General features: G+C 44.4%; 2 protein-coding genes across 2 annotated transcripts; one reads left to right on the forward strand and one right to left on the reverse strand.

Annotated features, from left to right (window-relative positions):
- Positions 1-1,884: 1,884 nt before the first annotated feature.
- Positions 1,885-59,206, reverse strand: ARL14EPL (ARF like GTPase 14 effector protein like). The gene is made up of 4 exons (XM_075854816.1): positions 59,120-59,206; positions 23,062-23,176; positions 21,125-21,258; positions 1,885-3,390 (listed from the first exon to the last, which is right to left on the reverse strand). Exons 2-4 carry the CDS (start codon positions 23,158-23,160, stop codon positions 3,165-3,167), a joined length of 459 nt encoding a protein of 152 aa, XP_075710931.1. The 5' UTR covers positions 23,161-23,176; positions 59,120-59,206; the 3' UTR covers positions 1,885-3,164.
- LOC142657131 (uncharacterized) lies at positions 7,454-10,243 on the forward strand. Its single transcript, XM_075832186.1, has 4 exons — positions 7,454-7,572; positions 7,660-8,171; positions 8,760-9,686; positions 10,173-10,243. Exons 1-4 carry the CDS (start codon positions 7,454-7,456, stop codon positions 10,187-10,189), a joined length of 1,575 nt encoding a protein of 524 aa, XP_075688301.1. The 3' UTR covers positions 10,190-10,243.
- Positions 59,207-72,089: the final 12,883 nt, after the last annotated feature.

Genomic DNA, 72,089 nt, shown 5'->3' on the forward strand with positions numbered 1-72,089 from the left:
TTGACAGCGACGCGTAAAATTACACCTCGTGGGAACAGAACATCGTAAAACCCATTGAAAGCAATGGGCAGATGTTTGTAGGCGTAATGGAGCAGTTTTTTCAGGCGTAATTCGAGGAGTAAAACGCCCGAATTACGTCTAAATATAGGAGTATGTTCAGAGGTGTTGAGAATTTTATCTTCATTTATAGGTGCAGAAAGGTTTTAAAAGTGAGAAGCTGAAGACATCTGAGTGGAAAACTGCAGAAATAGGTCGTGGCTGGGAGAAATCAATCAGAGGTCTGGACCGGAGGGAGAAGGAAAGAAAAAAAGAACTAGAATCTGGGACGTCACCTGTGAGTCACTTAATGTAAAATGTTTAGTCTGCTTCTAATCTGTACTGTAGTCACTGTATGATCTGCAGCGAGATGGGTGGTATGATTTATTTTTTGTGAAACAGCAACTCCCAGCATATCCTTACCATTGTTCGGGCCATGCTGGGAGCTGTAGTTTTCCACCGAACAAGCCTGCGGCAGGGGTTGCACTAAATTGAGCTGTATTTGTTCTGGTGTTGTATATATGTACTGAGCTTGGTTATGGTGTTATATATGTACAGCCCAAGAACCAAGCTCATTACCTTGGTTCTGGGGATGTATTTACGTACAGATCTTGGTTCTGGGGCTGTATTTACGTACAGATCTTGGTTCTGGGGCTGTATTTATGTACAGATCTTGGTTCTGGGGCTGTATTTACGTACAGATCTTGGTTCTGGGGCTGTATTTACGTACAGATCTTGGTTCTGGGGCTGTATTTGCTGTATACGGCTAGAAATCACATATGCAGTTTTTGAAGCCGTTTTAGTTTTATTTTTTTAGGGAAACAGAAGTGGATACAAAAGAGAGGAGACATATTATTCTTTCCTTTAGGATAGGGACTAAACCAGGGGCGTAACTAGGAAAGACTGGGCCCCATAGAAAACTTTTGACTGGGGGCCCCCTGAGGTGCCACACGCAGCCTCCCTTATAGTGCCCCCTGTAGATTGTGCCATACAGCCCCCCTGTAGACCGTGCTTTACAGCCCTGCCTGTAGATGGTCACACCCCTCTTGTAGATAGCTCCATAAAGCCCCCAGTGTATATAGTGCCATACAGCTCCCCCTGTAGATAGTGCCACACACAGCCCCCTGAAGATTTCACCACACAGCCCCCCAGTAGATGGTGCCACACAGCTCCCCCTCCTAGTAGATGGTGCCACGCAGCTCTTCCTCTTGTAGATAGTGCCACATAGCCCCCCCCCCCCAAAATAAATAAATATTGTACTTGCCTGACAGGCCCTGGTCGGGACACATGCACAGACCAGCGTGATGCAGTGACGTCGACACGCTGGCCTGCGCAGGGAGTCTTTCCAGTACCTTATAGGCTGCAGGCCTAAAGTGGCCTGCAGCCTCGGGGCCGATTTCTACCTTTTCTGCTGCCTGAGGTGGAAATTGAAACCCCACCCCAGAATTTGATTGACATCCCCCTGGCTGTTTTAGATCATTAGCAGCCTCCTCAAACTCTTGCGGATGCGCCGTTGCCTTGTACTCCTCCTGGCTTGCACAGTGATGAAGCCAGGCAGAGTACACCTCGCTGCACGGTGCGTATAGCAAATGTTGCTAGAGCTTTGAGTGCCAAGAAAGGCTGTTTTATCCAAAAAGGCCCAATACATTTTTTCACACGATAATTGTTTAATCTTTTATTTCAATCTGACCACGGAACAAAATTATAAAAAACTTCAGCAATAAGATACAAACAATAACACTGGATATATAAATAAAGTTATCTTATAAAAACCAACTAACTTATGAAAAATATTCATTACTCTGAATATAAAAAAATAATTGTTTTTTTTCAGAATATAAAACTTGTGCAAAAGTACAAAAAGCCAAAACTATTGTTTCCGAAGCATAAACCTGCTTCATAAAAAAGACAAATAATATAGAAATAACAGTCAGAAAGTATTGTACTAGCCATGGCTTGCATAATCACGTAGTAAACAATTCAACATGCTAGTGAGTTTCCATACTTCAGCAAACTACAATTAAAATAAACATTTTTAAATAGGTCAAAGAATGCTGCCTTTGAATCTGTTTACATCATGTTAAAGCTTTACATTCGACATAAGAGTCGGCAAAGCTCCTGATAGTTTACTTGACATATTGCTATGCATGGTCATACTTTGTTTATTGCTGTATGGAATAGCGTATTAGACTACTCTAGTCCATGCAGAGGAATAAAGTAGGAAAAAGTATACCGCGTGGCATACACTTTTTTAAAATGAGTTCCAATGGGCAACATATGCCACTGTAGGTTTATACTGTGGCATAGGTCACAGTATTGTGTCGGAGGCAACGTATACCTCCGAAGGAAAGCATGAACATGATGTGAACTGAGCCTTAGGCTTTTTGCACACGGCAGAGCCATGTGCAGGAGGCTGTTGTGTGGCACGCAAAGTCCCTATGGCTCCTTATGGTGGCAATGCTTCTAGGAGAGAATAGCTCTGTAATACGGCATCCGATCGCACGTGCCAAAATGTTTTCTACAAATCACATGGAAAACAAAAAATGTACGCCTTTGTTTTAAAACAGAGGCACATGTGGGTAAAGCGTGGTCCCATAGATTTCTCTAGGTGCCGTATTACAGCTTTATACAGTTCTTTACAAAAATCCCAACTTTACTAAGAATGCTTACTTATAGCTTTACATCTCAATAAAAGGTCAATAAAAGCTGAAGAGTTTAGACAAGATGACCGTGATCATTTCATTTACGTTATTCAAAAGTAGTAAGTTAAAGTGGTTGTCCCAGAAATGACATGATCGGTCAGAAATAAGGGTCAGGCCACTGGGACCCCTTACTAACCCCAAGAACAGGTCAGTGCTGGCGGTTTCTAGAACATCTATTGATTTCCATCTTCTGAGCAGGCCTGTTCTTGGGTTCAGTGAGGGTGACAGCAGCCAGACACCAACCAACCTTTTATGATATGTCTGACCGATGTGTTAAGAGTTATTTTTAAATTAACTCTTTTAAGTCCCTACTGATTTAACCAGACCACTATCTTTGCTTATAGACCTTCCTTACATTAATCAGTATCACATAAATGCATACATTTTACTTCCACAGAAACTTTGCTAAGGAAACCTTCCATTGTATTAGTCCGGAACATAAAATGGCAGTTTGCTAATGAGGTCACCAGTCTCCGTCTGCATTCGGTCATAGACCCACTTCCTGTTGCAGCGGCACTCGGGTCCACATTTGTTGGAGCTGCACTTAGGGCACGGATAGAAACACCCCTGGCAGCTCTCCTCCAGACAGTCACACAAGTCCCGGTTATTACACAGGAGTTTACCTTGCTTGTCATATTTCTTTAGAGATATCCTGAGAAAGACATTACATTTATTGATATGTTAGACGATACAGGATGTTACAGATTGATCCACATGCGGTGGGCTAATATTATTAGAACAAGACTATATTCTAGTGAAGAAAGCACATTTGGCTTCTCATTAATTATAGATTACATAAAATATCAAAGTATTATTTACACATTTATGAAAAAGATCTACCAAGTAGCTCATATTAGACTTTATTCACACCACTTTGTGTGTACTCCTGGCCAATATGCAGTGAAAATCTTCCAACGTAGAGATTTAACCATAGACGTCTATGGACCTCTTGTATGGCCAAAAAAATATCCTTTTGGTATATCTCTGGCCGGTATTAGTTGGCATACCTTTTTTTCAACTGTATGGATAAGCATATGTGACTGAGCTTCCAATAGCAGGGCATCATCGAAAAATGTATACTGCGTGATATACATTCTTTTTGCAATGTCAGATGTATGCAATTATATGGAATACAGTTGCATATGTTCAGGCTATACACCGCTGTATACATCCATACACAGAACGTGATGTGAACAGAGCCTTAAAGGGGTTATCCTCCCGCTAAAAATTAATGGCCTATCCTGATCAGTCGGGGTCAGACTCCCAGGACCCCCCAGCTGTTTTGAAGGGGGTGATGTGCTCGTACGACCGCTGCTTCCCCTTCATTTCTTCTTACTCACTGTGAATCGTCGACATGGACGTAGCCGTGATTCACAGTATTGCAGCCTTCTCCCATTGAAGGGAGTGGGCGAGAAGCCTGCAATAATTGTGAATCGCCGCTACTTCCGTGTCAACGATTGTGAGCAGGAAGAAACAAAGGGGAAGCAGCACTCGTACGAGCGCAGCACCCCCCTTCAAAACAGCTAATCAGAGGGGGGGGGGTGTCAAACCCCGACAGATCAGCTATTGATGTCCTATCTTGAGGACAGGCCATCAATTTTTAGAGGCTGGATGACCCCTTTAATCCAGAGTAATACTTGCTGCACTGGTTTTATATTTAGAGTATTCGATTTGTACTCCCCAACATTTGTGCAGTATTCATGCAATGAGAAAGAAGCACTTGAGGTGGTTTTACAGAGGCAGATTTCCTGGCCATTAAAGGAGCGCTGATCGATAATACAGAACGTCAATTGGGACTTGTTAGCTTTAGCTCCATTTACAAGGAGCAATGGTCAGAATGTATGGGGACGAACGATCTCGAATACGATAGTGAACATGCTGCTCTGTTTAATGTACAGGGTATCTATATACAGATAATGCGGAGTATTTTAATATTGCGGCCGAAACGGGGGGAGTTAATCATTGTCAAATCGGTATTCAATGAGAACGATCTCAAATACGATAGTTTGTCCACATACATTTGCATCTTTTTTGTCAGCACATACCCTGTTTACACGAGTAAATGTGCTTGGTACTAGTGACCAATTTTAAAAGATGCGATCAGCCGATGAACTAGCAATTGCTCGTTCGTCGGCTGATCGCTGCCGTGTTTATATAGGGCAACAATTGGGAACGAGCATTCGGATGAACGCTCATTTGTCAGAGAAATGGCCAGTGTAAAAGGGCCTTTACTACCACTAGCTAGTTTGAATATAAGTAGTCATTATATGGACACTAAAGGGGGGGAGGGGGGGGGGATCTATGATAAAGGTATGTGCAAGAGCAAAGGACAGGAAAAGTTGCCACAGGGACACATTAGAGCTAATTAATTGCAGGCATCAGGAAGCAAGAGGTTTTTCACAAATATTGTGCAGTAATAGGTTTTTTTTGTTAATGCCTTTGGTACCAAAGATCTGTAAAGGGTTGTACCAGTGTAAGCTCATTAGGGACAACTAGGCCCGAGGAAGCATAAGGGGGGCCAGGGCATCCCTGATAAAGGTGGTTAGGTGTAGCAGGGGGTTTAAAAATGGTGCTGGCCGCATGTCTGTGGGGAGGAGGGTGAACTCTTTGTTCACCTGGGGATAGGTGTAAGAAAGGGGCGTGACGGTGGGAAGACCTAGGTAAGCGCATCTGTAATGAGCAATAGGGGAGGGGGAGCGGGTAGGGGTTTATAAGGGCCGAGTAGAGAGAGGTAAGGCAGTACTTACCAGGAAAAGGAAAGAAGAAGATAGAACCGTCCCAGTAGAAGTAGTTTGGCGAAGTAGTCGCTGGAATGCAGCTGGTGTCTACTGCTGGAGCGAGACCAAGGCGGAAAATCGTGGTCCCCAGGCGTCTTCGGGATTCCATTAGGCCGGGTAAGTCTGTCCCATACCGCAAGGGGGTCTCCTCTGTCCCCCTGCCAGTCCCAAGGAGACAGTTATTCTTCCTCCCGCAGCCATCCGCGATCCTTCCCCCCTACCCTTGTCCACTGTCGTCCTCCCCCAGGCGTCTTGTTCTGCCCTGCAAGCCTCTTCCCGCCCCAAGCCGCAACCCCTCTCCTGCCGCAGGTCCACGCTGTTCGGGAGCATTCGGACCACGCAATTGGAAGTCCAGAACAGCGTCACTTCCGTAAGTTTAGCGGTCCGGCCGGAAACGCCATGGCCGCTGCCTCCACCGGTGCATGGTTACCCCACTAAGCATACATTACCCATCCTCTGCCACATCCGGTCCTCCCACTTGCCCTCCGTCCTCAGACACTTCCAAGTGGACTGTTCCAAACCCCATACCCTAATTTGGCCCCCTACTCAGCCCAATTTTTCCCAAACCCATCCCCCCTACTCAGTTTCCCTGCCACCACCCCAGCAGTGTTTTTATTATTTTAATGGGCCGCATATACACAGGGAGGGTAATTTTCAAGGTGGCTCTATGGGCATGCTAAACCCCCACCAATTTTTAAAGTTTGAAGGCTGTAAAAGGAAAAGGGGAAGGTAGGCGCAGAAGGGGGGGGGGGTCAGGCTAAGAACAGCTCATTAGTGGAAAAAGTGTTAGCAGCAGGCGGTCAGGATACTTATTCATGCTCATTGTCCCCGACATATGCAAATTTGCCACAGATTTGCTATTTGCTAGCCACTTATCAGGGTGGTATTCCTCCTTCAGTGATTTGTATATGGCATATCATATGCTATTTTAAATGTTTTTAACTTCTATGTAGTGTTTTGGTATTCAATAAACGGTTATTTTGTATACTCATATGGTTATTCTTTGAAAGTTATACCCGTTGCCTTATACATACCCATTTGTTTTGCTTTATATATAGTGGTTTGTAGGGTATGTGGCATGATATATGCAGTGCCTGCCAGTGATATACATGTATTTATCAGCATACTTGCCATTTCTTGGTGAATGTGACTTTTTGTGGCGTTTGGCACGCAGGAATCTTACATATTGATATTTTATATATCATTTTTTTCGTATATTGTTAGTGCGTTGGCTATGGCGCACGGTATGGCATCGGACATTGAGGCCAGGGAGGCTATTTGGAACAGCCAACTATCGTCAATATTTAGTACTAGTGTGGAGGTTGTAACTAATGTGGAATTCAAGACATTGACAGAGGAAATCATCATGTTACATAAAAAATATACCAGAGTCTGGTGGAACGTTAGAAGCTTGGAGGAATACTTGAAATTGGGCATTTCACCACGTGGGCTTAGAGCACAAATCTTTCCTGCATGGGAGGTTGATATTACCTTTAAATCAATATGGGAACAGGGTTTATTACAATGTTCCCATATACTCATACGTATGCTGATTGAACATGATAATAATCTGGTGGTTCAGATCAAAGAACGCATCAAGAGTTTAGAAAGTAAACTCACAGGATTTGACCAGACCCACATGGTTAAACCATTTCAAATGAAACTTAGGGAGATTATAGAAAAATATGAAAAAGATATTATTCAAGGCAAAAAACAAAAATTTCACAGAGATAGAACAGATTTTGAAAAACAGAGAGCATATAAATGGAAACATGCAGGGAATAGAAGGCAAGGATACACAAATACCCATACAAAACAAAATGTTGCACCATTTATCGCTGAAGAATCTACCAGTGATTTTTTATCTACGGACACCAGCGACACCGAAAGAGGACCAGGCGAGGTAAACGTGAGAAAAAGAGGACCGAGACATCGGGAATGGTCCCCCAAACGCAGCAAACGGAACTTTACGAAGCAACATCAAATTTGAAAAACACCGTAACACAACAATTACAAATTATCAACCTCACCTCATATGCACTAACACCTTTGGAAAGGTCAGTTCTAGAAAAAGGACTCACTTTTTCGCCCACGAGAAGGCTAGATAAATTCGAACTAACTAAGGATGTCTATTTATTTTGTAGACAACTCATGTTTAAAATACTATATCATCAACCCTCCATGATTGACACCTTACCGGAGGAGGATAGACAAGTATTCCGAGATCTTTTGGATCTACTCAAAGAGAATGAGAGCAATGAAGAACTAGGTAAGTTTAAATTTCCCTATAAAACCCCCTCACAAAAGACTCCGTCTTTTAAGCTATGTCCACCAATACAAATTTTTTTTGAACTAGTGTCTAAGGATATTCAGGACTTGGACATATCTAAACATCAACGGGACAACCTCACAAAACCTGAGAGATTAGCTTTATCCTCCTTGAGTGAAAATGACACATTTGTCATCAAAGAAGCAGATAAAGGAGGTAATATTGTGTTGTGGGGTACGGAACAATATACCCAGGAAGCGTTAAAACAACTAACTAATACATCTTTTTACCAGGTTTTACCATCTGACCCAACTGATACCTTTAAGAAAAAATTGGATTTACTTATTGATGCAGCATCCCATTATGGTACCATCAATAACAATGAATGTAAGTATCTAAAAACAGAGAAACCTATTATACCAACATTTTATTTGGTGCCCAAGGTGCATAAATCTTTGACTAATCCTCCAGGTAGACCAATTGTAGCTGGTATAGGTAGCCTTTGTGAAAAGGCCTGCACTTATATAGATTATTTTTTACAGCCCATGGTACTACAACTTAAATCCTATACTAGGGATTCTATGCATCTTATAGAACAATTGAATGACTTGGAGGTTCCCTTTGGCACCCTGGTTATATCCTTGGATGTAGAATCCCTGTATACTAATATTAGGCATCATTTGGGACTGAGAGCAGTTATGCATCACCTTAATCAGCAGACGGCATCTAACAGACAGCATGATTCCTTTTTGCTTGATCTTCTTGAATTTGTCCTTGGACACAATTATTTTGTGTTTGATAGGAAATTTTATCGCCAAGTTTCTGGCACAGCTATGGGGGCACGTTGTGCTCCCTCCTACGCTAACCTCTTTTTAGGTTGGTGGGAGGAGACATACGTATATTCATCTATAAGTTTTCAACAGCATGTCATTAAATGGCAAAGATATATAGATGACATTCTCATTTTTTGGACAGGGACAGCAGAAGAATGCGGGTCATTCATTGAAGAACTTAATGAGAATCCATGGAATATACGCCTCACTGCCAAAATTTCAAAGGAAATGGTTGAGTTCCTCGACTTAAAAATCAAAATGCACGGACCTCAAGTAAAGACCACACTGTACCGTAAAGAAACAGCTACTAATAATCTGCTCCATTACCAAAGTTTTCACCCTCCACACTTGAAAAATGGTATTCCAACAGGACAATTCCTGAGGATTAGGAGAAACTGTAGCGAGGAACAAGATTTCAAATTTCATGCAAAGGATCTAAGTGAAAGATTTAAATCAAGAGGATATCCACAAAAAGTTATTTCGAAAGCTTTTTCAAAAGCAGCAAAGAGCAATAGAATCCAGACATTCACACCCAAACATCGGATAAAAGACAACAAGCCAAGGATCATAACAGCCTATAACAGTCAATGGCAAGATATCACCAAAATATTAAATAGAAATTGGAACATTCTATTATGTGAACCCAAACTTATACCACACATAACCGAGAGACCTCTCCTAACAGCAAGAAGAGCCCGCAATCTTGGGGACAGGGTAACAAGAAGTCATTTTTCAAGACCGACGACACGACTAGGTAGAGGAACTAAACTTATAGGTTCATATGCATGTGGGGATTGCAATATATGTCAATTTGTTGAATCTAGTGACACTTTCACAGATCCAGTTGACAAAAAGCAATACCCACTTAAGTCATACATTAACTGTCGAACTAAAAATATCATTTATGCGATAACCTGTTCTTGTCCCAAGGTTTATATAGGTCAGACAAGTCAAGAACTACGAAAACGAATACAACATCACCTATCAACCATCAGATTGGCAGAAAGAGATATTAAACAAAACAAGATTCTGACCTCGGTGGCTTCACACTTTTTACAAGTACACAAAGGTAAGACTTCTAGTCTTAAAGTGACCGGTCTGGAACACATACAGACAAACATTAGAGGGGGCAATATAGTCCCCAGACTTCTGCAACATGAAGCAAGGTGGATCTTCAATGTAAAATGCATGTCCCCTAGGGGCATAAATGAAGAACTACTATTTACCGGTTTCTATAAAACATAACGAGTCATTTTTCATTTTTACATATAGATTTTTCTTATGTTCTATTTGCACAGATCACATATTTTCGTTCACATTTATTATGACCTTCATATTTATTATGATTTATTCAGGTCTCTTACATTTCACATAATAATTTTTATATCCTTTCCCTCATTTATTTTTCACGTTCTAAATGATCTAAGTCACTAATGTTTATTTTATTATTATCACATAGCACGTCATTTATTGGCATCGTTATATGACAGATATAGTAGTTCATCTTGAAGCCATAGGTCTGAGATCAATTATTAAGTATGTTTTCTCCTTCTAGATCATATCTATGTATAGTGATCGGTTCTGAGGTGTTGAGCATCATATGAGAACATATGGACACAGAAGAGGAAAAACAAAGAGAAAGAAAAATAATATATTGTATTATAATTTTGGATTTTTTTTTAAACGTATTAGGGAGGGGGAAGTGCATAGATATTTTTGAGTTATCAGGGGAAGCGGTGGCGGCAAAGGAGGAGGGAAGCGGTCAGTCACATAGGAAACAGTGGAAGACTATTGTGGAGTGGATCAAGGGGTTCCTAGTTTACACCAGTGTATGGGTGGAATCCAGACCGGAACATTGCACCAACATCTTAAAGTACGTGGACTTGGTGGTTGATGTGCATGTTTTTTACGGGGGACTGGGCTGATTTGAGTATGACAGGGCTTTCAGGAAAAAGATGGTAGGAAGTAAGATTTCGAGTTTTGGATTTATGGTCCAGATTGATGGGGTGAGAGAGAGGGTGCAGGTGGAAATAGAGGCCAAGGGGCCCAAACAATTCAGTAGGGGCAGAATGGTTTGTTAGGCATATAATGAAAGGAATTGTAATTGGGGGTTTGCATGTAGATTTAGACATGCGTGCTCCAAGTGTGGAGCAGGGCACCCCCAGGTGGAGTGCGGGGGGAAAAATGTGAAGGTAAGCCCAGTAATTCCTTTTATGGGTTTGCAAAAGGCGCAGTCCCCAGTGAACATAACCAGGCTAAGTGAGTGGCTAAGGCATTATCCTTATAGGGAAAAAGCTGTATTTTGGGAGGAGGGGTTTAAGTTCGGTTTTAAAATTACCTGTTGAGGGAGAGATGCAAGGTTCCAAAAAATTGAGAAACTTGAAATCGGCTGATATATTACCCGGAGTGTTGGAGCATAAGTTGTGGAAGGAGGTGGGGAGAATAGAGGGGCCTTCTGATGCTCCGCCAGTGAAAGGCATGTTGGTATCACCGTTGGGGGTGGTTCCCAAGAAAGAGGAGGGTAAGTACAGGATGATTCAGCACCTGTCTTACCCAAGAGGTGGGGGGGGGGGGGTCGGTCAACGATGCAATAGGTAAGGAAGTGAACAAGGTACATTATCAGTCATTTGTGTCAGCGGTAGAATGGGTAAGAGGATGTGGAAAGGGGGCATTGATGTCCAAGGTAGATATTGAATCCGCTTTTAGATTGTTACCATTGCATCCGGAGAGTTTTAACCCCTTCCCGCTATTGGGCGTGACTGTACGTCCAGATGCAAAGTGCGTTCCCGCACAAGGGCGTACAGCCACACGCTGTAGATAAAGCGAGCACAGGAGCTGTGCGTGCTTCATCTTCAGTGGCTGTCAGCTGTCATACATAGCTGACATCTCGCTGCAATGGCTGTTACTGCCGATCGCAGCCATTTAGCCCCTTCAATGCGGCTGTCAATGGTATCCGCCGCATTGAAGTGCTTGACAGAGGGAGGGAGCTCCCTCTGTACCCCCCGGGTCCCCCCAAAATGGATCGCGGGTGGCGATGGCTGCTATGGCAACCAGGAAGCCGTTGCTAGGCTTCCTGGTTGCCCAGGTACGGAAGCCTATTAGGTCCTGCCCGAGGCAGAACCTAATATGCTAACTGTCAGATGAATGACAGTTACAATACACTGCACTACATTAGTGCAGTGTATTGTACTGGGGATCAGAAGACCAGATATTCAAGCCCCCAGGTCAGTGTAAAAGAAAGAGTGAAAAAAGTTAAAAAAAAATGTTAAAGAAAAAATAAAAGTTTTCACCAATAAAAACAATAAATCGCCCTGTTTCTCTGATCAACTCCTTTATTATTAGAAAAAAAATGAAAACATGAAAAAAAAAACTATACACAATAGGTATCGCCGCGTTCAGAACGGCCTGATCTATAAAAATATCACATTATTTTTACCGCACAGTGAACACCGTAAAAATTGTTAATAAAAAACAATGACAGCATTTTATTTTTTGGTCATCTGGTCAAAAAAAATGTAATAAAAAGTGATCAAAAAGTTGCAAGTAACGCAAAATGGTACCAATAGAAACTACAGTTCGTCACGCATAAAACAAGCCCTCCAGCAGCGATATCAACTAAAAAATAAAAAATAAGTTATGGCTGTCAGAAAATGGCGGCACTAAAACATGATTTTTTTTTTTAGAAAATAGTATTTTTATTGTGGGAACATAGTGAAACGTAAAAAAACAATATAAATTTGGTGTCGCTGCAATTGTATCGATCCGCAGAATAAAGTTAACATGTTGGTTATACTGCATGGTGAACAATAAAAAAACAAACAAAAAAAACCGCATGTACCCCAAAATGGAACCAATAAAAATTAGAACTCGTTCCACAAAAAACAAGCCCTTACACAGCTCCATCAACGGAAAAATAACACGTTATGTCTCTCAAAACGCAATGATGCAAAATTATGCTAAATGACGGCCCAGACTAATTTTTTAGGTCCAGTAGAATTTCACTAAATACCCCTCATCATCATTTGCTGGACCCCACAGGTGGACCCTGTAGATGCAGCGGAGATGAGGAAACTTTAGGGCCTTGTGCAGCTTATAGGGCTAGTGAGAAGTCAAATATAAGGCAATACTGGAGCGCAAATATTTTGTATAATACCCAATAAACCCGGCCTGTGAATAAAGGATTGGTTCAAAGTTTACCACACTAATCCATGGATTATTTGTTCACCCCATTATTACATCATCCTATTATGACCTGTTGTACTCCACCTAGCTTACATATACCCTGATGTACTCTGCCCAGTTTACATATGCCCCCACATTATAAACTGAAATACCAGTAAAACACCAAGCAAAATCTGTGCTTCAAAAGCCAAATGGTGGTCCAACTGAGCCTGGCAGTGTGCCCAAACCGCAATGTATGACCACATATGGGGTATTACTGTATTCTGGGGAACCCGCTTAACAATTTATGGGATGTGTGTCTACGGTGGTACAAGCTGGGCACAAAACATTGTGCACTGAAATGGCATATCTGTGGAAAACAGCAATTTTCAATCTGCAACATCTATTGTTTACTCATTTTTGCAAAACACTTGTGCGGTCAAAATGCTCACTACACCCCTAGATAAGTTCTTTGAGGGATCTAGTTTCCAAAATGGGGTAATTTTTCAGGAGTACCACTGTACTGATACTATAGCTCAATGCAACATGGTGTCAAAAAACGAATCTTGTAAAATCTCCACTCCAAATACTAAATGGCGCTCCTTCCCTTTAGAGCCTTGCTGTGTGTCCAAATAGCAGTTTATGACCACATGTGGGGTATTTCCCTACTCTGGAGAGAATGCTTTACAAATGTTACGGTGCTTTTTCCGCTTTAATTTGTTGAGAAAATGAAAAATTTTGACCTAATGCTACAGGTTATTGGAAAATAATGTAATTTTTCATTTTCACTGCCCATTTGTAATAAAATCTATGTGACACCTGTGGGGTCAAAATGCTCACTACCCCCCTAGATGAATTCCTCAATGGGTGTAGTTTGCCAACTGGAGTCACTTTTGGGGAGTTTCCACTGTACTGATACCTAAGGGGCTTTGCAAAGCGACATGGTGCAGAAAAACCAATCCAGCAAAATCTGCTCGCCAAATGGCGCTCCTTCACTTCTGAGCCCTGATGTGTATTCATACAGTGGTTTATTACCACATATGGGGTATTTCCATATTCTGGAGAAGTTGCTTTGCAAGTGTTATGGTGCTTTTTCTCCTTTATTTGATGAGAAAATGAAACATTTTGATCTAAAGCTACATCATAGTGGAAAAAAATGTCATTTTTAATTCTTACTGCACAATTCTAATGAAATCTATGAAACACCTGGGGGGGGGGGGGTGTCAAAATGCTCACTACACCCCTAGTTGAATTCCTCTAGGGGTGTCGTTTCCCAAATGGAGTCACTTTTGGTGGGTTTCCTTTGTTTTTGCACCACAAGGCCTCTTCTAACCTGACATGGTGCCTGAAATATAATTTAAGAAAAGGAAGGCCGAAAAATCCACTAGGTGCTCCTTTGCTTCTGGGGCCTTTGTTTCAGGCCCGTAGCACACTAGGGCCAAATGTGGGATATTTCTAAAAACTGCAGAATCAGGACAATAAATATGAAGTTGTGATTCTCTTTTAAAAACGTTCAGTATTACAGGAAAAAAATAGATTAAAATGGAATTTCTGCAAAAAAAGTAAAATTTGCAAATTTCCCTTCCACTTTACTTTAGGTGTTTCACAGGAATTAAAGGGTTAAGGAACTTTCTAAATGCTGTTTTGAATACTTTAAGGGGTGCAGTTTTTAAAATGGGGTGATTTGGCAAGGTTCCAGTTTTGTCAGCTACTTAAAGAGGCTCTGTCACCAGATTTTGAAACCCCTATCTGCTATTGCAGCAGATAGGCGCTGCAATGTAGATTACAGTAACGTTTTTATTTTTAAAAAACGAGCATTTTTGGCCAAGTTATGACCATTTTTGTAATTATGCAAATGAGGCTTGCAAAAGTCCAAGTGGGTGTGTTTAAAAGTAAAAGTCCAAGTGGGTGTGTATTATGTGCGTACATCGGGGCGTTTTTAATACTTTTACTAGCTGGGCGCTGTGAAGAGAAGTAACATCCTCTTCTCTTCAGAACGCCCAGCTTGTGACAGTGCAGATCTGTGACGTCACTCACAGGTCCTGCATCGTGACGGCCACATCGGCACCAGAGGCTACAGTTGATTCTGCAGCAGCATCAGCGTTTGCAGGTAAGTCGATCTTACCTGCAAACGCTGATGCTGCTGCAGAATCAACTGTAGCCTCTGGTGCCGATGTGGCCGTCACGATGCAGGACCTGTGAGTGACGTCACAGATCTGCACTGTCACAAGCTGGGCGTTCTGAAGAGAAGAGGATGTTACTTCTCTTCACAGCGCCCAGCTAGTAAAAGTATTAAAAACGCCCCGATGTACGCACATAATACACACCCACTTGGACTTTTACTTTTAAACACACCCACTTGGACTTTTGCAAGCCTCATTTGCATAACTACAAAAATGGTCATAACTTGGCCAAAAATGCTCGTTTTTTTAAAATAAAAACGTTACTGTAATCTACATTGCAGCGCCTATCTGCTGCAATAGCAGATAGGGGTTGCAAAATCTGGTGACAGAGCCTCTTTAAGAGGGCAGCAGTGGCAGTAGGGCTAGAAAACGACAAAATTGGTTCACATTCTTTCACAGCTGGGGCGGCAGCAGAAGCAGCAGCAGCAGGATCAGATGAGGGGAGGATTAAGCATTTGGGGAGATGTAAATCCAATGCCTTACGCACTTATATTCGTCCATTGCTATATTAGTGATTGTATGGTCTCTCCCGCAGAAGAAAAAAAAAATAAAGTGTATGGGTGATGGGACACTCCTTCGTGTACTGGGCCTCAGAGAGACCAAATAGGAGACCGTATGGATTACAACTGGGCCTGCCAGGCGACGGGGTCAAGGTGAAGTGGTTCGGGAGACGTGGACCTCGATGGTTCCAAATGAGAATGCTGGTGAAGGAAGCTGAAAAGGGGGGGTGCCCGCAGGTGATCGTGATGCATACTGGAGGGAACAACCTGACTAGTACCAAAGCTTGGGTACTGGTCAACAAGATGAAGGTGGATGTTGCCGTATGGAAAGAAAGGTGGCCAGGAATAAAGTTTTTGTGGTCAGAGATTATTCAAAGGCAAAGTTAGATGGGGCAACATCAACAGTGGCCATTGAAAAGGTGAGGAAGAAGGTCAACAAGACCATGAAGGACTTTATGGTGGAGATGGAAGGAGTTTTTATTCAGCACAAAGGTATTGATTTTGGGTGCCAAGGAATGTACAGGAATGATGGTGTACACTTATCAGATGTGAGACTGGACATATTTAGCAACAATCTGCAAGAAGGACTGGAGTACTGGTGCAAAGGAGTTTTTTAGTGGGTAAAAAAAAAGGAAAGATCGGCGGAGGGGAGCCTACCTTTTTTGGTGGCGGATCGTGGCACTGCACTCCTGTTAGAGCGGTTTTGGTGATGGACCACGGTGAGCTTACAACCAGCTATACGGCGGGGTGAACTCACGTGGCGGGGGGGGGGGACACTAGTTATACGGCAGGTCCCTACGATGTTTTGGGCCTGGGTAATCACGAAGGCCGGACGACAGTCTGGCGGCTGCCTGGGGGGGGACGACAGCCGTGGCAGGGGGCATGGCTGTCCTGGTTTACAGGATGCGAGCTGGGGGCAGGTGGGCCCCAGCTCAGGGAGTGCCATGTCGCGATAGAGGTCAGGCTACTCCTGCGCTGTATTGCCTATGGTAAATGTTTTTTAATAAATGGTGGTGCATGCCACAATTTACTTGCCAATTTAAGTCTGATATGTTAATGTTTAAAGTATGTTACTAAGGGTGTAGCACGTGCACACCTTATTAGGAATGAGGGATGACTAGGCCCGAGGAAGCATAAGGGGGGCCAGGGCGTCCCTGATAAAGGTAGTTTGGTGTAGCAGGGGATTTAAAAATGGCACTGGCCACATGGCCAATGGCACCAGCATGTCTGGGGGGAGGAGGGTGAACTCTTTCTTACACCTACCCCCAGGTGAACAAAGGGGAGTTACGGTGGGAAGAGCTAGGTAAGCACATTAGTAATGAGCAATAGTAGCTAGGGGTTTATAAGGTCAGAGCAGAGAGAGGCAAGACAGAACTTACCAGGAGAACTTACCAGAAGTAAGAACCGTCCCCACTATGAAGCCTACTGAACTGCACTCTGACAGGGTGTACAATGATAGTGCCTGCTCACTGCATTGGTTGAGAAGGTGAAGGAATCTTTACCTCCAGGCCATCAATGAATCGGCAACAAAGTGCACTCTCTCACAGAGATGGATCACCAAGTGCCTGAATGAATATATACAGGGGGTCTATAGTTTGCTGACATGTTCAAAATAATATTAGCCATCTTTTATTTATAAGTGTCAGGGAGATTTGAGATTAAAAAAAAAATTCTCTGTAGAAAGCACCCGCTCCGAAATAATGACAGCCAACGTACCGCCATTAACAGTCATCCGCATATTATTTGGATAATGCATATTATTTTGGCACTATATAGAAGTATTATGTGGGTGCTTTATGGGAGTATTATAGGCATACTGCATATTACGGACACAGGTGCCCTGCCTGTTATAATAGAGCTCTGGTAACAAAACATTCATGTGATCACCACATGAACAGAACTTCATAATCTGGAAGCAACAATAATGGTTACCATTCAATGACGTCAAGCGGAGATTTTAAATTATAAACAGCTGATCTAAAGTATATTAACATTTTGCATATATTTTGATTACACAATAAATAAGCTTTATTTGCTTAACCCCTTTAGGACGCAGCCTGTTTTGGCCTTTTAGCACAGCCGATTTTTTCAAATCTGACGTGTTACTTTATGTGGTAATAACTCCGGAATGCTTTTACCTATCCAAGCGATTCAGAGATTGTTTTCTCATGACATATTTTACTTTAGGATAGTGGAAAAATTTGGTCGATAAATTCAATATTTATTCATGAAAAACACCAAAATTTTGAGAAAATGTGCAAAAATGTGCATTTTTCTAAATTTAAATGTATCTGCTTGTAAAACAGATAGTAATACCACACAAAATAGTCACTAGTTACCATTTCCCATATGTGTACTTTATATTTGCATCATTTTTTGAAAATCCTTTTATTTTTGTAGGGCGTTACAAGGCTTAGAACTTTAGCAGCAATTTCTCACATTTTCAAGAAAATTTCAAAAGGCTATTTTTACACGGGCCGGTTCAGTTCTGAAGTGGTTTTGAGGGCCTTATATATTAGAATCCCCCAATAAGTCACCCCAGTTTAAAAACTGCACCCCTCAAAGTATTCAAAACAGCATTCAGAAAGTATTTTAACACTTTAGGCGTTTCACAGGAAATAAATCAAAGTAAATGGGAAATGTACAAATTTCTCTTTTTTTTGCCGAAATTAATTTGTAATAAAAAAAATTGTGTAACACAGAAGGTTTTACCAGAGAAATACAACTCAATATTTATTGCCCAGGTCCTGCAGTTTTTAGGAATATCCCACAGGTGGCCCGTGTGTCCTAATGGACCGAAACACCGGCCTCAGAAGCAAAGGAGCACCTAGTGGATTTTGGGGCCTGCTTATTTTAAGATTATATTTTAGGCACCATGTCGAGTTTGAAGAGGTCTTGTGGTGCCAAAACAGTGGAAACTCACCAAAAGTCACCCCATTTTGGAAACTAGACCCCTCAAGGAATTTATCTAGGGGTATAGTTAGCACTTTGACCCCACAGGTATTTTGCTATATTTATTGGAGTTAGTCTGTGAAAATTAAAATCTACTTTTTTTCTGAAATAACAGACATTTTTAATATTTACAAGGAAGAAAGAAGAAAATGCACCCCAACATTTGTAAAGCATCTTCTCCCGATTACGGAAATACCCCATATGTGGTAATAAACTGCTGTTTGGACCCATGGCAGCGCTCAGAAGGGAGGGAGCGCCATTTGGATTTTGGAGCGCAGATTTTGCTGGATTGGTTTTTAGTGCCATGTCGCAATTGCAACCCCCTGGAGGGAACAAAATAGTGGAAACACCCCAAAAGTGACCCCATTTGGGAAACTACACCCCTCAAGGAATTTTTCTAGGGGTATAGTAAGCATTTATACCACACAGGTCTTTTGCAGAATTTAGTAGAATTATGCCGTGAAAATGAATATAAACATTTTTGTCCACTAAAATGTTGAATTTTTTCATTTTCACAATGGATAAAGGAGAAAAAGTCGCCTTAAATTTGTAACGCAATCTCTCCCGAATATGACAATACCCCACATGTGGTAATAATTTATTTTTTTAATAGAAATTAATTAACCTTTGCAGGACTGATCCTTTTTTGCTTTTCCATTTTAGTTTTTCACTCCCCGCCTTCCAAACGCCATAACTTTATTTTTCCATGAATTGAGCGGTGTGAGGGCTTATTTTTGGCAGGACGAGCTGTAGTTTTTATTGATACAATTTTTTGGTACATGCAAATTTGTGATCACTTTTTATTAGATTTTATTTAGAGCTTTGGTGGCCAAAAACAGTGATTTTGGCGTTTTAAATTCTTAATTTCTTACGGCGTTCATAATGCGCTATGTCAATTTTACTTTATTCTGAAGATCGGTACGACTACGGCGATACCATATGTATATATTTTTTTTATGTTTTGCGGCGTATGCACAGTAAAATCACTTCTTTATAAAATAATTTTCTGTGTCCCCATATTCCGAGAGCTGTAACTTTTTTTATTTTTCAGTCAAAAAAAGCTGTGTAAGGGCTTGTTTTTTGTGGGACGGGTAGTAGTTTTTATTGGTACTATTTTCGGGTACGTGCGACTTTTTGATCACTTTTTATTCTATATTTTGGGAGGGGTGGTGACCAAAAAATAGTGATTCTGGCATTGTTTTTAGTTCGTTTTTTTTGCAGTAAAAATAACATTATGGTTTTATAGATTGGGTCGTTACGAACGCGGTGATACCAAATAGGTGTACTCTTTTTTTAACGGTTTCATTTTTTCCCTATAATAAGTGACTTATTATAGGAAATTTTTTTTTTAATTTTTTGTTTACTTTTGACTCTTTTCTTACCTGCAGCTCTGATCGCTGCTAGAATACTAACGTATTCCAACTGTTAGTGTGACGTCACAGTCACTCTGACAGTCTACGAGGACCAGCCAGAGGCTGATCCTCATAGGCTTGCATACATAGCAGACCCAGGGGCCGTTATCTTGCCCCCGGGTGCCATCACAAGCATCAGCAGCTCCCACAATTGCACAGGGGCTGCGGATGTGCTACAAACCCTGTACATGCGGAGATTGCAATCGAGCCCCGCATGTAACGGGTTAATTGCCGAAATCAGCGGCAATGAGCTGCTGATCGGAAACAGTGGAGTGTCAGCTGTCAGGGACAGCTGACCTCGCGGTTCCCGATGCACACCGTCGCCGACACGGTCACCGACACGGTCATCGACAGTGTGCATCGCGAACGGCAGTGACGTCCGGTCACTCTGACAGGATGTCTATTAGGAGGCTGATCCGGATAGGCTTCCGTACATGGCAGACACAGAGGCCATTACTTGGCCTCCAATCGCCATGCTAGCCATCTGCATGATTTCATCGTGAGGTCTGCCGATGAGCTAGAAAACCCTGAATGCGGTGATTGCAATCGATCACCGCAATCAAGGGGTTAATTGCCGAAATAAGACGCTGATCGGCATACAGTGGAGTGTCAGCTGTCAGGGACAGCTGGCCTCCCGGTTCCCGGTGCACACTGTCGCCGACAAAGTGCACCGGGAACCACACAGTAACTGTACGTCCCTGTGCACTAAGACACTGGCCACATGTACGTACAGTTGCGTCCTGGTGCGCCTAGGGGTTAAACCATGATAACCCTTTAATAGCTGAAAGCAGGAGTTGCACATATCAGATATATATATATATATATTTCCAAACGAACAGGCAGCACAACATCGGTTCCAATTCAGTGAAAAAAGGTTTATTCACCCATACGTCAGTGCAACGTTTCAGCCCACATGGGCCTCTCTCAAGCATGCTTGAGAAAGGCCCATGTGGGCTGAAACGTTGCACTGACGTATGGGTGAATAAACCTTTTTCACTGAATTGGAACCAGTGTTGTGCTGCCTATGCGTTTGGAAATACATATGTGGGACTAGAGTCTGAGGTCCTAAGGCTTGTGCACACACAACTACGCATACTTTGCGTTTATATGTGCTGCTCTTCTTTTTTTCTACTAACTATACTATATTAGATTATATTATATATACACACATACACACTATTTGGGGCAGAAATATTTTGGTTTTAAACAGAGCTAGCTCAAGAAATAGAAATGGTTTATGTTTTTGCAAAATAATTAACTTTATATATACAGGGCAAATGACACAGTATTGTCCCTTACTTGTTGGTAGTGTAATATCCATTCATCTGAGACATATAGGCTTTCTTCTTTTGTTTTCGGGTTTCAGGATTAAAGTCAGCGACCTGAGGCCCAGGATTTTGAAAGGCTAAACATTTCAATTGTCTATCAATTTGCTGTAAAAACAATAGAGGTTATAAAAATTATCAGTACTTAACACAGTCTGATCGCCCCACTATACTTCCCCAAGCCTCCCTTTTAATACACAGATTACAGGTAATCTACTATATTTCTTGCTTTCCCCCCTTGTATTGCTTAGGCTTCATTCACATATGTGCTAGGGTCCCGTTCCGACGTTCCGTCTGAGCTTTCCATCGGAACGGGTCCCTGACTGACACAAACGGAAACCAAAAGGTTTCCGTTTCCATCACCATTGATTTCAATCGTGACTGATCAGGTCCCAATGCTTTCAGTTTGTCTCAGTTGTCGTTTTTCCGTAATCAATAGCGTAGTGTTTTTGATGCGGAAACTACGGCAAAAAACGCCCAAAATCGCCTCATCGATTTCAATGGAAGGCAGAGGCGTTTTTTCCGCTCACGGGAAAAAGAAGCGACATGCCCTATGTTCGGGCATTTCCATCTCTTCCTCCCGTTGATGTTAATGGGAGGTCAGAAAAAGTGGTTTTCACAGTGTTTTTTGCCCGTGGCGCTCAATGGCCGCGGCAGAACAATGTAGCAAAAAACAGTGTGCAGGCAGGTCAAAATTTGCCTCAAAATTTCTGAAGGAATTTTGAGGCAGATTTTTCCACCTGCAAAAATCTCCATGTGAACAGGGCCTAAAGTGCATGTTTGTTCCTGTTGCCTGCACTGTAGGGTAGGAATGCATGCACAAGTACACAGTGGCTGCCACTTTAAAGGGGTCCATGTGGCTGTCACTAACATTAAAACCACTGACAAGTGAAGTGAATTGAATTACATTCATGATCTTATTACAATGGTATATGTCAAGAGGGGGGGGGGGGGGTAGATTAGGCGGCAAGTAAACAGTCAGCTCCTGAAGTTGGTGTGTTGTAAGGACCTGTGTGACTGATAAGAGCCGAATAGTAATGGCTAGATGACTGGGTCAGAGCATCTATAAAACGGAAGGTCTTGTGGGGTGTTTGGTCTGCAGTGGTCAGTAAATGCATTACCAAAAGTGGTACAAGGAAGGACAACGGGTGACCTGGCAACAGGGTCATGGGCACCCAAAGCTAATTGAGGCGTGTGGGAATGAAGACTAGCTAATCTGGTCTGATCCCACAAAAGAGCTACTGTAGCACAAATTGCTGAAAAAGTTAGTTAGATGTGATAGATCCCTTGTCTACCACCGAAAAGTACCTACAATGGGCACTTGAGCAGACCTGGACCACGAAGTAATGGAAGACGGTGGCTTGCTCTGATGGATCACATTTTCTTTTACATCACGTGGGCAGGAGGTTGCATGTGGGTCATTAACTGGGGGAAGAGATAGCACCCAGATCTGTTATGGGAAGAAGACAAGCCAGCAGAGGCAGTGTAATGCTTTAGGCCATGTTCTGCTAGGAAACCGTGGATCCTGGCATTTATGTGGATGTTACTTTGATAGCCACCACCTACCTGAACATTGTTGCAGACCAAGTACACCCCATTATGACAGTGTTATTCCCTAATGACAGTTGTATCTTTCAGCAGGAAAATGTGCACTGGAACATAACAAAGCGTTCAAAATGTTGACTTGGATCTCAATCCAAATGAGCATCTGCGACGGACCCGCCACTGTGTTGTGGCTTCCGTTATAAACAAAAGCCACAAGGCAAATGTGAACAGAGCATTATGGTGGTTTTATGGTTATGGCTGAACGGTGTATACTAGTTGAGCAGTAATAGTGTTAAATAAGTGGCACGTGCATTTGTAAGAAATCCAGAATGAATTGAGTAGAATGTTAGATTGTGAAAGGCATACCAACTGTTTCTGGGGTCTTGGATGGTCATCTTTAATAGCATCTCTCTCCATGCCTTCTTGTCCTTCATTGTTTTTTGCACACATTGATTTTTCACTCATTGTGAGCTTTAGAAATCTATAAAGTAAAAAAAAAATAAGTATAGTTTGTACTATAAGAAAATGAAATGTCTGCTCTATTTATGAAAGAATACTTTGCCATATAGTATATACACATTACATATAGTTTTTCAAACGTGCTTTACTTGTTTACCACTTTATTTGGTGAGGTGCATTATATACACTACCGTTCAAAAGTTTGGGGTCACCCAGACAATTTTGAGTTTTCCATGAAAACTCACACTTATATTTATCAAATGAGTTGCAAAATGACTAGAAAATATAGTCAAGACATTGACAAGGTTAGAAATAATGATTTTTATTTCAAATAATAATTTTCTCTTTCAAACTTTACTTTCGTCAAAGAATGCTCCATTTGCAGCAATTACAGCATTGCAGACCTTTGGCATTCTAGCTGTTAATTTGCTGATGTAATTGGGAGAAATTTCACCCCATGCTACCAGAAGCCCCTCCCACAAGTTGGATTGGCTTGATGGGCACTTCTTGCGTACCATACGGTCAAGCTGCTCCCACAACAGCTCTATGGGGTTGAGATCTGGTGACTGCGCTGGCCACTCCATTACAGATAGAATACCAGCTGCCTGTTTCTTCCCTAAATAATTCTTGCATAATTTGGAGGCGTGCTTTGGGTCATTGTCCTGTTGTAGGATGAAATTGGCTCCAATCAAGCGCTGTCCACAGGGTATGGCATGGCGTTGCAAAATGGAGCAATAGCCTTCCTTATTCAAAATCCCTTTTACCTTGTACAAATCTCCCACTTTATCAGCACCAAAGCAACCCCAGACCATCACATTACCTCCACCATGCTTGACAGATGGCGTCAGGCACTCTTCCAGCACCTTTTCAGTTGTTCTGCGTCTCAAAAAATGTTCTTCTGTGTGATCCAAACACCTCAAACTTCGATTAGTCTGTCCATAACACTTTTTTCCAATCTTCCTCTGTCCAATGTCGGTGTGCTTTTGCCCATATTAATATTTTCCTTTTATTAGCCAGTCTCAGATATGGCTTTTTCTTTGCCACTCTGCCCTGAAGGCCAGAATCCCGGAGTTGCCTCTTCACTTTAGACGTTGACACTGGCGTTTTGCGGGTACTATTTAATGAAGCTGCCAGTTGAGGACCTGTGAGGCGTCTATTTCTCAAACTAGAGAGTACTTGTCTTGTTGCTCAGTTGTGCAGCGGGGCCTCCCACTTCTCTTTCTACTCCGGTTAGAGCCTGTTTGTGCTGTCCTCTGAAGGGAGTAGTACACACCGTTGTAGGAAATCTTCAGTTTCTTGGCAATTTCTCGCATGGAATAACCGTCATTTCTAAGAAGAATAGACTGTCGAGTTTCACATGAAAGCTCTCTTTTTCTAGCCATTTTGAGAGTTTAATCGAACCCACAAATGTAATGCTCCAGATTCTCAACTAGCTCAAAGGAAGGTCAGTTTTATAGCTCCTCTAAACAGCAAAACTGTTTACAGCGGTGCTAATTGCACAAGGGTTTTCAAATCATCCATTAGCCTTCTAACAAAGTTAGCAAACACAATGTACCATTAGAGCACTGGACTGATGGTTGCTGGAAATGGGCCTCTATACACCTATGTAGTTATTGCATTAAAAACCAGACGTTTGCAGCTAGAATAGTCATTTAGCACATTAACAATGTAGAGTGTATTTCTGATAAATTTAATGTTATCTTCATTGAAAAAAAAAAACCTGTGCTTTTCTTTCAAAAATAAGGAAATTTCTAAGTGACCCTAAACGTTTGAACGGTAGTGTGTGTGTGTATATATATATATATATATATATATATATACACACACACACACACACACACACACACATATATACAACTTGGGGTATGTTCGCTCACAGGATCACCATATCCGGGGTCAAGATGGTTGGCACACTTGAAAGATTTCACCCCTATACAGTGTATTCAGTTTGAAACTGGCCGCAACCAGCTTTATTGTCTTCATACATGAAAAGCAGTTTTACAAAACTGTACAAGATAAACGCTAGGCTGCCCAGCCTCTAACTAGACAACTTCCCTAGCTATGAGGGTGAAAGGCCTTCTGCCCAGCACCTCACAACAAACATATGTTGTTACCAGAACTTTTGACTCCCACAGGCTGGCAATGCCTGTGGTGAATAGATCACACCTTTTTTAAAGCAGGCAGCTAATTAGACTCCTAAGGCAGTCCAAACCCTGTACTGTCCTAAAGACAGAGTGGAACTTCTTTTCCACTCTAGCAATCCATACGTTTTTCCAGTGTTTTACCATAATAAATGAGAAAGGACACTTTCTCTAGTAACATTGCTTTTCCTTAGTACATTCTGGGCCCAAATCCTGCCGCTCAGTAGCCACACTGCTATATATCCTCCCCCCTGATCACAACCGTGGATGGGATGACTTGAGTACAACCCCCCGGGGTCAGAGTTCCTACATTGGCATTCCATCTCACATAAAACACACGATATACCATCTAAATTGGAGGCGCTATCCTACATCAAACATTTGACTCGTGTCTATCATTCTTTTATCAATATATGTACTTTCTACTAGGGCCGATTCTAGCTTTTCTGCTGCTTGAGATGAAGATTGAAATGGCACCCCCACCAGATCTTGGCTGTTCTACATCACTAGCAGCCTCACATAAAAAAAAAAATATCATACCACCCATTATCTCGCTGCAGATCAGTGACTACAGTACTGATTAGAGGCAGAATAAACATTTACATTAAGTGACTCACAGGTGACGTCTCCATCGGGTCCAGACTTCCATGAGGACTTCTCCTGGCCATGACCCATTTCTGCAGTTTTCAGGCTTTTCTGCACATATAAGATAAAGTTCTCGTGGTGCCACACACACACACACCCCTAAATATTATAGCACCATACACTGCACCTCTAATTATATAGAACCATACACGGTGTCCCTGATTATAATAGCACCATACACTTTGTCACACACACAGTGCCCCCTGTATATATAGCCCCCTGTAGACAGTGCCCCACATACCTAGTGTCCCCCATTGAGCCCCTGTAGATAATGGCCTACATATAGCCCCCGGCTGCAGGTAGTGCTCCACCAATAGCCCCTCGCACTTTATGTAAAGTATTTTTATATAAGAGATATATCTCAGCTAAACCCGTTCCGTCCTCCTGCAAGGCAGGCCTGCTCTCTTCTGAGCAGGTCTGCTGGTGCTGAACCAAGGCGCAGAGTCGCTGAAATGCGCTGATTGGTAAGCTACCTTGCCCTGTCATTCAATGACGCAAGTGGCGCGAGGACGACATCGCGCCACTTCAGTCAATGAAAGGTGCTGAATAGCGGGACACGGAAGCCCCGCCATTCAGCACTTATGCATGTAATTGTATCTGCGTCCTATAGACACAAGTACAGATATAGTGCAGGAGGGGGTGGCGGCGGCTGGTTTTAGTGGCGCCGCCACCCCCTCAGAGAAGCAGGCCGCCGTCTGATGCGAGATGCTCATCTCATGGACGGTGCCGCCCCGCTTTCCACTAGGTGAAGGACACAACACACTATCTGCAAAATCAAATACTTCACAATATTTTAATTCCGATGTGTGAGATAGAGTTTATTCAATTTATTCAATCACGTCTAGTGTTACTTTAATACAGGTTTCAACCAATTCCTCCTGCAGTGGTAAAGACTAGTGTTAATCCTGGTCACATGACTGTGTAATCCACCAGATCCATTTTGTACCCTGATAACTGAATAGGATCAAGATAAAATTTAGAGACCGATGTATAAACATTACCACTATGTTCTCCACTGCGATCATTTAGATTTACAGCAAACTCTGAAGCATAATAAAAATCGGTTCTTGCTGTGGTTGTTGGACACACTTTGCTCCTTTCTAATGAACACACCACAAAATCACATCTTCTTGGTTTGTTCAGTTCAACATTAACAGAATGGGAATCATTTAACCCCTTAACGACCGCCCACCGTCTTTTGACGTCAGACGGTGCATGTACTCAGTCTACAACTACGCCTTTTGGTGTCACTGTAGTAGAGGGGGTTTAGCGGCACCCTGGTGAAGTCTGCACTAAATACCGGCTGTAAGTAACAGGTCCGGTTCTTAGTGCAGCCATCAGGACCTGCCGATTTCGTCGTAACAGCATGTGTAACAGAGCCGCCGGGAGTGTCTAAATGACAGCTCCTGCTCTAAGAACGAGCTGTTGCTACCAGCTCTGTTCTTAGAGCAGCGATCAGGAGCCAATAGTATTGGTTCCTGATCTTTTGTGTTCACTATGAGATCCAATCATAGTGATAACTACTGTAAAATAAAAGTAAAAACATGTATCTGTTTCTCCTCACTCTGTTCTAGCTGTGGAGAGAAACAGATACAAGTGTGTCAGTGTCCCCACACAAAATCACTTGTTCCGCACACACAGTTTAAAAAAAAAAAACAACCATTTTTTCAGTATTTTATAGTATATACATATATAAGTATATTTACTGTATATAATAAGAATCGTACTATAAACTACTTTCTTTTTAGGGTACGCTGTTAGACAGCATGTACGCTGTTAGACGGCGTAGGGTGCTGTTCTGGGCTTGGGTTTACGGTTTGTGTTAGGCGTAGGGTTTAGGTTTGAAAAAAAATAAAAAAACTTTAAAAAAAAAATATAAAAAAAGTTTAATTCCTTTAGTGTTCTTAGTTGATTAGTTGATAAAAAAATTGAAACCGCTAGTTCCATTTATTATTTGCGGTTTAGACTGTATTATCATTATGGCTGCCAGAAGATACAGCGTTGAGGAAGCCTATCAGATGCTATGCTCAGATACGGATTCTGCATCTGAAGTTGAGCTTTTACTTGAAAGCGACAGCGAAAGGGTCGCTTCAAGGGATTCTATGGATATGAGACCCAGCACCAGTGATATGGGAGACGGTGCAGTTGCCACAACGTCCGTTCAAAGTGCACCAAACCGATTTAGTGTGGGAACCCACAAGTTTATTTTCTCCCACCATAAATGACTTTATTGCTACTCCTGGCATAAGTCCCAATGTCAGTAATTTTTCACCACTAAATTATTTTAATATTTTTATTACGGACCAAGTTTTGGAACATTTTGTGCAGGAAACTAATTTGTATGCCAGGCAGTACATTGCAAATAAGCCTTTGTCACCTCATGACAGGTTGTGGAATCCCACAAATGCAATGGAAATAAAAAAAAAATCTGGGCCTCACCCTTAACATGGGAATTATAAAAAAAAACCTCTATTAGGTCATATTGGGCATCAAGCCCTATACATGCCACCCCCATTTTTTTTGGCATTATGTCAAGCAGCAGGTATGAAATACTTATGCGATTTCTCCACTTTAGTGACAACCTACAGGCACCCCCTTCCAGCGACAGAAGCAGTGACCGGCTGTATAAATTAAGGCCTTTGCTAAATTTTCTTAATTCCTCCTTTTTAGGAGCATATACCCCTGAACAAAATTTAGCAGTGGATGAATCGCTAATGAATTTCAAAGGGCGTCTCTCATTCCGCCAATTCATACCCTCAAAAAGTGCAAAATACGGGGTAAAGATCTACAAATTATGTGAAAGCACTACTGGCTACACATGTGCATTTAAGATCTACGAGGGTAAAGACAGTGAATTTAATCCACCAGGGTGCCCTCCAAATATTGGTACCACTGGTAAGATTGTGTGGGATTTAATTGGCCCTTTCCTACACAAGGGGTATCATGTATACACTGACAGTTTTTATACCAGTGTGCCATTGTTTAGCGCCCTTCATTGTGCCAACACCGGAGCCTGTGGCACAATATGCAGGAATCGCAAAGGTTTCCCACGTCAACTTGTGTATAAAAAACTACGAAAGGGGGAGTCATGCACTTTTCAAATTGAGAAGATGCTGGCTTTAAAATGTCGTGACCGCAAGGACGTCTACATGATCAGCACTATCCATACAAGTGCAACAGCAACTGTTAGAGAACGTGGGGCCTCTGCAGATAGACAAAAGCCTGTGTGTGTCATCGGCTATAACAAATTCATTGGTGGGGTAGATTTGTGCGACCAGATGTTACAACCTTATCTGGTTAAAAGGAGAACCAGAACGTGGTATAAGAAAGTGGCAATATACCTCATCCAGGTTGCGATGCACAATGCATTTGTCCTGTACAAAAAATCAGCGGGCAGGGCTACATTCTTTGAATTTCAGGAGAAAGTGATTGAAGATCTCCTATTTCAATCTGCAGACCAGAGAGTAGTCCATGAGTCAGAGGATGTACGCCGACTTGTTGAAAAACATTTTTTTACACCCCATCCCTTCAACATCTAACCAAAAATACCCCAAAAACGGTGTCGGGTCTGCAGCAAACGAGGCCAGCGAAGTGAGTCACGATATTATTGTTCCGCTTGTCCTTCAAACCCTGGTCTATGCATAAGTCACTGTTTTGAAATCTATCATACCGTCGCACATTACTAATTTTCTTTTGTGAGCTATAAGAGTTAAAATGCAGGATTTATTTAGGATTTTATTTTTCTGTACACCTCTTTTTTTTTTCTTTAGGGAAGCAGCTTCGCTGTATATTTAGGAGATGCCAAAATTTAGGGTTCTTTTAGAGATTTCTTTTTTTTAATCACTTTTTTTGGGAGGGAGGGAAAAATACTTTTCTAGATTGAGTCATTTTGGGATATAACCCAGTTATAGAAAGTGGAATAAGGCCCTGAAATTCATTCAAGATAAAATTGTGCCCTGAAAGCTTTTTATTTCCTTTTCCGTTATGACTATGTCCTGCCATAAATAGCTGTTACTGACTGGGGATACGGCATAATTTTTTCTTTTTATTCTGAGGATTTCTAATAAGCGAGCTGTTCCTTATCAATACACTATGGGCTTTATTACAGTTTTGTTCGGGTTTTTGGTGGACCTCTTACACCCGACAATACTTCTAGAAATAGCGACATTAATTTGGGGAGTAGTGGTCCTTTACTGTATCTATACATACGGTGTGGGACACTGCCCCTTTATATATTCTACAGGTGATTGGTTGTTTTGTGCACATGGCGGTTCCTACCTTGCCGGGCAGGGGCCTGTTATGGTGTACCGCGTCACTTGGCACATTCGTCCCTTATATAGGGATTGATGGAGCTAAAGAGACGTTGTATGACCAGTCACTTTGAATAATAAAGTCATTACAGCCCTGCAAATTTTCTTTCATCCTGTGAACATGCTCTAGTTTTCCACATAGCTGGATACATTCTTCCTCCTTTTTTTTTGGGATATATTGCCTTTTTCCGCCAACAGTTGAATACATTTTCCCACTCTAACTTACTATATATCAGAGCAGGTTGATATACATAATGTCTATGGACTGACATGATTTCAGGACAGCTGCTTTCTTAGCATGACATAGTCATAGGGTGTAGAAACTGTTAGGGACATATATTTCTCAATCTAGAAAAGTAGAATCCTCCCATTTTCAAGCAAAATGTGTGTCCTGAAGGGTGCTCCCTTCCTTTTGGGTCCTGCCGTGTGTCCAGGAAACACATTAGGGCCACAATGGGGATTTTTTTGAACACAGGAGAAACAGGGTGATACATTTTCTGGTGCATTTCCTTATTCTCATGTCCTCTGTACAAGAAATCTGACCTTAAAATGACACATTTGTGAAAAAAAGTGAAATTAAATTTTCTTTCCACCTGCTTTGCATTAATTCTTGCGAAAACTGTGGGGTCAAAATACTTAGTACACACCTAGATGAATACCTTAAGGGGTCTAGTTTTCAGAATGGGGTCATTTATGGGGAGTTTCTATCTTTTTGGCAGCTCAGTGCCTCTATAAATGTGTAATGGGACCTGAAACATTTTCAAGCAAAATGTGTGTCCTGAAAGTCTTCGGGTGCTCCCTCCCTTTCGGGCCCTGCAGTGTGTCCAGGGAACGCATTAGGGTCACAATGGGGGCATTTTTGAAAACAGGAGAAACAGGGTGATAGATTTTGGGGTGTGTTTCGTCATTTTGATGGTCGCTTTACAAAGAAATCGGTCTTAAAAGTGATACTTTTATGTAAAAAGTGTTTGTTTCAATTTTTAATGCATTAAATTTAGCAAAAAACTGTGGGGTCAAAATACTCACTACACCCCTAGATAAATATCTTAAGGTGTCTAGTTTTGTAAATGGGGTCGTTTATGGAGAGTTTCTATCGTTCTGGTAGTTCAAAACCTCTCCAAATGTACAGTGGGGCCTAAAACATTTTCAAGCAAAATATGAGACCTCAATGCCTCCGGTTGCTCCCTTCCTTTCAGTCCCTGCCGTGTGTCCAGGCAACGCATTAGGGTCACAATGGGGGCATTTTTTAAAACAGGAGAAACAGGGTGATAGATTTTGGGGTGTGTTTCTTCATTCTCATGGTCGCTTTACAAAGAAATCGGTCTTCAAAAGTGATACTTCTATGAAAAAAGTGAAATTATATTTTTTTTTACGCCTGCTTCGCATGAATTCTTACAAAAAAACTGTGGGGTCAAAATACTTACAACACCCCTTAATAAATACCTTAAGGGGTGTAGTTTTCAAAATGGTGTCACTTGTGGGGGTTTCCACCATTCTGACACCTATGAGCCTCTGAAAACCTGGCTTGGTGCAAGAAAACAAAATGTACTTCAAAATTTATAAAATAAAATTATTACTAAACTTGTAAGTCTTCTAAATTGCGCAAAAAAAAATTTTTTTTTTTCAAAAGTGCTGCCAAAATAGAGTAAAGCGATGGAAATATATATTTAATAAAACATTTTTACAGTATGTATGTATGTATGTACATATGTGACATATTGCAGTTAAAAATAGGGAAAAATGATAATTTTTACAAAATTTCTTCAATTTTTCTATTTTTTAATTAATTTTCGCAAAATCGTATCAGTCTACTTTTACCACTAAAATAAAGTACAACATGTGACGAGAAAACAATGTCAGAATTACTTGGATATTCAAAACTTTTGCAGAGTTATTCTCTGATAAAGTCAGACATACCAGATTTAACAAATCTGGCTTTGTCATTAAGGTCTTTTCAGGCCCGGTCATTAAGGGGTTAAACCCACCATATTGGTCTCTATCTCACCTACCCTGGGGCATCATCATAATCTAATTCCGAGTACACACTATACGCTGCAGGTTACTGTGCCGATCAGAAAAATAGGGTACATCTCTATCACATATGCCATCTTCTGCGACCATCTCCTTAACATGAGGTTGTAGACCTCTTTTTATAGAAGGTCCGTAATCCAATGGCTCTGCAGTATTAGCACATGATTCTTCATCACTCTGTATTTTACTTTCATGTGAAAATTTTACTACAGTTACTGCACATAGATGTTCAGGAGTTAACCCTTTGTGTCAGGGCAGGCTCCAGGTTTAGTAGGCCCCTTTGCGGGGGAACTCACAGCTGCAGTAAAACAGCAGGCAAAGTCACTGTGCCCCCATATAGACGTTAGGCCCCCAGTTTGTACCCCCATAAATTTTGTGGCCTCTGTAGGTAGTGCCACACAGCACCCCTCCCCCTCCCTGTAGGTAGCACATTCGGGGCTCCCTCTAGGAGTGAAATCCCCGGCCAGAGCATTGCCTATGCTATGGCTGGGGATTCCACTGTCAGGGGCAACCCCAGAGCCATAGTCCCGGACAGAGCACTACTAGTACTCTGCCTGGGACTCCTGCTCTGCTCCGGACATCACTGTCCATATATGGATAGTGATGCCCGGAGCAGAGCTGAAGTACTTGGCAGAGCGCTAGTAAAGGCTCTGCTCCGGTACTCAGTGTCTGGGGAAGCCCCTGACAGCACTGTCCATATGTGGATAGTGATGTCAGGAGCAACCCCAGTGCCAAAGTCCCAGGCAGAGCGCTACTAAAACTCTGTCTTTGGACACTGCCCTGCTCCTGGCAACACAGTCCATATACAGACAGATATGTCTGGGGCTTTCCCAGAGACGGAGTCCCGGCAGGGCGCTATTAGCTAATCCACTAGCAAAGAAGCACATTAAAAAAAAAGTGCACACCCGATAATGCAAAAATGAAAAATATTTATTAGATCTAGTAGATTACACACAAAATAAAAACAATTAAAATTTGTGCACACATGCCCATATCCAATAATAGGGCAAAGAACCACAGACTTTGCACAAATAATGGACAGAATTATGTCCAAATAACAAATATACAGCAACCTGGGTACACAAGTAGATGTCAATTGTGTAAGGGGGCAGCCCACTGGATCGCTGTCTCCTGAGGTAGACAGGCACTTTTGGCACAGTAAGAACAGACTACAGTCCAGTCACAGTGTGGTACTACCGGCCTCAGCCAGTTTTATTAGGTAGAAAAGCCGTAGCAGAAAACAAAAATACATAAAAGTAAATCCTAGGCCGTCTGGCCACTAACGAACATGCAGTTCCTAACTACAAAGAGCTGAGCCTAGAGCTCCAACTCCCAAACACACCACAGTTGCTTTACTCACATCCAGCTTTCCCTGGAGCAGAGAGACTGAACTCTGTCTCTAGAGCACACTTCAGCTGTGCAGGTAATTAGCCACAATGCAATACCTGAAGTGGCTGGTGAAATAGGGACCCTCCCAACTCTACCTATTGAGAAAAAAGAGACCCTCCTATTATTTTCTTTGAAATATCAGTTCTTGCCCAGGTGTGCGTAGCGCACTGGTAGCCAGTGTAAATAACGAAATATTGGGTAAGGGAAAATAAAGAAAGGGGGCAAGACTGTTATTGTGTTTAGGTCGCCTTCAATTATTAGTATTGATACCGACAATTAGGTAGGGAAAGAAATTCCAATGCAATGTCCCATTTAAATTGCTCAGGAAAATTACCTTAAATAGTATTTATTTCATTTATATTCAAAGTTTATTTATTTTATCATTTTTTATTGCTTTTATTTAACTCATTATTTCTATATAAGTAATTTTTGTAAATTGTAAGTTTTCAATTCCCAGTGATTCTAGACACCCTTCTGTGTGACAGGTTGTGTCTGTATCACCAGGACTAAAGAGGGAGTGCTCAATAGGGCGTTTTTTGTATTTGTCATTTTTTAATTTATTTATTTTTATTATTGACCAAACCCATATCAGGTTGCCTGGCTTAACCTTTCTGAATGGGTCATGTAAATATGTAGACAAACTTATTCACTGCAATTATGAACTCACATCCAGGGACCGAGATCGTTGCTCGGACCTGGAAGCAGATGAAGCGCTACAGCGATATCACGCAATCACGCTGCACAAATTCCTTTGTTATTTCCCAGACAGTGAACCCGAACTGCAGCACAACACAAATGTGGCTGAGCGTCAGCAGTGAATTCTCACTGCGACGCTGTGCCGAAATGGTCCTCCCAGCAGCGGGAGCAAAGCCACGAGTGCGTCCTAAGTCGCTAGCACCAACGGTTTGTGTGTGGAGAGTGGATGACTATGACGTCATCAGGACTTGCCGCTCACGTTCGCTACAGCCAAGGCAATCTACAGGTAAGTTGGAATTCTACACTATTGCTCTCCCTCTGATGACTTTCCCTATTTCTAGAGTCGGTATAATCCCGACGTACGTTTCGCTGATGTAAAATCAGCTTCTTCCGGGGGCCTGTCGGGGAAATAAAGGAATTTGTGCAGCGTGATTGCGTGATGTCGCTGTAGCGCTTCATCTGCTTCCAGGTCCGAGCAACGATCTCGGTCCCTGAATGGGAGTGAATAAGTTAGTCTACATATTTACACGACACATTCAGAAAGGTTAAGCCAGGCAACCTGATATGGGTTTGGTCAATAATATAAATAAAAAAAATTACAAATACAAAAAACACACTATTCAAGCCCTATTGAGCACTCCCTCTTTAGTCCTGGTGATACAGACACAACCTGTCACACAGAAGGGTGTCTAGAATCACTGGGAATTGAAAATATAAAATTTACAAAAATTACTTATATAGAAATAATATGAGTTAAATAAAAGCAATAAAAAAAATTATAAAATAAACTTTCAATATAAATGAAATAAAATACTATTTAAGGTAATTTTCCAGAGCAATTTAAAGGGGACATTGCATTGGAATTTCTTTCCCTACCTAATTGTCGGTATCAATACTAATAATTGAAGGTGACCTAAACACAATAACAGTCTTGCGCCCTTTCTTTCTTTTCCCTTACCCAATATTTCGCAACTCTCCCTATTCCAACAACCAGGCCCTTTTACACTGGTTTTCCAGAAAACCCTTGAGCAAGGAAAAAACACATTTTCCTTCTAGCTCAATTCCCTGTGTGTTTTAAAATGTATAGGACAGGAACCTGGGTGAGATGTATACTCCGTCCACTACTTTTCCCCTGGTCCTGTCACAAGTGCTACAATGTATACATATGAAGAGATGAAAAAAGGCCCTGAATTAATCAAGGCTAACATCCAGCTCAAAATAAAGCCTAATAGTGCATGAACACTCCCACAAATTAGCTATAGCAAAGAAATAATGAAGGAGTGTAAAGTATGCCAAGTATACATAACCCAGTAGACTGGTGTTGGGAACTACCCCACGCATATTGCTGCCTCTCCATGCAGCTTCCTCAGGGGAAAGTAGTCAAGCTACTAGCCACTCTGCCTGGGAGTCTGCAGCGTAGTAAATGGCAGAGCGGAATGGGCCCCCTCCTGACGTGGGACCTGTGGCAGCCACTATGGCTGCTACAATGGTAGTTACGCCGCCGTCTAGAAGCAGAATCCCCGGCAAGACTCTGGCCGGCGATGCCACTCCTGGAAGAGCCATGATGGCAGCTTCAGCACCTGGAGGCTGAGTAGCCCCCCCCCCAAGGGTAGTGGGCCCTGCCACTTGTCCCGGGTTTGCCGGGTGCTGACGCTGGCCCGGCTTTGTGTGCAGACAAGGGTGGGCACATGCAGTGACTTGGCTCACTATAATCTGCCTGACTCACACGGAGCCCTGGACCCAGAGAATCATTACACATACATACACTGATTGGATGTGGTATGCAATGTATTATCAGCTACACTACTTTCAGTAGCTTTACTCCCTTCCATCTTGAAGTCTAAAACCACGTGTGTCTGCATTTAAATTCTCAGACTGTCATGGGAAATTCTCCCTGGCTAGTCACTGTTCAGGCGCTTCAGGGTTAAGATTATTAGACTGAAGAGTGGTCATCTCCACAGCAGTGTTAGGGCCCTGCTCCTTACTCCTGCTTAGTGGCAGAACATGACTTGTTGTCATTAGTAACTGGTTTTATATCACATGTAATATTAGTGGCTGAATCAGGTTTGAAGTCTAACTCCTGTGCTTCGCCCATGCTCACTCATTCCAACAGTTTCTACAGGATAAGAATGACCTGTAGGGGGCAATATTTCTAAAGATGCTGAAGTGGCATCTATTGCACTATGCACATTTTCATCACAATCATTACGTATGGCAGGGCTGTACTCCAGGTTACCATCAACAATCCCAACCTCTAGGGAAATCTCAGATTCACCTGGTTTATTACACAGCACGTCAGTGTACAAAGACACATCCACTACCGCATACACCTCACTGGCTCTATTTAATAGCTGCCTCTCTGCTGTAAAGTGTGGAAACGTCTTCTCAGAATCTCCTTTATCAACCTCTATGAGAGAACTTTTAATTAATTTTACTCAGGGTCACCCCTACAGCTTTCAATTTGTCAAATTCACCCACTCCTACAGTAATACTTATTTGATCATTATCCCCGGCAGATGCACTAACCAGATGGTTGCCAGTAGCAACCACATTATTTTCCCCCAAAACTGACACGGCAACATTATCCTCTGGATTACCATAAGACACACACACACACACACACACACACACACACACACACACACACACAATTCTCAACTACGGCCTCAAGGGGCACACTTGAGCTAGTCTCTTTTGTCTCAGCTGCTGTTTCTTTACCAGCCCGTTTACACGCTGCATTCACCTGCTCAGACTGTGTGACCTGTTCATGTGTTAGACATGTTAAGCACATGTAACACCCCTTTGGGCCGACCTCTGTAGGCAGGGTGTATTGTAGACCTCACCTCACTATGGCGCAATTAATCCACCCGAATCTTGCTAGGAGCTCTATAGGAAAGCAGAATGGTCTTCTTCTTCTGCCATGGGTCGACTCAGGAAAGCCTCGTCTGAGCTCAGTACACACTCCCAAGTGGTAATGGCGAAACTACTCAACAGTTTTATTTAGGGTAAGGCAAACAAGGGCGATCTGAATAAGAATGATGCAAATAAAGAAATAAAGCATAAAATGACAGAACAGTTAGCCCTTATGCACGCGACAGAGTTTCCCGGCCGTGTGACAGCCGTTCAAAAAACAGTGGTCACACGGCTGCAGTGGGAACAATAGACCCCTAATAGGGCTATTCACAGGACCGATTTTTTGACGGCCCGGGAAACCCGGCCATCAAAAAATGGGACATGCCCCATTTTGGGCCGCTCTCCTGGCCGCCCAGCTCCCATAGAAGTCTATGGGGCTGGGTAATACACGACCATCACTTGAATGTGCTCCAAGTAACGACCGTGTCTTCCAGGGGCGTAGCTAAAGGCTCATGGGCCCCGATGCAAAAATTCTTACTGGGCCCCCCCCCCCGCAAACTTCTCATGGCGGACGGTCCGCAGCTTTCAGCTGCATCGCTGGGTCTCCTAAGTGACCCAACAATGCAGCACTAGCAGCCGGGGGCGTAACTAAGGCTGGGTTCACACACCCTATTTATGGACGTAATTCGGGTTTTTTATCATTGAATTACGTCCGAAAATGCGGATCAAAAGCGTTGGCAAACATCTGCCCATTCATTTGAATGGGTCTTACGATGTTCTGCGCCGACGGTCATTTTTTTTTACGCGCCGCTGTCAAAAGGCGGCGCGTAAAAAAGACGCCCGCGTCAAAGAAGTGCCTGTCACTTCTTCAGACGTAAATGGAGCCGTTTTCCATGGACTCCATAGAAAAACAGCTCCAATTACGTCCGTAATGGACGCAGCGAAAGACGCCTGCACATGCCGTTACGGCTGAAATTCCGGTGCTGTTTTCTCCTGAAAACAGCACCGTAATTTCAGCCGTAACAGACGCTGCCGTGTGAACATACCCTCAGGGCTTAAAATGTCAGGGAAATAGCCCCAATACATATGTGTCCGCCCAAAAAAATGTTTGTATAGGAGACAGCATAGCATATCTATAGCACTACGACCCTATAAACTATGGATAGGATTAGATACATTGGCTCAGCAGACAGTATCACACATGATAGGATTAGATACAGTGGCTCAGAAGGCAGTATCACACATGATAGGATTAGATACAGTGGCCCAGCAGACAGTATCACACATGATAGGATTAGATACAGTGGCTCAGCAGACAGTACCACACATGATAGGATTAGATACAGTGGTTCAGAAGGCAGTATCACACATGATAGGATTAGATACAGTGGCTCAGCAGACAGTACCACACATGATAGGATTAGATATAGGGCCCAGCAGACAGTATCACACAAGATACGATTAGATACAGGGCCCAGCAGACAGTATCACACATGATTGGATTAGATACACAGCTCAGCAGACAGTATCACACATGATAGGATTAGATACAGGGCTCAGCTCGCTGACATTGCGGCTCCAGCGCTGGACCCAGGATAGGTAAGAATAATAATTTTGCTTCTTTATGTGTTACGGATTATTTTTGTGTGTTTGTGGTTTTTTTACAGGTTCGGTTGTTGGACTTCGGATTCGAGGACTTCAATGACGGCGTTTTTTTTATTCTCAATAAAATGGTTAATGAGGGTTGTTTTTTTATTTCAATAAAATATTTTTTCTATGTGCTTGTACTTTTTAGACTTTATTATTACCGTCTTAGTAATGGCCGCTGGCTGATTAACAACCTCCATTACTAAGGCGGGGCTTAATGTTAGCCGGTGCAGAGGCCAACACTAACCCCCATTATTACCCCGGTACCCACCGCCACCAGGAGTACTGGGAGGAGCCGGGTACGAACCAGTACCCGACCATCTGTAGTGACGGGCAGGCACCGGGGTGGCCGCAGGCTGGTAGTATTAGGCTGGGGAAGGCCAAAAACAGTGGCCCTTCCCACCCTGGTAATGCTGCCTGCTGCTGCTGTGTTGTATCTGGCTGGTTATGAAAATTGGGGGGGACCCCACATCATTCTTTCCAATTATTATTATTTTTTTTTTAAATGACGTGGGGTCCCCCCCATTTTTCATAACCAGCCAGATACAATAAAGCAGCAGCAGCCTAGCATCACCAGGGTAGGAAGGGCCACTGTTTTTGGCCTTTCCCCTCCTGATAATACCAGCCTGCGGCCACCCCAGTGGCCGGCCATCACTACAGATGGTCAAGTACTGGATGGTACCCGGCTCTTCCCAGCACCCCTGGTGGCGGTGGGTACCGGGGTAATAAAGGGGGTTAGTGTTCGCCTCTGCACCGGCTAACACTAAGCCCCGCCTTATCAATGGATGCTGTCAATCAGCCGGCGGCCATTACTAAGGCGGTAGTAATATAGTTTAAAAAAAAACACAAAGACATAGAAAAAATATTTTATTGAAATAAAAAAAAAAACCCACACAGCCCTCATTAACCATTTTATTGATAATAAAAAAAAAAGCTGTCATCGAAGTAGTCCTGGAATCCGCCGAAGTCCAACTACCGAACCTGTAAGAGAACACACAAAAAATGATTAGTAACACGTGTGTTAGGCTTAGATACAGGGCCCATGTGTGATACTGTCTGTGGGACCCTGTATCTAAGCCTACCACAACGTAGGCTTAGATACAGGGTCCAGCAGACAGTAATCTTATACAGTATAAGATTACTGTGTGCTGGGGCCCTGTATCTAAACCTACAGTGTGGTAGGCTTATATACAGGGCCCATCAGACAGGATCACACATGGGCCATGTATCTAAGCCTACCATGTGATTGGCTTAGATACAGGGCCCAGCAGACAGGATCACGCATGGGCCATGTATCTAAGCCTACCATGTGATTGGCTTAGATACAGGGCCCATCAGACAGGATCACACATGGGCCATGTATCTAAGCCATGTGATTGTCTTAGATACAGGGCCCAGCAGACAGGATCACGCATGGGCCATGTATCTAAGCCTACCATGTGATTGGCTTAGATACAGGGCGCATCAGACAGGATCACGCATGGGCCATGTATCTAAGCCTACCATGTGATTGGCTTAGATACAGGGCCCAGCAGACAGCATCACACAATCTGTGATCCTGTCTCATGGGCCCCCTAAGCCTGCTACATCGTAGGCTTAGGGGTTGTACAGTCCCTAAACATTGATGGCCTATCCTCAGGATAGGCCATCAATAGCTGATGTGTCTCTCGGGACCCGCAAATCAGCTGTTTTGAAGGGGCCGCAGCTTCCCCTTCATTTCACTACTCGCTCACACTGTGAATCGCCGACACCGATTCACAGTGTGACAGGAATGAAGGGGAGCAGCTCTCGTACGAGTGCTGCGGCCCCTTCAAAACAGCTGATTGGCGGGTCCCGGGAGTCGGACCCCGCCAGTCAGGGCTAACCTTACCTTCCTCTCCGGCCGCGGCGGGAGTTCTGTCGTCTCGATGCTGTGCGCGGCGCATAGCGCTGTGACGTCATGCGCTGCGCACAGCGCCTGACGTCAGGACCTCCGCTGCCATCCGGAACCAGGAAGGTAAGTATAGTATGTTACTATAGTAACAGGGGCCCGCGGCCCGAGTTACTATAGTAACTTTTTATTGATGTGGTGCGGGGGGGCCGTGGGCCCCCCTGCCTTCGGGGCCCGGTCGCAATTGCGACCGCTGCGACCCCTATAGCTACGCCAGTGGTGTCTTCCATCGCTTGCTCTCTCCTTCTCCTCACAGTGTGAAGTGATGTGAGGAGGAGGGTATGTCTTTTGCTCCCTGTAGGAGCTTCGGCAACGCTGTGGCCGGGGATTGGGGATTCCGCTCCAGCAGAAGTCCCTGACTTCACTGTGTCCATATATGGACACGATGATGTCAGCGAATTCCGAAGCGGAATCCCCGGCGATGTGCCCATATATGGACGTTGAAGTCAGAGACATCTCCTGGAATGGTGGCGCTACCTACAGACAGGTAGGGGGAGGGTGCCATCTGCCATCTATGTGGGGGGGGGTGCTGTGTGGCATTACCTACAGGGGGTCTGTGTGGCACTACCTACGGGGGGGCTATGGCAGTATCTACAGAGGGAAGTGTGGCAAAAATTGACAAATTAAATTCATCACATTTTAAAACGGACAGGGAAAAAAACGGATGCAAAATGGGTCAAAATCGGCCGTAAAAAACGACAACACGGCCCGGATGCAAAACTGATGCAAACTGGCCGGGAAAAACGGCCGACACTCGGACCCGGTCGTGTGAATAAGGCCTTAGCCCTTATTCACACGACAGGGTTTCCCAGCCAGGTGACGGCTGTTCATAAAACGGCCGCAGTAGGAACAATAGACCTCTTATGGGGCTATTCACACGACCGTTTTGACAGGCCGGGAAACCCGGCCGTCCAAAAAATGGGACATGCCCTATTTTCGGCCTTTCACTGGAATGTGTCCCGAGTGACGGCCGTGTCTACCGTCGCTCGCTCTCTCCTCCTAGCGCAGAGCGTATGTGAGGAGGAGTTTATGCCATTCGGACAAAAGCGCTGTATGCTGCAGGTAAGTTTCTACAATGAGGGGATGCCCTTATACAGGGGTACTGTGTGGCAGGGCTGGGGTTGTACAGCAGATGAAAGGGGGCACTGCGCTGGCTCCCTTCCCCTGCTTGTTTTAAAAGCGCCCTGGCCCGGCGAATCAGCAGCCGCCTTTGCCCCTGGTGCTTCTTCAGGCATCGCTACCGCTGTAGCAGCCACAGCGGCGATACCTCCCATGGCCGATGGCGCGGCTAGTAGCTGCTGCGGCTGCTGTAGTGATGCCACTAAAGCAGAGCAGGGAGGTATCTCCCTGCTTTGCTATGTGCTAGCCCCACTTTAGCTCCCTGAAGGAGCGGAATCCCCGTGTGTTAGGGGATTCCGCTCCTGGACAGAGCCCTTGATGTCTCTGTCCATATATGGACAGTGACATCAGGGACAACTCCTGAAGCGAAATCCCAGAACACTCTGTGATCGGGGATTCCACACCAGGAGAAGCCAGTAAAACATTCAGTGTCCATAAATGGACACAGACAGGGACTTTTCCTGAAGTGGAATCACCCACCACATGGGGATTCCACTTCAGGAGTTGCCCCTGATGTCACTGTCCAGATATGCCTGGAACGGACATTACCCATTTGGTTGCCAAGATCCTATTTTGACAAAACAAGAAAGTTATTATCCAGATTCCTATGGAATAATAGTAGACCTAGACTCCAATATAAATCTCTCATTCAAAAACCAAAATTGGGTGGTATAGGGGTACCAGATGTTTTCACGTATTATAAAGCTAACCAATTAAACAGGTGGATGGAGCTTGCTAAAGGTTCTACACATACTTTATATTCGGAATTGGAGAAAGAACAAATTCCACTGTCTGATAAATTATTCTTATGGAATTTAAGGGACTTTTCACTGATGACGCCCTGTTCTAGTGTACTTTTGAAAGGGGCCTTTAGAGTTGGGCAAGAGATCACTCCCACTCGCTTTTATCTAAGAACGCGCCGTTACTGCCCCTAGGGCTTTTGCCTTATCTAGTTCACCCTAAACGCCCCCCACAAACCAGTTTTTGGGATAATATAGGGGAGGTTACCCTTTCATCATTCTTTGATACGGAAGATCAGGTTTTCACGAATCTATTGCTTAGAAAGACTGGTCTCCTGCTGAAAGGTTTCATCCACATTAATGATTTCCAAAATGTTTGCACTAAATATGTTGATACCTATACCTTGTCATATTCTCCTACTCACTTTGAAACCCGCTTACAGAGTGGGGCTTTACAGAAAAAGTCGTTAGCTGCTTCATAGGAGTACATCCTACAATTGGAGGGTGGAGGGCAAATCAAATCTATGAAAGATTGGGAGAGGAGTTTGCAGGCAACCTTTAGTGAACAAGATTTTAAGATTGCGCTGAAACACTCGCATGGGTTTTCCCAATGCATTAAAATGAGAGAGAACTCATATAAACTATTCTCTCGGTGGTACAGAACTCCTGAATGGTTACACATGATTAATCCAAATATTCCTGCAACATGTTGGAGATGCCAAAAAGATACGGGATCTTTACTACATATATGGTGGGACTGTTCCTTGATTCATACATTTTGGGTGGATGTGATAGACAGGATTAATACAATTTGTTCCTCTTCTGTCCCAATGTCGCCGGCTGTGGTTCTTTTGTGGTTGCCTGCAGACTCTTTTGTACCGAAACGCAATGATCTCCCAACGTTTCTGATTGCTGCAGCAAAACTTCTCATTCCCTTGGGGTGGAAAAGTACTTCTCCTCCTACAATGGAACAATGGGAGCTTAAGGTTCAGGAAATCTTCAGAATGGAAGAACTGGTTCATTGGGAATGGGGTACTAGGGCTAAGTTTCTACGAATATGGTCTCCTTGGAAGGTTTATTTGGATAATATTCGGTCGGCTAATGGATAATGTGGGTTAATGTGATCTCCAGCCGCCAAATGCTCGTTAAGATGTGATGAGAGGGCACATTGCCTTTATTGAATATTACATGCTGAATTATATCTTATTATGTACAAGACGCGACATATGACACATATGTTTTGTTAAACATCAGCACTTTTACAGCCTCCCGTAATGAGGACCTAAGACAGATTCTTACCTTCTCCCATCCCCACTCCCCATCCGTTTAATTCCCTCCTTCCCCTTCATGGTTTGTTCTGTTCCTTTTCCGTTTTCTAATTGGCTGAACATTAATGTTAGATATGTATGACCTTGATAATGCATTGTTCTACCTTTGTTTGTATACAAAATCAGTTATGTTGGTATGATGTAATACTCTTGTTGTCTTGCAAATTTTTATACTTTTATTGTCTGCCTCATGACTAATAAAAACAGTTTGAAAAACAAAAACAGATATGCCTGGAACGGATGCAAACCGGCCGGGAAAAACGGCAGATTTTATCGGCCGACACTCTGTCGTGTGAATAAGGCCGAACAGTTCTGTGTGATAGACCCCCTAGTGGGGGCATGGACTATGTGCCAGTCCTGGCTGGTACAACATATGAATATTCCCTGAAATGTTATGGGGATAAAAAAGGGTTAAGATACGGTCTTCAAACATATACAGTATATCAGTGGCCCACACAGGATAATGATCACTCACCCACGCTTATACTGCTTGTAATAGTTGACACACAATTACTAATGGCTGCAGTAAAGCAATGAACACAGTCCAAACATTGGGGCCCTGTTGCCGCGTACATTGGCGCGCTTTTCAGGAACCGTTGGTGCACTTAAATACTGAAATTCCTCTCAAGAACCGTTCTCTCACGAAGTCCTCAATATCAGCACAATAAGTTCCAGCAATGTGTACTCACTACTTCTTGCAGCAAAGATGATATTCCCCCGGGATCCAGCTCGGGGCCGCAGCGTTCAGACGCATGGACAACAATGGAGTGGGGGGGGGGGGGCAAAATCCTCCCGTGATGCAGAGCAGGAAACCTCCCTGGAATCAGGCTGTTTTGCAGAGGTGATGCTGCTGCTGCAGCATTTCTTCCTCTCATACAGTGAGCGGGTGGGCTGTCAGGACAGTTTCTGGGTCTCTGTGCTTTGTGCCCCAGTGCAGGACTCTTTTCTCTGCAATGCATTCACAGGGTCCCTATTTCCTGACCATGTGTCTCTCCCAAAGATGGCCACTGTCTCTCCTCCCTGCTCAGCCTTGTCCCACAATGCCCTGCTCAGCCAATCAGTGCTCCCCTTTGCTGCTCCTCTGCAGGGGTATAGAGAAGTGGTGCTGGGACATGTAGTCCACTGCACTTCAGCAGATATTAGCACTTCTTCTGATGCGAGTCCCTGCTAGGCATCCACTATACACAATGCTTTCTCTGCAGGTGTTACACTCTCCCCCTGGTGAGTCGCTGCTAGTGTGAGCATAAAGTTAAGACTCACCACCTGAAATACAAATGGGAGTTAAAAGCATCCTGACCAGCACCACAATCAGTCACGCACATACCATTTCCATGCCACATGGGCACAGAGGGGAAATATGGCCACAGGTCAATGAAATTGGGGTGCAATACGCTGGGTACCTCAGTAGCATGCCCCATTCTATCATAGGCTAGCATCATTGGGAGCCTAGTGTCCCGTCTGGGATGATTGTCTACCGTGGGAGCCCTCTCCTCGACCCCTAGCGCTTGACTTTCAGGCTCAGGTTCCATCATGGTTACTTCTTCACCTGGTGACTATTTCTTCTAAATTCTCCCCCGACTGGGGACACTGTATGCTGGCTTCTAGTCTGGATTCTTCCTGGTTGTTCACATCAAGCAACCGATCTGTACCATCTTTGATGATGGGTAAGGAACCTAGGCCCTATCTGTAGTCTGGACCCCATTCATCACTGGATTCACTATCATTCCTTCAGGGGGAAGAACTGGGCCGATCCCTCGTCGATGGTGTACACTCCTAGGAGGCCAGGCGGGCATCTTGGCTCCATTTGCTTGTGGCTGTTGCAAACAAATATTTTGTCCTACAGGCATCAGATGCTGGCGATGATAGGTCTTGATGGTCTTACTTCCATTCTCCGGCTTCACTCTGTAGGCTGGAACACCAGGCAGCTTTTCTACCACCCCATAGGGTTCTGGACGCCACCGATCAGCAAGCTTGTGCTTTCCATGAAGGCCCAGCTGTTGAATGAGGACCCTATCCCCAGACTGCAAAACTTGCACTCGGACTCGGACCAAGGTGCCCAACATGTTGAGAAGGGTACGGTTGAATCGCTCTGGTTGAGGATCCCCTTGGGGGTGGTAAGGTGTGGTTCTAGATTTCTTGATCCCACACAGCTCCTTGATCAGCCGACTCTCAAATTCTCTTCCTTGGTCAGTATGGATGTGGGCTTGTGAGTTGTCCCTCTAGGAGGAGGATACACTTGGATGAGGGCAGTCTGAGGCTTTGTAATCTTCAAGTACTGTGGTACAAAACCTTCTGTAGTACCCACAGAATCCTTGAAGTTACCAGAGCTCCCTCAATTTGGTGGGCTTGGGCCATTAGACTACAGCTTCCACTTTGGCTGGCTCTGTAGATATCCCTTCCCAGCTGACAATGTGTCCCACATATTTCACAGTCTTCTGGGAGAACCGACACTTGTCAAGGGACAACTTGAGCCCAGCCTTCTTCAGCCGATCCAGTACCTTGAACAATCTCTGGTTGTGCTCTTCTATGGTTTGCCCAAACACGATCAGGTCATCTAGGTATACTAGTACTTCCCGGAAATTCATGTCTCCCATCACCTTATCCATGCACCTCTGGAAAGTGGCGGGAGCACCAGTAACTACTTGGGGCATCCTCTGGAACTAGAAGAACCCAATGGGGCATATGAAAGCGGTCTTCTCTTGATCCTCTTTATTCATGGGTATCTGATAATAACCACTCCGGAGATAAAGCACACAAAACCACTTGCTGCCTTGTAGGCAATCCAAAGCGTCATGAATCCTGGGCACAGTGTATTGGTCAGGAACCGTGCGCCTGTTTAAAGTGCGGTAATCCACACACATCCGGATATCCCCAATTTTCTTCCGAGCAACCACTATGGGAGAAGGGTATGGGCTGTTGGACTTTAGGAGGACTCCAATATCTAGCAGGCCTCTTAGGTGCTGCCTGACATCTTCAATATCGGCAGGAGCTAGCCTTCGTGATCTCGCTCAGAAAGGCTTCTCATCATTCAGTCGGATGCAGTGTTCCACTCCTTGTGCCAGGCCCAGATCCCAGTCGCCTAATGAGAAAGTGGCACCATGCTCCATCAGGCCCTTTATTAGTGACCCCTTTTCTTCCTCCTGCAGGTCACTATCTTCAAAACAGGGATTGAAGCATTCAGGACGTAGTTCCCTTTCTTTTTCCTCCTCCTTTCTCACGTAAGCAGCCAGACAGGCTGGGTGAATGGTGAGGGTCTGTGAATAATTATTGCCCCCTGATTTCTCTGCACCACTGTGCTAGTGTACAGAAGATGTTCGCATTTGTCCCGACTATAATAGGCACAGATCTCTAGTCAGCTTCAGACTCTGGCCAGACTAGTGCTATGATGTGTATCCCTTTCTCCACTCCAGCAACTGTCTTCGGGAACCGTAGCATAACAGACACATATCCTCTGTATGGGTAGCTATGTTCACTCAACCCCCAAACCACGAGTCCCGATAAAGGGCTGTATGGGCACGTCTGACAGGTATTTCTTGTACCATTTCTCAAAAATGATAGAGACTTGAGATCCGCTATCCAACAACACAGTACATGGTTGATCATTAATACAGGCTGGTACATGTGGGGCCGGTCCTACTAGACCTTCAGGAAGTTGTTCCAACCGAGCAACAGTAGATGGGGTAGTAGAGTATGCCTTTGATGTTGACTGGGGGCCAGTATGGAACTCTACTGGCCCCCTTTACCATTTCCCGACAGGCCTATTCTTCTGATTCAGAGACTTTTTGGAATGCCACCTCTTTGGGCACTGGCGAGCGGTGTGGCTGGAATCACCACACACAAAGCACCCCTCTGTTTTCATATCTCTACCTCTCCGTGGATCATCACTTGCCCTTCTCGGGGACTGCTGACGTCTCTGTGACAGCCACAGCAACCTGTTTTAACCACTCCACTTCCTTAGCCTGGGCACTTAAGGAGTTGTGCAATTTGCTCTCCCTGCTTCTCTATTATTTTAAGAAGCTCCTCCGCATGACAACTTAGCATAGGCTTTAGAGCAACAGCAGCTACCCTCTTGGGTGTCTGCTCCCTGGCTGCCAAAGTAACTCCTTCTAGTCGCACTTCCTTAAAGAGGCTCTGTCACCAGATTATCAAATCCCTATCTCCTATTGAATGTGATGGGCGCTGCAATGTAGATAACAGCAAAGTTGTTTTTTTTTGAAAAACTATAATTTTTTGCCCAAGTTATGAGAAATTTTATATTTATGCAAATGAGCTTTTCAATGGACAACTGGGCGTGTTTTCTTGTTTTACCAACTGGGCGTGTATTGTGTTTTTACCCACTGGGCGTTGTGAATAGAAGTGTATGACACTGACAAATCAGCATCAGACACTTCTCATCGTTCCCACCCAGCTTCTTTCACTAAAGACACACAGCGTGACGTCACCCATAGGTCCTTCAAGCTTGTCGTCGGACAAAGAAGATACATCGGCTCCAGGCGTCCAAAAGGTTAATATGCTCGTCTCTAGGGAGTTTACTATGCTTACCTGACACGGTGATGCTGCTGCAAATTCAACTGTAAGCCTGGAGCTGATGTGTCTTCTCTCTTCCGACGCCAAGGTTGAAGGACCTGTGGGTGACGTCATCATTCCCAGCCAGCTTCTTTCACTGCAGACACAGAGTGACGTCACCCACAGTTCCTGAAGGAATTTTTAGGCAGATTTTTTTGGCCTTAAAAAAAAACACGCTGTGTGAACATACCCTACGAGTGTAGTGCTTGTTTTTAGTAGTTTTATGTATTTCGCAAAACAATTTTTGGTAGGGGTGCCCTGAGGAAATTTTATTTTTCCAGTGGTGCCTAGAGTCCGAAAATGTTGGGAAACTCTGTATTAGGTTACAGGATCACCCCGGCCGACGCAAGGGTCTCGTCGTGGAGCAGCTCAGTTCATCGTGGGAACGGGGCCTAGGTGAGTACAACTTTTTTTTTTGGGGCACTGTGTCCAAGGGGGAGGTGAGGGGCTGTATGGCACAATCTACAGGGGGCACTATACAGTATGGGGGCCACTAAGCGGACATTATACTGTGTAGGGAACTACATGGGGCAATATACGGTGTGGCAGCCAGGGGAGGGGGCATTATACTGTGTGGAGGCCACTAAGCGGACATTATACTGTGTAGGGGCACTACAGAGGGCATAATACTGTGTCCTTGAAGGGGTTATAATATATTATTATTATACTGTATGGGGGGAAATAAAGGGGCATTCTACTGTGGGGGGGGGAATTATACTTTTTTTATGGGGCATTTTTTTATGATGGGGGTGGGGCGCCGAAAGATAATTTTGCACGGGGTACCATCTCTCCGAAGGCCGGACCGGTCACTACCAACCACAGGTTTGAAGGCTATGTAAACCTTTGAATGTGTTTTTTGTTGTTTTATCAGTCTGTTTCGTGCTACTTTGTAAATACTTTAGTAAAAATTATTTTTACTTTATGAGATACAGCTTCTTTGTATCCTGTATACAGAGCAGCTGTATCATGCACTGAAACCTTTCGGTCAGGTCAGCGGGACTGACAGGTGCAGTGTCAGCGGGTCCTGCGTGTCCCTGTTCCTAATTTAGATTTGATTGATAACAGGTGGATCCTGACCCGCCGACACTGAACCAGTCAGTCCCCCGGACCTGACGGATACAGGTCTCTGTGCACGATACAGCTGCTCTGTATACAGGATACAAAGCAGCTGCATCTCCAAAAGTAATAATTATTTTTAATAAAAAGTATTTACAAAGTTTCATAGCACACACACTAATAAAAACACATAATTATATATATATATATTTAAAAAAAAAAAAAAAAAAGTAGTGTACATAGCCCTTAAGATCTCTCCCCCTCCCTTCGGTTATCCTCTTTTCCCCCAGTTATCATCCCCCTAGTATGAGGTCTCTTGTTGGGTCATCCACCCTCCATTATTATCTCCTACCCACTACACCATCATCTCCATTTTACCCAGGTCTGTATGATCCTCCGGACACTGAAGCACTGCATTATATCACTAGCAGCAGCTCTACCACGGCTCTTATCTCCTGTGCTGCGGGACAATAAACCTGTCTTCTCCCTCTGCTACACAGCACAGAAGATAAGAGGTAAGAACTGCTACTAGTGATACAAGACCATGAAGCAGAGCTGAGATGGTATAGTGCGGACATGAGTAACATTGCTCTTTATTGGGGGGTGGGGGTGTAATTTAGAGGCTCCGGGCAGCAGCCTGACAGACAGACATTACATAATGACACAGACATCATGTACTTAGTCTGTCAGGAGTCTTCTGCTGCTGTTGCGGCTTGTCGTCTCCACTGCATTTAAACCTCCCGCTGCCTTCATGACGTCTCCCCTTCTTGTCTCCTCCACACGTGCGGTCACACCGCTGTGGAGGAGGAGCGGGCACTATGTGACCAGCAGGCCCTTATGATTTTTCTTTGATGCAAAGAACGGGCCCCGGCTCCGTGATGGGACCTGCTCCTTTCACCAAAGTGAAATCATAAGGGCACGTGAGCAAATGAATTCCAGCAGTGGAGCACGGGCCCCTGTTTTTCACATTTATGACCGGGCCCCTGACAGCAGTACCGCCCTGATGGCGGCCATGACCGGGGACCATTCAGAGTAGGAATCATTGACCACAACTCTGGATACGGTCCTTGAGCCAATTCCCAATCCAATTACAAACTATTAACAGCACTGGCACCAGCTACATTTTCTCCTGTTGTATATACAGACCATATCCCCATTACCAATATTTAGGGGTCCTACATGTTCAGACCTTGGCTTTTTTGCATTTAAATACTTGAAGAATCTTCAGAAAATTCACATAAAAAAAAAAAAAAAGTCAAAGGGAATGTTAACAGAAACACTGCGGCATGTTTTTCTGTAAAAATGAAACATAACACTAGTGTGAAAATAATTAACCGTATTATGTAACAAGGTCTTATTTAACACCAAGTTAACGAAGAATCACTATTCATATATGCATAAAAATACACCTATTCATAGTATTCTGTTATGTGACCATGTGAACAACTGTATGTTCTTTGTCCAGCAGATGTCGCCATTGTGCTTTGGCTGATATTACCTTAGTAGTGTAACTGTAGACTTTTACAAGTCAATAAAGAAACAAAATTATTTTTACAAAAAAGGAATACCCTCTGTGCTCCAGTCACTAGCACAGGTAGAAGATCTGGCATCTTGGTTTTTAGATCTTCATTAGCATTGTAATCTTATTTGTAATAATCATGTTATTTTTTTTTACTCTTGTCTAGTACGCTTATAAAACGCCATCATACTATGTCGTGTTTTACAATCGTTAAATCTGGCCATACATTACAGATAAGGGTCAGATCGTTTTCTACCAACAGCTCCCACATAATCATGCACCCTTGGCCAATCACTGCATTCTGAATTGGGGAATAAGCGGCTTTCGAATCCAACATTACCAACAGTTGAGCGGTCCTCAAACAAATCAGAGGATTAGCAGATCCATATTTCTTTATGTTATAATGCACAGAAAAATGCAACCATGTTACACATTTTAGCAGGAACTTAAAAAAAACCACATCCCAAACTGTAAAATGTAGTCATTGGTGGGGTCATGGAGTCCGTATCAGATGACAAATGCTGGTCCAGCAGTAATATATTCATTAATACTAGGTCATCAACAGCTAAATGATTTTTTTTTTTTATGGCGGCTTTATGATTGTCATTTCACTATGACTGTGTGTATGAGGCTCAGTTTACGCCAGGAAAATGTGACGTGTGCTGCACGTAAACCCCCGCAATATGCAACTGTATACCATACAGATACAGTAGCATACTTCACCCATAGGCTCCCATCGTTTTTTTGCGTGATGCATCTATTGAAAGTGTAGCGGACTACGCTTTTCAAAAAAGGTAAAACGATAGGTTAATTTTGAAATTGTGTTGCTGTATTAAATAGTTTTCCATACCAATAAAGTGATTGTAATTTCATGTTTTGGCCTGTTATACCCTTCCTCAGAATGATCGCCTGGAACTCGAAGATACGAGCGCAGTAGTAGGGTATGTTCACACGCACTGTTTTCAGACGTAATTCAGGCATTTTACTCGTCGAATTACGCTTGAAAAAAAGGCTCCATTACGCCTACAAACATCTGCCCATTGCTTGCAATGGGATTTACGATGTTCTGTTCCCACGAGGCTTAATTTTACACGTCGCTGTCAAAAGACGGCGCGTAAAAAGACGCCCGCGTCAAAGAAGTGCAGGTCACTTCTTGGGACGGAACAGAATGCAGTTTTCCCATTGAAATAAATGGGCAGATGTTTGGAGGCGTTCTGCTTCCGATTTGCAAGCCGTTTTTCTGCCGTTTACGGTTAAAAAACGGCCGAATAGGCAGTGTGAACATACCCTTAGAAGTAGCAGTATCTGTGCGGAGTAGAGCAACAGTACCTAGCAAACCGGACTGGGCACATTTCAGTCTGTGTGAGATCAGCATCAGAAAGCATTAATAGGGTTTTGATGGACCTAAAAAGGCAAATCTTTCAGGTCGACGTTATAAAAAAAAAAATATGGATATTTTACAGTAGTACATCCTCTATTCCTATATGTCACTGCTAAGCTAGGGAGATTTCCCCTTCAGAGGTCTGGGTGACAATTCCTGTGAAAGTGGCAATGGTGGTCCTATTGTCTGTCCCCCTGCTTTTCCAAAGACAGATATAGGTATGGAGAGCAGTAAGGGCTTGTGCACACGACCTATTTTTTGACATAATGGAGGCGTTTTACGCCTCGAATTACGCCTGAAAAGACGGCTCCAATATGTCAGCAAACATCTGCCCATTGCTTGCAATGGGTTTTACGATGTTCTGTGCAGACGAGGTGTAATTTTACGCATCGCTGTCAAAAGACGGCGTGTAAAATTACACCCGCGTCAAAGTGCAGGACACTTCTTGGGACGTTTTTTGGAGCCGTTTTTCATGGACTCCAATGAAGAACAGCTCCAATTATGTCCGTAAAAGACGCTGCGAAAAACGCGAGTACATGCAAAAACGTCTGAAATTCAGGAGCTGTTTTCACCTGAAAACAGCTCCGTGTGAACATGCGTGTGAACATACCCTAAGGCTGGGTTCACACTAACTATTTTCAGACGTAAACGAGGCGTATTATGCCTCGTTTTACGTCTGAAAATACGGCTACAATATGTCGGCAAACATCTGCCCATTCATTTGAATGGGATTGCCGACGTATTGTGCAGACGACCTGTCATTTACGCGTCGTCGTTTGACAGCTGTCAAACGACGATGCGTAAATTGACTGCCTCGACAAAGAAGTGCAGGACACTTCTTTGCAACGTAATTTGAGCCGTTCTTCATTGAAGTCAATGAAGAGCAGCTCAAGATTACGGGCGTCAAAGACACCTCGCATAATGCGAGGAGGAGCTTTTACGTCTGAAACGACACAGCTGTTTTCTCCTGAAAACAGTCTGTCTTTTCAGACGTAAAAGACAGTTCTCGTGTGCACATACCCTCAGAGTCGCTCATCCATTGGCCATATATTTTCTGGTATCCATAATACTAGGTCTATACATTGGGGTAGGGTTGGCAGAGGCACTTAAAGTGTTCTTGCAGATGTTGTTGTGGTTGCTTTTTAAAGGAATAGTCTCATCAAGACAACCACTATTAACCCCTTCCCGACATCCGCCGTATATATACGGCGCACGCCGGGTGGGGGAATATGGAGCGGGCTCACGGGCTGAGTCCGCTCCATAGAGCGTGTGTCGGCTGTGTGTTACAGTCGACACTTCGGGGTTACGAGCGGGATCCCGTTTTAGCGCGATCCCGCTTGTTTAACCCGTTAAACGCCTCTATCAATAGAGATCACGGCATTTAAATTACTAACAGGGGGGCGACCCCCTGTATCGTCCCAACGGCCCCCCCACGGCGAGATCGGAGGGAGCCGTTGGTTGGCACGGCTGCCTGGGGGCCTGACGAAGTCCCCCAGGTCCGCCATCTTTGTACTCCCATGAAACTCTGCCTCCGGCAGGGCTTCGTAGGAGACTGTCAGAATCACGATATACGGCAATACATTAGTATTGCAGTATATCGTGCAAGCGATCTAACGATCGCTGGTTGAAGTCCCCTAGGGGGACTAATAAAAAAAGTAAAAATTAGTTAGTTCTTTTTGTGTGTAAAAATAAATAAATAAAGATTTAAAGTTCAAAAAACCCCCCTTTTCCCATTCTCCCCCTAGAGCATAGTAAAATTTTTAATAAATGAACATAATTGGTATCGCCGCGTCTGTAAAAGTCTGAACTATTACAATATATCATTATTTAACCCGCACGGTGAACGCCGTAAAAAAAAAAATTGTAAACGCCAGAATCTCTATTTTTTAGTCACCTAATCTCCCACAAAAAATGAGCTAAAAAGGGATCAAACCTTCGCGTGTACACAAAAATGGTATTATTAAAGACTAAAGCTTATCCCGCAAAAAATAAGCCCTCATACCACTAAATCGACGGAAAAATAAAAAAAAGACCCATAGAATAAAATGAACATGTTTTAATTGCACAGTGAATTCCGTAAAAATGGCGCGGAAAAAACCATGGAGGAATTGGTGTTTTTTTCATTTTCTACCCCACAAATTTTTTTCCCGTTTCCTAGTACATTATATGGCAAAGTAAATGGTGCTACAAAAAACTACAACTCGTCCCGCAAAAATCAAGCCCTCATAGCACTAGATCGACGGAAATATAAAGGCGTTATGGCTTTTGGAAGGTGGGGAGAAAAAAACGAAAGTGAAAATCTGAAAAAGGGCTACGGCATGAAAGGGTTAAGGGTATGTTCACACGAGGGCGTCCGTAACGGCTGAAATTACGGGGATGTTTCAGCCTGAAAACATCCCCGTAATTTCAGCAGCAATGGCATGTGCAGGCGCTTGAACGCCGCGTCCATTACGGACGTAATTGGCGCTGCTATTCATTGGAGTCAATGAATAACGGCTCCAATTACGGCCAAAGAAGTGACAGGTCACTTCTTTGACGCGGGCGTCTATTTACGCGCCGTCATTTGACAGCGGCGCGTAAATTACGCCTCGTGTGAACAGACAAACGTCTGCCCATTGCTGTCAATGGGCAGATGTTTGTCAGCGCTATTGAGGCGCTATTTTCGGACGTAATTCAGGGCAAAAACGCTCGAATTACGTCCGTAATTAGTGCGTGTGAACATACCCTAAGAATGAAGCAGGCCTGGCGATTAGCAGTGTCTGGCTTCAGAAGATACAGCTGGCCATACAGGAAAATTTAATACGCGGAAGTGCCGGGTCCACCAAAGTGAGAGCCACTCTTTCAAAGCAACCATCTGTTTTGTCTAATATAGAGTACCAAGGGAGAGGCCCCCTCCATGTTTATATGCTCTAAAACGGCATATGGAAAGGGGTCATCGTTATGACAGAAACCCCCTTAAAGAAGCAGTTCTAGGATATGTTCCTGGAACTGTTCTATACAGCGCCGCTTTGCAGAACCACAATCGCAGATGCACTACTATAACAAACGCAAAAGTGATTCTACAAAGCTAGGGAGATTTAGGCTGGGTTCACACGTGACGGAATTGCACTTGAATTCCGCTGCGGACACTCCGCAGCGTTAATCCGCAGCGGAGCCGTTTCTCCATTGCCTTCCACTTTTATTTAGAAGTGTTCGTTTAGACGAGGCGTAAAATTCCGCTGCGGAGCATAGGCTGCGGAGCGGAATTTGGTGTCCGCAGCATGCTCTGTCTGTTGAGGAGCAGTGGCGGACTGGTTGCGGACTCATGGCGGAATTTCTCCATTGACTTCAATGGAGATTCTAAATTCCGCAATGAAGTCCGCAGCTGTTATGCACATGTTATGTGTGCTGCGGATGCGTCTTGCTTTTTTGCCATGACATTTCTTCATTCTGGCTGGACCTATGTATTTCTAGGTCTACAGCCAGACTGAGGAAGTCAATGGGGCTCCCGTAATTACGGGAGCGTTGCTAGGAGACGTCAGTAAATAGTCACTGTCCAGGGTGCTGAAAGAGTTAAGCGATCGGCAGTAACTGTTTCTGCACCCTGGACAGTGACTACGATCTCAATATACAGCAACCTGTAAAAAAAATAGAAGTTCATACTTACCGAGAACTCCCTGCTTCTGTCTCCAGTCCGGCTTCCCAGGATGACGTTTCAGGCTTAGTGACGGCTGCAGCCAATCACAGGCTGCAGCGGTCACATGGACTGCCGCGTCATCCAGGGAGGTAGGGCTGGATGCCGAAAGAGGGACGCGTCACCAAGACAACGGCCGGTAAGTATGAAAGTCGTTTACTTTCACTAGGGAAAGTGCTGTCCCTTCTCTCTATCCTGCACTGATAGAGAGAAGGGAAGCACTTTTCCCGCAGTCCGCAGCAGCTAGTCCGCATCAATTTACTGCACATTTTGGGCAGATCCGCAGCCATAATCCGCAACCCGGATTAGGTGCGGCATTGATGCGGACAGTTGCGGAGGAATTCCGCCACGTGGGGGCATGCCCTTACAGTATCAATGCAGCATGCTTCAGAATATGCCAGTGCCGAAAAACAAAGAAAAGTTGGAGATTGCAAAATTTTCCATAGATAAGTAGCGCTTGGCGTGACTCTGAAAGCCAATCCACATATAAAAGGTTTTGAAAAAGTGTCACAGGAGCCTTAAGAATATAGCTTTTGGATAGAACGCCATATTTTCAATGTATTTATGTTCTTAGAACGGATTTTATAGGAACAGTATGGCTGAAGCCAGTGTGGAAAAGATGCAGTAGAATTCCGGACCAGGACTTACTCAATTTTATAAAATAAAAAACCTCATGCCCTATAAACCCCACATATATCAACCTGTAAAATATCCCGTTCACAACAATGTAACATATGCCCACTCTGGTTAAATACTCCAGCGGTAAAACCTACAAACAATGGAATATGTATATACCTTTAAGAGATGATAGTCGTTAGGCTCTACTGAACTTCTGTAGATGTGCAATGAAGCCCATTACCTGCTATGGGAGTTCCGGAGTCGTATATGGTGGTGTTTTTTTTTTTTTTTAATGGTGGTTTTAACATTTCCGTTCAGACACATCCAATGTCAGGGGAATGGCTCTCATATTACATAGACAGTATAAATGAGAGATCTGGTAATTTTACACTCCAACAGGGAATAATGTATAATAATTACGTCCTGTAAAATACTTAGAATTAACAACAGCTGCTGATGAGTCACAGCAAAAATTACATTCCGTAAGATTGCGTCTTTCATTTCTTCCAATATGTCAGATACCGATCGTGGAGTCTGTGCTCTTGGAACAGGTGGAATATAAGAAGACTGGCATCTCAAATGCCAGTCAAACTAATTTAAGTTGGTGGGAAATGCGCCAAATTTATTGAGGGGCACACTTTAATAAATCTGCCACATCTTTGGCTGTCCGACAAACCGGCATAAATGATGGTAAATCTGTTCCGTCAGAGGCCCTGCTGCTACTGCTAAACACCACCCTCTTTTCTCGACACTTTCGGAAAGTGGCGAGAAGTGAAAAGTTGCACATTTTATCACAACTATGGTGTGCGCCAAAATGTGCTACTTTTTTACCTCAGAAAACGGTCATAAATCTTTTAATATATTTCCCAATAAGTAGTTCAAGAGATAGCTCTATAAAAAACTCTCAAACCCCTTTAAGGCTGGATTCACACGAGCACATTACGTCCGTAATGGACGGAACGTATTTCGGCCGCAAGTCCCGGACCGAACACAGTGCAGGGAGCCGGGCTCCTAGCATCATACTTATGTACGATGCTAGGAGTCCCTGCCTCGCTGCAGGACAACTGTCCCGTACTGTAATCATGTTTTCAGTACGGGACAGTAGTTCCACGGAGAGGCAGGGACTCCTAGCATCGTACATAACTATGATGCTAGGAGCCTGGCTCCCTGCACTGTGTTCAGTTCGGGACTTGCGGCCGAAATACGTCCGTCCATTACGGACGTAATGTGCTCGTGTGAATCCAGCCTAAGGGTATGTTCACACGGCTTATTTACGGACGTAATTCGGGCGTTTTACGCCTCGATTTACGTCAGAAAATGCGCCTCGATAGCGTTGGCAAACATCTGCCCATTCATTAGAATGGGTCTTACGATGTTCTGTGCACACAGTAATTTTTTTTACGCCCCGCTGTCAAAAGGCGGGGCATAAAAGACGCCCGCGTCAAAGAAGTGCCTGTCACGTCTTCAGACGTAAATGGAGCCGTTTTCCATGGACTCCATGGAAAAACAGCTCCATTTACGTCCGTAATGGACGAAGCGAAATAGCGCCTCAACATGCCATTACGGCTGAAATTACGGTGCTGTTTTCTCCTGAAAACAGCCCCGTAATTTCAGCCGTTACGGACACTGCCGTGTGAACATACCCTAAGACTTCTCATAGATTTCTTCAAATTAGACACTAAGCAAAATGCATTTTTCTTAGATTGTTTGAGTTTGTTGGATTTTCAATAACATAGTGCAAAAGGGATTTAAGAATCCTTTCATTCTGGAAATCAGTGGTGATCTGAGATCACAGAATCCACCAATGGTTACATGTTAAACGCTGCAGATTCTCTCCCTTTGAGAAGCTTTTTTTAAAATGGGCCGTCTACTGCATATTGTGCTGCCACAGAAGCCACAGCCAAAATCCACTCACAAACCAACTTATTCCAGAAGATCACCTATAATCCTTGAGTACATCCTGTGCTTATTTCCGATAATTTAGCACTGCATTAGGACAACATGCTATTGCTTTAGACTGTCCTATCGGCAACAAAGTTGCATGAGGGGTGACAAGTCTAATCCAAATTGTCTGTCTATGAATGCACAATTATGCCACATCGCCCAGAGTTGCTGCCCTCTCCAATGACTCAGATATGGGGGTGGGATTGAGTAGTGTATGCAGGATTTTGTAATGGGGGTTCACAGCCATACTTGCATTATAAATATGCATACTTACACCCAAAAAAAAACACCACATTTATACACACAATGTGCTGACACACACAGTATATACATTCATTCAGACAAACACACAGACTGACACAAACATTGTAACACACACCTTCGCTGCTGGATTTCTCACAGAGGAGATGGGCACAGAAGCACAAGACTGCTCCTGTCAGCATAGATGCAAAGACGCAGGAGTTCTCCTTCCCCTTTTCTCTATGACCCGACTTCTGTCTGGATGTAATGCGGTCTGCCATCTGCTGGTGAAAGCTCAACATCTCCCATGTAATGTTCAGTTTAATTCACGCCCCTAATACGCCTACAAACATCTGCCCATTGCTTGCAATGGGTTTCACGATGTTCTGTTCCCACGAGCCTTTATTTTAGGCGTTGCTGTCAAAATACGGCACGTAAAATGACGGCTCATCAAAAGAAGTGCCTGACACTACTTGGGACGTTTTTGGAGGAGTTTCATTGACTCCATTGAAAAACAGTTAAAAAAACGGCTGTAAAAAACGCCACGAAAAACGCGAGTTGTTGAAAACAGCTCCTGATTTTCAGGCGTTTTTTTAAGGGAAAACCGCTCCTGATTTTCAGACTTTAAGGGTATGTGCACACGATAACTGCAATTACGTCTGAAACTACAGAACAGTTTTCAGGAGAAAACAGCTCCTGAATTTCAGACATAATTGCATGTCCTCGCGTTTTGTGGGGCTTCTTTTACGGACGTAATTTGGAGCGGTTGTTCGTTGGAGTCAATGAAAAACTGCTCCAATTACGTCCCAAGAAGTGTCCTGCACTTCTTTTGACGAGGCTGTATTTATACGCGCCGTCTTTTGACAGCGACGCGTAAAGTGACAGGTCGCTGTCACAGTACATCGCAAAGCCCATTGAAAGTAATGGGCAGATGTTTGCCGACGTATTAGAGCCATTTTTTCAGACGTAATTCGAGGCGTAAAGCGGCTCCATTAGATCTGAAAATAGGTCATGTGAACCCAGCCTTAGCCATTCGTGATTTTCGCAGCGTTTTTTTCAACGGCCGTTTTTTGGAGCGGTTGTCCAAAGGCCGGATTCACACCAGCATGTTCGGTCTGTAAAGGACGGAACGTATTTCGGCCGCAAGTCACAGACCGAACACACTGCAGGGAGCCGGGCTCCTAGCGTCGTACATAACTATGATGCTAGGAGTCCCTGCCTCGCTGTGGGACAACTGTCCCGTACTGTAATCATGTTTTCATGACAGTAGTTCCACGGAGAGGCAGGGACTCCTAGCGTCGTACATAACTATGATGCTAGGAGCCCGGCTCCTTGCAGTGTGTTCGGTCCGGGACTTGTGGCCGAAATACGTTCCATCCATTACGGACCGAACATGCTGGTGTGAATCCAGCCAAAGCGTCAATGAAAAACGGCTCCAAAAACGTCCCAAGAAGTGACCTGCACTTCTTTTACGTGGCAGTTTTTCAAAACGGCCGTATTAAAAAACAGCCCGTCTGAACAGAACACCGTTCTTCCCATTGAAATCAATGGGCAGATGTTTTGAGGCGTTCTGCTTCCGATTTTTCATGTCCAAAAATAGGCCGTGTGAACATCCCCTATGGGGATGTTCACACACAGTGAACAAAAACGTCTGAAAATACGTAGCTGTTTTCAGGCGAACAAAGCTCCTGATTTTCAGATGTTTTTGTAGCAACTCGCATTTTTCGCTACAGATTTTACGGCCGTTTTTGGAGCAGTTTTTCAATGGAGTCAATCAGGGCCGCCATCAGGGGGGTATTAGGGGTAGTGGTGTGAGGGGCCCGGCCAAACCTAATTGAAAGGGGGGCCCGGCAACTGCCGCGACATTCTTTTGGTAGGAAAAAACGGGCCCCTGCAATGGGGCCCGTTTTTTTCACCAAAAGGATGTCGTGAGCTGCTGCTGCTGCGGGCCCCCTCCCCTCGTCATGGGTGGCCGTCAAACCGTCCGCCCGCGCGCACCCGATCGCGCGCACAAGGAAACTCCCGCGCGTGCGCACTCGCGAGCGCGCACCCACGAACGCCCGCACTGGAGACCGCCCGCGCGCGCACCCGTGATCGCGCGCAGCCGCGGACACACATGGACAAAACTTACCTGGAGCCTGGCTGGAGGTGAAGGACTGGACGTCTGGACCGAAGACCTCGCCTGGAAGACATCGCCGGAAGAGGACTGGAGTGGGAGCAGCTCTTCTGACACAGTGAGTAAATTATCTCAAAGTGCTGATCATGTATGGCCCTGTTCACACAGTATTTTGCAGGCAAAAAAAAATCTGACTCAAAATTCCTTAAAGAATTTTGAGGCAGATTTTGACCTGCCCACACTATCTTGCCGCGTTTTTTTGCTGCGTTTTTTGCCCGCGGCGATTGAGGACAGCAGACAAAAAACGCAGCGAAAAATGCATTTTCTGCCTCCCATTGATTTCGATGGGAGGTCAGAGGCGGAACCGCGGCAAGAAAGGACATGCTGCTTTTTCTTTTTTCCGCGACTGGCTCCCATTGATTTCAGATTAAATCAATGGGGGGCGGTTTTGGAAGTTGTTTGGTGCTGATTCTGACGCAGTGTCCGAGTCAATATCAAGGCCCAAAAACTCTGTGAACTGGGCCTTATTGTTAGGGCTTATTCAGACGAACGTGTAATACGTCCGTGCAACGCGCGTGATTTTTACGCGCCTCGCACAGACCTATGTTACTCTATGGGGCCGTGCAGACTGTCAGTGATTTTCACGCAGCGTGTGTCCGTGTGTCCGCTGCGTAAAACTCACGACATGTCCTATATTTGTGCATTGTTCGCGCATCACGCACCCATTGAAGTCAAAATCACACCCAGCACTCCCGCAGCCGTATAAACTATGAATGAAAACAGAAATGCACCACGTGCTACAAACATACAAACAGAGTGTCATAATGATGGCGGCTGCGCGAAAATCACGCAGCCGCGCATCATACGCTGCTGACTGACGGAGCTGTTATGGACCTTTTGCATGCACAAAACGCCACGTTTTTTGCGCGCGCAAAAAGCACACGCTCGTGTGAATCCGGCCTTAGGGTAGGAACACACTAGACATGAACACTGCGGATTTTATGCAACACATTTTATTGTGGAAAATCCGTAGCGTATTACAGTCGCAGCAGAGTGGATGAGATTTGAACAAATCTCATCCACACGCTGAAAAAACAATGGACCTGCAGTGTGGCTTTTTAAGCCGCAGCATGTCAATTTATGCTGCAGAATCGCTGCTCCTCTGTTGCGGAAATGCTGCGGTTCTGCCGCAAAAATCACACGAGAAGAAAAAAAAGGTACTTTATTAAATTGATAAAGTTTAGACTTACCCCGGCCGTAGTCCTGGTGACGCGATCCTCTATTCTTAGCGCAGCTCGGCCTCCTGTCATGACGTTTCATCCCATGTGACTGCTGCAGCGGTCACATGGTCTACAGCGTCATCCCAGGAGGCGGGGCTACGTTCAGAAGAGAACACCAGGACTACGGCCGGGGCAAGTCTAAACTTTTTTTTCCCTGCAGGATTCCCGCAGCGGACATGCCTCACCAAACCTGCGCCACTATTTGGTGGCTGTGCTCTCACTTTCACTTTCCGTTGCGGGGTTCACCCGACAGAAACCTCCGACGGAACCCCGGAGCGGAAGCGAACAGTGATGTGAACAGGCCCTAACACAAAATTTTTGTATTTTTTTAAGCTGGTTCACAAAAAAAAATAATTCCAAATTCTACTGGACCAATTTCCTATTTAGAGACCGGCAGCAGCTCCAGGAGCGACATCATAAGGAACACACTAGGCGGATATGCTGAGTAAAACTCCACAGCTTATCCACCCCGGTAGCCGCAGGGAATTCTGCCAGCAAAACCGCACCAAATAGTGGCGCAGGTTTGGTGAGGCGTGTCCGCTGCGGGAATCCTGCAGGGAAAAAAAAGTTTAGACTTGCCCCGGCCGTAGTTTAAGTGACGCATCTCTCTCTTCTGAACGTAGCCCCGCCTCCTGGGATGACGCTGTAGACCATGTTACCGCTGCAGCGGTCACATGGGATGAAACGTCATGACAGGAGGCGGGGCTGCGCTAAGAATAGAGGATCACGTCACCAGGACTACGGCCGGGGTAAGTCTAAACTTTTTTATAAATGTAAAAAAGTGCCTTTTTTTTTTTCTCATGTGTGATTTTTGCGGCAGAACCGCAGCATTTCCGCAACAGAGGAGCAGCGATTCCACAGAACACATTGACATGCTGCGGCTTAAAAAGCCAAAAAGCCACACTGCAGGTCCATTTTTTTTTGCAGCGTGTGGATGAGATTTGTTCATATCTCATCCACTCTGCTGCGACTGTAATACGCTGCGGATTTTCCACAATAAAATGTGTTGCATAAAATCCGCAATGTTCATGCCTAGTGTGTTCCTACCCTAAGGCCGGATTTACACAAGCGTGTGCTTTTTGCACGCGCAAAAAACGTGGCATTTTGCGCATGCAAAAGGTCCATAACAGCTCCGTGTGTCAGCAGCGTATGATGCGCGGCTGCGTGATTTTCGCGCAGCCGCCATCATTATGACACTCTGTTTGTATGCTTGTAGCACGTGGTGCATTTCTGTTTTCATTCATAGTTTATACTGCTGCGGAGGTGCTGGGCGTGATTTTCACGCACCCATTGACTTCAATGGGTGCGTGATGCGCGGACAATGCACAAATATCGGACATGTCGTGAGTTTTACGCAGCGGACACACGGACACACGCTGCATGAAAATCACTGACAGTCTGCACGGCCTCATAGAGTAACATAGGTCCGTGCGAGGCGCGTGAAAATCACGCACGTTGCACGGATGTATTACACGTTCGTCTGAATAAGCCCTAACAATAAGGCCAGTTCACAGAGTTTTTGGGCCTTGATATTGTCTCGGACACTGCGTCAGAATCAGCACCAAACAACTTCCAAAACCGCCTCCCATTGATTTAATCTGAAATCCATGGGAGCCAGCCATGGAAAAAAGAAAAAGCAGCACGTCCTTTCTTGCCGCAGTTCTGCCTCTGACCTCCCATCGAAATCAATGGGAGGCAGAAAATGCATTTTTCGCTGCGTTTTCTGTCTGCTGTCCTCAATCGCCGCGGGCAAAAAACGCGGCAAGATAGTGTGGGCAGGTCAAAATCTGCCTCAAAATTCGGTGCGCGGTTCCAGGCGGTCGCCGGTGCGCATGCGCGGGAGTTTGCGGGTGCGCGTGATCGGTCGCACGGGTGGCGGTGTTTGACGGCCCCCATGCTACCCAGGGCCGGCATCAGTGGGTGTATTAGGGGTACTGATGTGAGAGGCCCGGCCAAACCTAATTGAAAGGGGGGCCCGCAGCTCATGACATTCTTTTGGTGAAAAAAACGGGCCCCATTGCAGGGGCCTGTTTTTTTTCTACCAAAGGCAAGTCGCGGCAGTTTGCCGGGCCCCCCTTTCAATTAGGTTTGGCCGGGCCTCTCACATCAGTACCCCTAATACCCCCCCCTGATGGCGGCCCTGGGTACCATGATATAGTGCTGGACGGAGTACTGTTAACAGGCGGTGCCACGGTAGGGGGGCCCAGAAAATTTAGCTGTAGGGGGCCCTGAAATTCCTGATGGCGGCCCTGGAGTCAATGAAAAATGCCTCCAAAAACATCCCAAGAAGTGACATGCACTTCTTTTTCGCGGGCGTCTTGTTACGTGTCGTATTTTGACAGCGACGCGTAAAATTACACCTCGTGGTAACAGAACACCGTAAAACCCATTGCAAGCAATGGGCAGATGTTTTTGGCGTAATAGGGGCATTTTTTCAGGCGTAATTCGAGGCGTAAAACGCTTGAATTACGGCTGAAAACACTGCGTGTGAACATACCCTAAGGGTATGTGCACACGAGGGCGTCCGTAACGGATGAAACTACGGGGATGTTTCAGCCTGAAAACATCCCCGTAATTTCAGCCGTAACGGCATGTGCAGGCGCTTGAACGCCGCGTCCATTACGGACGTAATTGGCGCTGCTATTCATTGGAGTCAATGAATAACAGCTCCAATTACGGCCAAAGAAGTGACAGGTCACTTCTTTGACGCGGGCGTCTATTTACGCGCCGTCATTTGACAGCGGCGCGTAAATATACGCCTCGTGTGAACAGACAAACGTCTGCCCATTGCTTTCAATGGGCAGATGTTTGTCAGCGCTATTGAGGCGCTATTTTCGGACGTAATTCGGGGCAAAAACGCCAGAATTACGTCCGTAATTAGTGCGTGTGAACATACCCTCACAAGTGAAAAGGTTTTTAATCCCATAGCCCCCCTCCTCCTTGTGTATGCCACTGGTGGCTTTAAAGCGGACCCCTCATTTGTGGTTTTTGCTATTTTCTTTATACAGACTTAGGCCTCATTTACACGAGCGTGCGCGTTTTGCGCGCGCAAAAAACGCTGCGTTTTGCGCGCGCAAAAGGCACTTGGCAGCTCCGTGTGTCATCCGTGTATGATGCGCGGCTGCGTGATTTTCGCGCAGCCGCCATCATAGAGATGAGGCTAGTCGACGCCCGTCACTGTCCAAGGTGCTGAAAGAGCTAACTGATCGGCAGTAACTCTTTCAGCACCCTCGACAGTGAATGCCGATCACAATATACACCAACCTGTGAATAAAAAAAGATGTTCAAACTTACCATGAACTGCCTGCTTCCTCCAGTCCGGTCTCCCGGCCGTTGCCTTGGTGACGCGTCCCTCTCTCGTCATCCGGCCCCACCTCCCAGGATGACGCCGCAGTCCATGAGACCGCTGCAGCCTGTGATTGGCTGCAGCCTGTGCTTGGCCTGTGATTGGCTGCAGCTGTCACTTGGACTTAACTGTCATCCCGGGAGGTCGGACCGGAGTTATCGGTAAGTCAGAACGTCTTTTTTTTTTTACAGGTTCATGGATTTTCGGAGCGGAAGTCACTGTCCATGGTGCTGAACCAGTTTAACGCTTTCAGCACCGTGGACAGAGACTGTCTCCTGACGTCGCGTACCCGAACATTTTTTACCGGTTTCGGTCAAAACGAGTTTGGCCGAACCCGGTGAAGTTCGGTGCGCTCATCTCGAATTTGACACTCCGTTTGGATGTTTGTAAACAGAAAAGCACGTGGTGCTTTTCTGTTTACATTCAGGAGTTTGACAGCTCTTGCGTGATTTTCGCGCATGCAACGCAGGACCGTCAGTGTGGCATGCGTTGTTTTCACGCACCCATTGAAGTCAATGGGTGCGTGTTGCGTGAAAAACGCAAGAATATAGAACATGTCGTGAGTTTTACGCAACGCACTCACGCTGCGCAAAATTCACGCATCGTCTAAACAGCCCCATAGACTATTATAGGTGCGTACGACACGCGTGAAAAGCACGCGCGTCGCACGCGCGTATAATACGCTCGTGTAAATGAGGCCTTATTGTGCATTAAAAAAAAAAAACTTACATAAAACTGATAGGTGTCAGCCGCAATGTAATTTAACATAGAAACAGTTCTTCACACATTACAGACTGATTGCTGCTTTTTTTTGTGTGACGCTCCAGCAGCACCATTGATAGATATCTGAGCAGACGATTTTACACCGGAGGACTCTTGGGAAATTGTAAGGGCCTGTTCACACAGTTTTTTGCAGGCAGAATTTTCTGCTTGGTAAAATCAGCTCCGATTTTTTTTTAGTGTTTTTTTACCACACCTGTTTTTTTTTGGCGGCGATTTGACACCTTTTTTAAGGTGTTTTTTTCCCTATTTCTTCAAAGAGATAAAGTCAAATTCCGTGCGTGTTTTTTGTCGAAAAAACACGTAAAAATTTATTTCCATCTCCCATTGATTTCAATGGGGTTTTTGAGGCGGAAAACACCTCAAGACAGGGCATGTCGCTTCTTTTTCCCCATGAGCGTTTTTTTTTTTTTGCTCGCGGTAAAACAATCTCACTTTCAAAACAATTTCAGCCATTTTTAGCTGCGGTTTTTGCCGCGGCTTCCGCGCCAAAAACCTCGTGTGAACAGGGCCTTCGGTATACAAATTGTAGTTGTATGTTTGATATGTTTAACCCCTTCCCGCTGCGGCCACTTTTGACCTTCCGGACCGCCTCATTTTTCAAATCTGACATGTTTCACTATGTGGTAATAACTTTGGAACGCCTTTACCTATCCAAGATATTCTGAGATTGCTTTCTCATGACACATTGGACTTTATGTTACTGATAAAACTTGGTCAATACATTCAGTATTTAATTATAAAAAACACCAAAATGTAGCGAAAAAAGCAAAAGTTAGCATTTTTATCAATTTAAATGTATCTGCTTGTAAGAAAATTAGTAATACCACACAAAATGGTTGCTAATTAACATCCCCATATGTCTACTGTAAATTGCCATCAGTTTTTGAATATCCTTTTATTTTTCTAGGACGTTACAAGACTAGGAACTTTAGCAGCAATTTCTCAAATTTTCAAGAAAATTTCAAAAGGCTATGTTTTCAGGGACCAGTTCAGTTGTGCAATGGCTTTGAGGGGCCTATACAATACAAACCCTCATAAATCACCTTATTTTAAATACTCCACCCCTCAAAGTATAAAAAACAGCATTTAGAAAGTTTCTTAACCCTTTAGGTGTTTCACAAGAATTAAATGTAGAGGTGAAATTTACAAATTTCATTTTTTTGCAGTAATTAATTTTTCTTTTGTAAGGGTATGTTCACACGCTTAGCAAAAAGCATCTGAAAATATGGAGCCGTTTGCTTAAAAAACGTCTTGCAAACTCGCATTTTTCACGGCCGTTTTTTTATAGAGTCAATTAAATCAATGGGCAGATGTTTGAAGGCGTTCTACTTCCGATTTTTTGGGCGAAAATAAGCTGTGTTAACATACCCTAACACAGAAGGTTTTACCAGAGAAACGCAACTCAATATTTATTGCCCAGATTCTGCAGTCTTTAGAAATATCCCACACGTTGCACTAGCGTGCTTATGGATTGAAACACTGGCCTCGGAAGCAATGGAGCACCTAGTGGATTTTGGGGCCTTCTTTTTATTATATTAACGATTATATTTTAGGCATCTTGGCAGGGCTCCGAAGGGAAGGAGCGCCATTTGGCTTTTGGAGTGCAGATTTTGCTGCATTGGTGTAATGACAGGGTAGGGAGACAGACAGGTGAGCCCTAATCTACCCGCCACTCAGTCCCTGCCTACTTGCGCGGCCCGTCCTAGGCGACGGCGTACAACTGGGCGATGGTCCCTACGCTCAATATGTGCACGACAGACAAACAGACAAGGGTACACAGAAGCTAAGGGAAATGGGGCAGTTGCCCACGGCAACACCGTGAGCAACAAGAGTAGTGAACAAACCGAGTCAAACCAGGAGTGTACGAGGTACCAAACGCAGAGCAGGAGAGTAGTCAGTAAAGCCAGGGTCAATATGAAGCAGAGGTCAATAGTACAAGCAGCAGCAGCAGAGCCAGGAAACAGGCAAAAATCACAGGCAAAGGAGGAGCAGGAAACGAAGGCATAAACAGACAGAGGGCGGGAGCTAGCTCCGTCTGGCCAGGCTGTGATGGGCTCTCCCACTTCTCAGCCCCCCAGCCCGAGTGGTAGATGATCGAGTCACTCCATCAGACCTAGGAGCAGGTGCAGACTGACTAACCACGGGCGTCGACACAGAAGCTGTGTCTGGCAGATCCTTTACAATTGTTTTCTGGGCACTATGTCGCATTTGCAAAGCTCCCAAGGTATCAGTTCAGTGAGAACCCCCCAAAAGTGACTTCATTTTCGAGACTACACCCCATGTTAACCCCGCTTGTTTTTTCAAGAAGTTAGTGTGCACTCGATCTTGGAGTGAAAATGGCAATTTTTCCACAGATATGCCAATATGTGGTGCCCAGCTTGTGCTACCATGAAAATACAGCTGTCTAATTATTATGTGGTGTTTCCCGGTTTTTGAAACACCCTACATGTGGCTCTAATTTTTTGCCTGGACATTCGACCAGGCTCAGGAGTGAAAGAATACCATGCGAGGCCTAATTTGGTGATTTACAAAGTATTGGTTCACAATTGCAGAGGCTCCGATGTGAAACAATAAAAGAAACCCCTAAGAAGTGACCCCATTTTGGAAACTACACCCCTCAAGGCATTTAAGGGGTGTAGTGAGCATTTTCACCACACAGGTATTTTCCGTAAATGATTGCACTGCGGATGGTGCAAAGTAAAAATTTATATTTTTCCCCAGATATGCCATTTCAGTGGCAAATAGGTTGTGCCAAGCTTGTGCCACTGGAGACACACCCCAAAAATTGTTAAAAGGGTTCCTCAGGATATGGTAATATATGTGTGGATGTAAACTGCGGTTTAGCACAGTGTGGGGCTCAGAAGAGAGAGAGCGCAATATGGATTTAAGGCCCGATTCACATGAACGTGTTAACCGTCCGTGGGACAGCCATTGAAACAGCGGCCGTCCCACGGACCTATGTAATTTAATGTGGCCGTTCACACAGCCGTTGTGTGAAGGGTCTGTGCGAAAATAGGACATGTGTCACGTAGCGGGTTAGTGGACCCACTAGGCAGTACCGCTGTAGCGGGGAGGCAGCTGGCCAAAACAGGAAAACCCCAGCAATACAGTGTCACGCACAAGGGTACCTGGATAATCCAGACAGTGGCCGCCGCTCTGGTACAGATGGAGATGGGTGCAGCAGGTAACGCCAAATGTGGCGGATGACAGGTGCCACAGGTTTCGCCAGACGTGGCAAATTCCTCCGGACGTGGCAGGTGACAAGACGTGACACGAGTCCGACACTAATAGGCACAGGAACAAAACCAGCACAGGATACAGGGACAGGTAACAAGGCACGAGTAACAACTGGAACGGGAAACACTATGGGACCATTTGCAAGACAGACTAGGAAAACTAACAACACTCAGACAAGGATCCGCATGCCTGGAGCCTTCTTATAGACCAGAAAATCGTAGTTGATGACGATTTCCTTTGTGTGCGCGCTGGCCCTTTAAGGCTAGGCACGAGCGTGCACGCGCACCCTTCGGGACACAGCAGACCAGAGCAGAAGTGAGCGCTGGCGTCTCCTAGGAAGGAGATGGGGACCAGCGCTCACGGATCCATGGCTGCGGGCGTCGGGAGGGGAGTAAACCCGACGGCCCGTGGCCATGGACGCTACAACATGTCCTATCTTTTCATGCATCCCTCCATAGACTCAACTATGGTGGATGCGTGACATCGCGTCCCGCAGCGCTGAGCGCAGATGCACCTCAGACGTGAAAAACAGCAGTTTTTCACGGCAGAGATTCGCAGCGCTCGTGTGAGTCAGGCCATAACGTGGATTCTGCTTGATAGTAGTTTTGTTTGGAGTATTAGGGCTTATTCAGACGAACGTATATGAAAGTCACGCGCGTCGCACGGACCTATGTTAATGAATGGGGCCGTTCAGACTGTCAGTGAATTTCCTGCAGCGTATGTCCGCTGCGTGAAACGCACGACATGTCCTATATTTGGCCGTGCTTCGCGCAGCACGCACCCATTGAAGTAAATGGGTGCGTGCACATCGCGCTCGGCACACGCATGATTCGCGCAACAGTAGTAAAATGAATGAATACAGAAAAGCACCATGTGCTTTTCGGTTTACAAACATAAAAACAGAGCCCCAGAATGATGCTGGCTGTGTGAAAATAACGCAGCCACGCATCATATGCTGATGACACACGGATCTTTTGCCCGCGCAAAACGATGCATTTTATGCGCGCACAAAACACACACGCTCGTGTGAATCCGGCCTTACTGGTATTTCAGTTTATAACGTGGGGGCATATGTAAGCTGTGCGGAGTACATCGGTGCATAATAAGAGGGTATAATAGGAAAAAAAAAAAACCACACACTAAAATAATCCATAGATGTGTTTTACGGTATGTTCATACGCTTACTAAAAAAAAGTCTGAAAATACAGAGCGGTTTCCAGCCGTTTTTTTTAGCAACTCGCGTTTTCCAAGCTGTTTTCCTATATATTCAATGAAAAACGACTCCAGAAGTGACATGCACTCCTTTTTCGCGACAGCTTTTTTACACGGCCGTTTTTCAAAACGGCCGCTTAAAAAAAGCGGCCTGTTGGAACAGAACGCAGTTTTTCCCATTGAAATCAATGGGCAGATGTTTGGAGGTGGTCTGCTTCTGATTTTTCGTCAGCTTTTCAGCCGTGTGAACATACCCTTATGCTGTAAAGCAATCCTTTATGCATATGCCGGTGTCGCACTGATAAATGGTGTAGTTTCTTATCCCCCTTTTGGTTGCAGTTTGGGGAATTTTGCTGGGAAAGTATTGTCCTGGTAGAATACAGGCACCCTCGCTTCCAGCAGATATGTTTGGGCCCTCCCCTTCCTGGTTCCCTAATTTTAGGGCCTTGATAATTCACCTCTTGAAACAGAAGAAGGGTTTTCCCTCGGGCCGGCACAACTGCATATTTTTCTTTCCTGACTTATTGGAGCCTTAACTTAATTTTATTTTTTTTATAGACTTAGGATATGTTCAGACGTAGTGAACAAAAAAGTCTGAAAATACGGAGCTGTTTTCAGGCCGAACACAGCTCCTGATTTTCAGAAGTTTTTGTAGCAACTCGCGTTTTTTACGGCCGTCTTTCAATGGAGTCAATGAAAATCGCCTCAAAAAACGTCCCAAGAAGTGTCCTGCACGTCTTTTGACAAGCCGTCATTTTACGCGCCGTATTTGGACAGCGACGCGTAAAATAAAGGCTCGGGTGAACAGAACATCGTAAATCCCATTGCAAGCAATGGGCAGATGTTTGTAGGTGTAATGAAGCCGTTTCAAGCATAATTTGAGGCGTAAAATGCTCGAATTATGCCTGAAAACACTGCGTGTGAACATACCCTTAGTGGTATGAGGGATGTTTTTTTTGCGGGACAAGCTGTAGTTATTATTGGTACAATTTTCTGGTACATGCGACTATCTTTTTTTTTTTGGGAGGCAAGGTGACCAAAAAACAATTCTGGCATAGTTTAGTTTTTTTTGTACAGCGTTCCCCATGCGTTATAAATTGCATGTTAACTTCATTCATTCGATACCAAGTTTTTA

Source organism: Rhinoderma darwinii, chromosome 1, assembly GCF_050947455.1.
Source record: "Rhinoderma darwinii isolate aRhiDar2 chromosome 1, aRhiDar2.hap1, whole genome shotgun sequence".
Classification (NCBI taxonomy): Eukaryota; Metazoa; Chordata; class Amphibia; order Anura; family Rhinodermatidae; genus Rhinoderma; species Rhinoderma darwinii.

Bases quoted from the DNA above. Each gene is read 5' to 3' on its own strand.
- LOC142657131 (XM_075832186.1), top strand. From the start codon at position 7,454: ATGGTCCCCCAAACGCAGCAAACGGAACTTTACGAAGCAACATCAAAT. The intron at 7,573-7,659 runs GTCAGTTCTAGA...TTTATTTTGTAG, and splicing joins GCACTAACACCTTTGGAAAG to ACAACTCATGTTTAAAATAC. The intron at 8,172-8,759 runs GTAAGTATCTAA...TTTTTTGGACAG, and splicing joins TACCATCAATAACAATGAAT to GGACAGCAGAAGAATGCGGG.
- ARL14EPL (XM_075854816.1), bottom strand. From the start codon at position 23,160: ATGAGTGAAAAATCAATGTGTGCAAAAAACAATGAAGGACAAGAAGGC. The intron at 21,259-23,061 runs GTATGCCTTTCA...TTGTTTTTACAG, and splicing joins CAAGACCCCAGAAACAGTTG to CAAATTGATAGACAATTGAA. The intron at 3,391-21,124 runs GTAAGGGACAAT...TGTCTTTCTCAG, and splicing joins GGATATTACACTACCAACAA to GATATCTCTAAAGAAATATG.